Here is a 64,641-nt window from a genome sequence, read left to right as displayed (position 1 = left end):
AAACCTAACCGAAACCGAACTCAATGAAAGAAGAAAAGCCCAGTTAGACCTATGGTCTTGGTTGAAAAGAAAGGATATGTTCTGGGCCCAAAACTCTAGGGCCAAGTGGATTAGAGAGGGAGATAAAAACACGAGATATTTCCATGCCATTGCTTCAATGCATAGGCGTCAAAATTCAATAACCTCCTTGTCTACTAACGGTGTTAAAATTGTTGATCCTGCAGGTATCAAGGAAGAAGCTGTTTCTTTATTTCTTCTCTAACATCTTTAAGGAAGAGTACTCATCCAGACCGGTTTTTGGGGGATTAAACTTCCAAAAACTATCCCTGAACAATCGGATTCTCTCACTGTCAAGTTCACTCACTCAGAAATTGACGAAGCGGTTCAACCGTGCAATTCTCAAAAAGCTCCTGGACCAGACGGATATAATTTCAGATTCATCAAAGAAGCATGGGAGGTCATTAAATCTGATGTTTATTCTATTGTAGAGGATTTCTGGCACACTAGCCGCCTCCCCAAAGGTCGAATGTGGCCTTCATTGCGCTCATTGCAAAATACGAGAATCCAGAGGTCTAAAAGTTTTAGGCCTATTAGCATGGTGAGCAGTCTCTACAAGATCATTGCCAAAATTCTAGCCAGAAGACTCCAAAAAGTAATGGACTCCCTCATAGGTCCATTTCAATCACTTTCATTGCAGGAGACAAATTCTTGATGGTGCCTTAATAGCCGGAGAACTTATTGAGACTTGTTAAAAAAGAAAAATCAAGTCTTTGATCCTCAAACTTGATTTTCATAAGGCGTTTGTGTAATATCCCAAATTTTTATAACTATTTATAAAATTAATTTTGTTATAATAAGATTTTATTAATATAAAATTCTGAAAAATAAAGTAAAATCATAATAAATCAGATTTTTATGAAACTGTTTTTATTTATTAAATCAGATTTTATCTTTATAAAAAAATTCGAAATCAGATTTTTTTTCAAATTAGATTTTTTCGTCCAAAAAGAAAAATAGAGAGAAAAGAAAATTCTGAAATTTTTAAATACTTATCTTTTAGTGAAACCCTAGATTTACATACATATATATATATCCCCAAACACCCAAAAATTCTCACGTAATACACTTTCTTCATCTTTTTGGTAAGTTCTAAATTTCAGATCTAAAATCACCATTGTTGTTTCGAAAGTTTCAATCAGATAATAAAGATACTTTTAAAAATAAAACCCAACTCCGGCGAGTTGAATTGGCCAGAATACCGACACTGTTGGTCTTCTTCTTCTCTTCTTCTTTAGTTTTCTTCTTTCTTCTTCCTTCTTCTTTCTATTTCTTCCTTCCTCTTTCTTATTTCATCTGGTTTTGCGTGCGACACTATCACAGTATTGCTCCAAGATTTGATGTTTTTAAAACAAAAAAAAAGAAAAGAAAGGGTCAAACGTGTGCAGCAAAAAAAAATCACGTGAAAGGATGATTTGTTGTCACACATTACATGAAAATGGTTTTCTAAAAAGTGACATTACATTTGCAAGTATTTGTATTTTTTTCCCAATTATTTTTCTTTTCTCTTTTCTTTTCCTATTTCGGCTATTCAACTTTATATTGTAAACTTTGGCTAATTATTTTTCCGGATATTATATCAAGTGACTAACTTTAGGTAATATTATTTGTTGTAGACGAAAACTTCGTAGAAGGTGACTTTTAGTTGATATTGCTATACTTGGGAAGCGTTTGAGGTAATTCACAAGTCCATCAACAACTAGAATCCCGTTAGGAATTGTATGTGCTATGTGTAATACATGTGGTTATGTGATTCTATGTTTATGTTAGATGTATATATTATGTGACAGGAATCATATAGTACTTTCTATGACTAAAATTATTATTATTATTATTATTACTATAGTACTAATATCCCTGCGTAAAATATATATGTATCTACTTCCTTTTCGTTTTATCTTTTCGTTTTCTTCCTTTTTATTTTTATTTTTACTTTTTTGCTTTATTTCTTTCCCGCGTGTCATAATTACTATTACATGCAAAACTTCCTTCTTCAATTCATCTAAAGAAACCGTGTTCCTCTCAAACGCTTCATCTTCACCATAGCCGAAACCTCATCACACCCTTTGATACTCCATAAAAACCTCCAAACCTTCACAAATAATGGCAAAAACTTCAAAGAAACTCTCCTTTTCCAACACCAAAAACAACCACACTTCAAAAATGGAAATTTCTTCATCTCCAACTAAAACCCTTGAAACCGACATAATTCAAGAAAACCCCATAGAGGAACAGCAATTAGAATCTCCTAGAAGGAGCATGCGTAGAAGAAAAATTGATTGGGGAAGACGATGAAGAAGAAACCCCGGAACAATCTCAGGGGGAAGAAGAAGAAACTGCACCTGTTCCTTCCAAAGGAACTGTTTCTTCGTCTTCCAAGAAAAGGGTCGAACGAAGTGAATCTAGGATGTTTGGGTTTTGCGTCGATTTAGAATGGGCTAAAAAATAGAATTTCTAGAATTAACCTCCATCCTAAAGGAACAAGGCATGGAATTCTTGTTTGAATTCGCCTTTAATAATGCTCTTGTTCCTCTAGCTATGGATGAGTTCTGTGCAAATTTTGTTAATACTAATGGAACTTGCACAACTGAGGTTAGAGGAAAGAAAATAAGGTTTAATCAAGCAACTTTAAGCAAAGTATGGGAAGTTCCTTGCAAAGGAACTGATTTGTATTTTAAAAGGAAAGGAACTGTTTCCTTTCCGAATTTTCCTCAAGACAAAATCTTAGAATATTTTGGAGGAACAGCTGGCCAAAACAAACTTAACCATAACCTCCTCTCTCCCCTTCACAAAGTGCTGTTTAACTTGGTTTGGAGAGCACTCATTCCTCGAACTGAAAAGAGGAATGAAGTGGGTCTCTTGGATATGTGTTACATGTTTTGCTTAGACCACCACATACAAATCAATTTCCCTTCCCTCTTCATTCAACATTTAACCCACTGCATTGAGAACAATTGTGTAATTGGGTACGGTGCCTTGATAACTTCCTTACTTCATCATTTTGAAGTAAGACTTACTGGTTGGACCACAATAGGGGTCAAGCAAGGGAACATCTTGAATGAGAAGACCCTAAATGGACTTGGCTGTCTGTCCAAGAAGGTGTTCTCATTCAAGGAAGAATGGCTTCCAGTTCCTCAGGAAAAAGAAAATTGCCCAAACTGGACTTAGAAGAAGATAATGATGTAATCTTGGATAACCCTGTTCCTAAGCCGGAGGAACCGAAACCTAAGAGGCGCAAACATAACTAAGCCTAAAACCTCTGTTCCTCTGAGAGTGAGAAAGAGCACTCGAAGAAAAATTGCTCCAGTTCCTGTTCCTTCCAACGAGGACTCTCCTTTAGTCCTTTCGGATAATGAGGAACAGGTCCCTCACTCTCAAGGAACCTACTCCACCACCATCTCCCAAACTCTCTGTTCCTTTCACAAATTACCCTCCATTTCAACTTCGTCCTTCTCTGTTCCTTCCAGTTTTGAGCAGTTGAAGGATGAAATAAAAGGCCAAATCCTTTTGCTTCCACCTCCACAACTCTTCCACCCACACCACCATTTTTCCTCCCATTTATCACCCTTCACCTTCTGTTTCCATTCCTGGAACAGATGAGCCTTCCACTCAAACCCCTCCAGTTCCTTCACAACATCCCCCATCTGCCTCTAGTTCCAAGGGTAAGGAACAGGAGTCCGGATGAATACTAACTGGGTTAATGAAGTCTGCCTTCCTGCACAACATATGATAAAATTTTACAATCATCTTCATTGGACTTTGGATGCCAAAACTGATACTATGCTAAGTCTTATGAAGAAATTGAGTGATACCGTGGTTGCCCAGCAAAAGAAGATGGACACTATGGCTCGTACTTTGGAGGAGCTGAAGGAACAGGTTGAACTAAATCATGGGGTGGTGATGAAAAAATTGGAGGATGTGGTTGAAGAAGAAGTTGTTGAGGAACACCATTCCCCTTCCCTTTCTTAGTTTCTTTTGTTGTTGTTTTGTTGTTCCTGTTTCTTTCATCAAGGAACACAACTTTTGTTTCTTCCTTTTTCTTTTTTCTTTGTTTGTTATGGAACAAGTGCTATATAATCAATGACTTTTGCTATATTTGTCTATGTTTCTAAATGATTTGCATAATTTCTTCCTTGGAATGGCTAGTATTATGTGATTGATGTTTGAGCAAGTTTACTCTTTGATTTTCTAACTATAACCACTAATGGTGCTTGCATATTGGTCTTAAGATGTTAAATCAATTCATCAATTCATGCAGAGTCTATTTTTTTGAGGATGACAAAGGGGGAAAAGGATTTAAGGAACAAACTGTACATAAACTTGAAAAAAATTGAAAAAAAAATGGATAAGGTAAATGAAAAATCAAAAAATAAGTTAAGGTAAATGAAAAATCAAAATTCAGTTACTTACATAATTGTGTTTCATAATTGTGTTTTATTTTTCATTTTCTTCTTTATGTTTTTATTAACATTCACTTATATCATTTGTTATTTTCCTTAGTTTGTACCTTTGTTGTCATCATCAAAAAGGGGGAAATTGTTGAACCCTAGTTTTGATAATGACAAAGAAACAAAGGAACAAACTAAGTAGTGAACTAATGAATTATTTAAGTGTATGGTGTTTAAGGTATCAATGCAAGGAACTGGGAGAATACAAGTCAATGAAGAAGTCAAGAGAGGATTTCAAAGGCTAAGTAAAGAAGTTTCTATGTTGATACTGGAGCAAGCATTGGATCAAGAATAATAGAAGCTAGGCGTTTTATTTTCTAGTTCCAATGTAAAGGAACAAAGAAAGAATGGTAAGGAACTGTGGCAGAATTTGAGAATGAAGCGTTTGTTCCTAAGGAACAAACTAGTGGCACTTAGAAATATGTTAAAGGAACTGAATTAATTAAAGGAACTAGACTTAGGCGTGTATTATGTAACGGTTAAAAGATAATGGAGTAAGTCATGCCTAATTATAGGAAATTAGTTATTTCTAATTTCAAATGATAAAATCAGTTTTAAAAAGAAAATCTGTTTTGGAAAAGATTTTATTTTTCGGAAAATAAGAAAATAAATATCCGGTTGTTAGAAAGATTTTATTTCAAAGATATTATTTTCTTAAAGATTAAAAATTCAGATTTAAAGATAAAAAGAGTTTATAAAAACTGATTTTCGGATAAGCTCAAGGAACTCCTATTATTAGGAGTAATGGCTGCATTTTATCCACGTTCATTTATAGTTCATGGGATCATGGGCATGATGTAAAACGTGTTCCTTAGGGGAAGGAACATCATGGGTAAATGGATTAAACTGTACTCTAACATTAATCCCACGTTCTTCATGATTAACACTATAAATATAGAAGTCTAGATAAGTTCCAAATGTGTCTGACTAAGTAATTAAGTGAGTTTAACTTATTAAGTGTCAGTGCCTTCATTCTCTCATAATAGCCATTTGTTCTTTGCCTTCTTACTCTAATTCCACTAAGCTTATTTCGATCAATTGTATTTTGGTTTTTGGGGTAAGGGAACTTTGAGTGAAGTTCTGTAAGAGAAAGGCTTTGAGTGAAGCTTGTATGTGTGAGAAAACTTCGAGTGAAGTTGAGAGGAACTGCTGTTAAGGGAACAGTGGTTCAGGAACTTGAGTTTAGGAACTCAAGGTGTGGCTCGAGTTAGAATTAGGTTGTAACAGAGTTGTTTGGCCTAATTAGTGAAAGTGTTGAGTTTAAAATCCCTAGTGGTCGAGGTTGTTTCTTCTTGTTGGGCCCAAGAAGTTTTTCCTCGTAAAAATCCCTTGTGTTCCTTTAGCTTGTTTATTCGTTTAAGTTTTAATTTCCGCAAAAAGTTACGTTTATTTCTACACCTACAATTCACCCCCCTCTTGTAGTGTTCCTAGGGAAATAACAATTGGTATCAGAGCTAGAACTCACGTAAGATAGGAAACCCTATTGAGGAAAAGATCCAAGGAACAATGAATACCACCGAGAAACTTGAAGAAGGTTATTCCACTCAAAGGCCTCCTATGTTCAATGGGAAGTACTACAACTATTGGAAGAACCGCATGGAGATATTCATCAAGGCTGAAAACTATCAGGTATGGAGAGTCATTGAAGTTGGTGATTTCGAAGTCACAACTACAAATGACAAAAATGAGGTAACTCTTAAACCCCTCTCTGATTATGACAAATCTGATTTTGAAAAAATGGAAGTAAATGCCATGGCTATTAAATTTGCATTGTGGACTTGGACCCCATGAACATAATAGGATCATGGGATGCAAATCCGCAAAGCAAATATGGGATTTACTAGAAGTAACCCACGAAGGAACTAATGAAGTTAAAAGATCGAAAATTGATTTACTTATGAATCAATATGAACTGTTCTGCATGAAATCCAAAGAAAGCATCCGAGACATGTTTACTCGTTTTACTAACATTATAAAGAGTTGGCTTCTCTTGGAAAGTTTATTTCATCTGAGGAACAGGTTCGAAAGGTTCTTAGGAGTCTTCCTAAGGACAGATGGATGGCTAAAGTCACGCTCTTCAAGAAACAAAAGACTTCACTAAGTTCAACTTAGAACAGCTGGCAGGGTCACTTATGACTCATGAGCTTCACCTTGATACTGAATATGGTGAAAGCTCCAAATCAAAATCAATTGCTCTCAAAGCAGATGATGAAGATGATTCGGACTCTGAAGAAGAAGAAGCAGCCCTCATGGTTCGAAAATTTCGAAAGATGTACAGGAACATGAAGAATGGAAACTTCAAAGGTAAAACTAAGAAATTTTCTAACAAAGCTGCTTGTCATAAATGTGGAAGTACAGATCACTTCATCAAGAATGTCCTCTTTGGGAAAAGACAAAACCAAAGAAAGGAACAAGGAACGCTTTGCTGAAAGGAACAAAGAATCAAAAGCACCTTTCTCTAAGGCAAATGTGCGCAAAGCTATGATAGCTGCTTGGGGAGATTCAGAGACGGAAGAAGAAGAGGAACAACCAACTGAAGAAACAGCAAACCTTTGCCTCATGGCAAACATCGACGAAAAAGAAGATGAAGAAAAATTGAGGTAAGTCAACATGGACTTGAGTCAGAACTAGATGGTAAAACTAGGACTGAAATATATGATCTTCTTTATGATGCAATTCTTGAATGTAGAGATGAACGTGAAAAACGTGAACAAACGGAACAAGCCTTAAAGGTTTGCAAGGAACACATAGAATGGCTTAAGAAAATGAGAACTGATGTCGAAACTAGATTTTTTGATTTGTTTGATAAAAACTTAAAAATCAAAGAATGTTATGAGAGTTTGAAAAATGAAAATTATCTAATTAATTTAGAGATTTCACACTTGAAGGAATTTGTCCCTGTTCTGAGTTCCTTTGATATAAGATCAACCCCTTTGAAAGGATACAGATCTGAGATTGAAAAAATAAATAAAGAGAAAAATATTTTAAAGGAACAGATCTGTAATCTTAAAAAGGAACTGGTTGTCGCAAGGAACAGAGGCAAAATCATGAAAGTTCCTAAGTGGATTGAGAAACCACAGACCAAAAGGAAGGAAGGTCTTGGTTTTGAAAACTACAAGAAAAGGAACAAGACAAAGAAATATGTTGATCTACCTAGTGATAAGTTCTGTATGTATTGTGGCAAGGTAGGTCATTACATAAATCAATGTCAACTAAAATCTGAGATGATTGGGAAAAATGTGACAATAAGTAAGAAAAAATGGGTTGTCAAAACAAATCCTAGTCAAGAACAGGAACCCACGAAAGATGGGGTTCCTTCAACTAACAACTAGTTGATTTTTGCAGGTTGGAGTGAGGGGGAACAACACTTGGTATCTCGATAGTGGTTGTTCCAAGCACATGACAGGAGACAAAACGAAGTTTCTCTCACTCACAACCTATGAAGGTGGCAGTGTAACATTTGGTGATAATAAGAAAGGTAACATTGTTGCTATGGGTAAGGTCGGTAAGTCACCATTACACTCCATTGAAAATGTATTTTTAGTTGAAGGTCTAAAACATAATCTATTAAGCATTTCTCAATTCTGTGACAAAGGAAATACTGTAAAATTTGATAAAGAAAAATGCTTAATCATCAACATTAAAACTAAGAAGGTTATTTGGAAGGAACAAGGAAAGGGAACACATACATTGTGGATCTAGACCTTGTTCCTCAAATCAATTTAACTTGTCTTAGTGTTATTGAAGATGATTCACTTCTATGGCACAAGCGTCTAGGACATGCTAGCTTTTCATTACTTGAGAAACTTAGATCAAAAGACCTTGTTTTAGGATTACCATCCATAAAATTTCATATTGATCAAGTTTGTGATGCATGTGCACGAGGTAAACAAGTAAGATCCTCTTTCAAATCTAAAACGATTGTAAGTACCACTAAACCATTAGAGTTAATTCATATGGACTTATGTGGACCCATGAGAATTCAAAGCAGAAGTGGAAAGAGGTATGTACTTGTGATTGTAGATGACTACTCTAGGTACACTTGGGTTATTTTTCTCTCTAGTAAAGATGAAACTTATGATGAGTTCCTTGTCTTTGCTAAAAGAGTTCAAAACCTAAGTGGACATAAAATAATGCACATTAGATCAGATCATGGCAAGGAATTCGAAAATTATAAATTTGATGACCTAAGCAGAGATAATGGCCTAGATCATAATTTTTCTGCCCCTAGAACACCACAACAAAATGGTGTTGTAGAAAGGAAAAATAGAACTTTGGAGGAAATGTCTAGAACCATGTTAATTGCTAGTGAACTTCCAAGGAACTTTTGGGCTGAAGCTGTTAATACTGCTTGTCACATAATTAATCGTGCCATGATGAGACCTATCATTAATAAAACTCCTTATGAACTTTACTTTGGAAAGAAACCAAACATCACCTATTTTAGAACATTTGGATGCAAATGTTATGTGCATAATAATGGAAAAGATAATCTTGGAAAATTTGATGCAAGGAGTGATGAAGCAACATTTTTAGGATACTCCTCACATAGTAAAGCTTATAGAGTATATAACAAGAGAACTATGTGTGTTGAAGAAAGCATTCATGTAATCTTTGATGAATCTGACAAACATAATCCAAGCATACAGGTTGATGACTATGAGATAGGGTTAGCACAACCTAGTACAAGGAACACAGATTCACAAGAAGAAGAAGAAGTGAAAGAGGAAAGGAACGAGGAATTGAAAATAATGAATCAATGATTTCCTGTTCCTCAAGGAGGAGAAGATGCTCCTGTTCCTCTAAATGAAGGAACTGAGTCCACCGAGGCTAACAGAGGAACAACTGAGCAGAGTTCCTCATCCACTCAAGGAACTCATGAGGAACAACATGTTCCTATAAGAGAGTTTCAACCAAAACCTTGGAGATTACAAAAGTCACATCCTGTGGAACTCATAATCAGCGACATATCCAAAGGTACGCAAACTAGATCTCAGTTAAGGAACTTTTGTGCATTTCATGCGTTCCTATCAATGATGGAACCAAGAAATCATGAAGAAGCCTTAACTGACTCTGATTGGATTATTGCAATGCAAGCTGAATTAAATGAGTTTGAAAGAAACAAGGTATGGCATCTAGTTCCTTCATCTAAACAACAAAAAGTAATTGGCTTAAAATGGGTGTTTAGAAACAAACTAGATGAATATGGAACCATTGTAAGAAACAAAGCTAGACTTGTAGTAAAAGGTTATAACCAACAAGAAGGAATTGATTATGAAGAAACCTTTGCTCCTGTAGCTAGATTAGAAGCCATTAGAATTTAATTGCATTTGCTGCTTACATGGGATTCAAATTATATCAAATGGATGTTAAGTGTGCATTTTTAAATGGCTATCTAAACGAAGATGTATATGTTGAACAACCCCCTGGTTTTGAAAATAATAATCTCCCAAATCATGTCTACAAGCTTGATAAAGCTCTTTATGGGTTAAAACAAGCACCTAGATCATGGTATGAGAGATTATCAAAGTTCCTTTTAGAAACAACTTTAAAAGAGGAAAGGTTGATAAAACCTTGTTCCTAAAATCTAAAGGAACTGATATTTTGCTTGTTCAAATATATGTTGATGACATCATATTCGGAGCTACTAATGAGCAATGAATTTGAAATGAGTATGATGGGTGAGTTAAATTTCTTTCTTGGACTACAAATCAAACAAACTGAAAAAGGATAATTGTTCACCAACAAAAATACATAAAGGAACTATTAAAGAAATATGGCCTCGAAAATTCAAAGATAAATCACACTCCTATGGGAACTTCAACTAGATTAGATGAAGACTCCATAGGAACAAGTGTTGATCAAACAAATATAGAGGAATGATTGGTTCACTTTTGTATCTAACTGCTAGTCGTCCAGACATAGCTTTCAGTGTTGGTTTGTGTGCTAGATTTCAAGCAAATCCAAAGGAGTCTCACCTCACTGCTGTGAAGAGAATTCTTAGATACTTAAAGGAACAGATGATCTTGGACTCTACTATCCAAGAAGTGATACATTCGAACTAAAAGGATATGCAGATGCAGATTATGCTGGAGATCTTGTAAAGGAAAAGCACCTCAGGTATGGCACAATTCCTTGGTCATAGTTTAGTTTCTTGGAGTACCAAGAAACAAAACACAGTTGCTTTATCCACTGCTGAAGCAGAATATGTAGCTGCTGTTACATGTTGCTCTCAAATGCTTTGGATAAAACAACAACTTAGTGACTATGGAATAAACTTTGAATGTGTTCCTATTTATTGTGACAATACAAGTGCTATAGTATATCTAAAGATCCAGTGCATCATTCTAGAGTAAAGCATATACATATTAGACATCACTTTTTAAGAGAAAATGTGAAAAAGGTTTGATTAAACTTGAGTTTTGTCAAACTGATTATCAGATTGCTGATATCCTAACTAAGCCTTTGCAAAGAGATAGATATGAAAAATTAAGGCTTGAGTTAGGCTTAATAAAAATTAAGTGATTGTTCCTATGTCAATTCCCCCATGTTTGAATCAATTTGAGTGACTTTGTGTGCTAAAATAATTGTGTTTAATTGCCTAAGACCATTGCAAATTGGAATGTTGCAAAACATAAACATGAAGTCAAAGAAATAAACAACTCACAAATGTCACATAATACTCCCCTTACTGTTCCTAAGGTCAAGAAACATGCATAGTATGAAGGAAATTGATATGTAGCATTAGTTGTTCCTATAGCACAAGTTCCTTAGCATTTATTTTCTTTCAAAAATTAAAATTCATAAAAATCCGAAAAATCCGAAAAATCCCAAAAATAAGGGGAACCAGTTTAATTAAATCTTGGTTCTTTTTACTTTTCGTTTTCTTCTTTTATTTTTATTTTTATTTTTTGCTTTATTTCTTTCCCGCGTGTCATAATTACTATTACATGCAAAACTTCCTTCTTCAATTCATCTAAGGAAACCGTGTTCCTCTCAATCGCTTCATCTTCACCAATCCGAAACCTCATCACACCCTTTGAAACTCCATAAAACCTCCAAACCTTCGAAAATCATGGCAAAAACTTCAAGAAACTCACCTTTTCCAACACCAAAAACAACCGACACTTCAAAAATGGAAATTTCTTCATCTCCAACTAAAACCCTTGAAACCGACATAATTCAAGAAAACCCCATAGAGGAACAGCAATTAGAATCTCCTAGAAGGAGCATGGAGAAGAAAATTGATTGGGGAAGAGATGAAGAAGAAACCCCGGAACAATCTCAGGGGGAAGAAGAAGAAACTGCACCTGTTCCTTCCAAAGGAACTGTTTCTTCGTCTTCCAAGAAAAGGGTCGAACGAAGTGAATCTAGGTATGTCTTGGGTTTTGCGTCGATTTAGAATGGGCAATAAAATTGAATTTCTAGAATTAACCTCCATCTAAAGGAACAAGGCATGGAATTCTTGTTTGAATTCGCCTTTAATAATGCTCTTGTTCCTCTAGCTATGGATGAGTTTGTGCAAATTTTGTTAATACTAATGGAACTTGCACAACTGAAGTTAGAGGAAAGAAAATAAGGTTTAATCAAGCAACTTTAAGCAAAGTATGGGAAGTTCCTTGCAAAGGAACTGATTTGTATTTTAAAAGGAAAGGAACTGTTTCCTTTCCGAATTTTCCTCAAGACAAAATCTTAGAATATTTTGGAGGAACAGCTGGCCAAAACAAACTTAACCATAACCTACTCTCTCCCCTTCACAAAGTACGTTTAACTTGGTTTGGAGAGCACTCATTCCTCGAACTGAAAAGAGGAATGAAGTGGGTCTCTTGGATATGTGTTACATGTTTTGCTTGACCACACATACAAATCAATTTCCCTTCCCTCTTCATTCAACATTTAACCCACTGTATTGAGAACAATTGTGTATTGGTACGGTGCCTTGATAACTTCTTACTTCATCATTTTGAAGTAAGACTTACTGGTTGGACCACATAGGGTCAAACAAGGGAACATCTTGAATGAGAAGACCCTAAATGGACTTGGCTTGTCTGTCCAAGAAGGTGTTCTCATTCAAGGAAGAATGGCTTCCAGTTCCTCAGGAAAAAGAAAATTGCCCATACTGGACTTAGAAGAAGATAATGATGTAATCTTGGATAACCCTGTTCCTAACCGGAGGAACCAAACCTAAGAGGCGCAAACACATTGCCACTAAGCCTAAACCCTCTGTTCCTTGAGAGTGAGAAAGAGCACTCGTAGAAAAATTGCTCCGTTCCTGTTCCTTCCAACGAGGACTCTCCTTTAGTCCTTTCGGATAATGAGGAACAGGTACCCTCTACTCTCAAGGAACCTACTCCACCACTCTCCCAAACTCTCTGTTCCTTTCACAAAATACCCTCCATTTCACCTTCGTCCTTCTCTGTTCCTTCAGTTTTGAGCAGTTGAAGGATGAAATAAAAGGCCAAATCCTTTTGCTTCCACCTCCACAACTCTTCCACCCACACCACCATTTTTCCTCCCATTTATCACCCTTCACCTTCTGTTTCCATTCCTGGAACAGATGAGCCTTCCACTCAAACCTCCCAGTTCCTTCACAACATCCCCCATCTGCCTCTAGTTCCAAGGGTAAGGAACAGGAAATCCGGATGAACTAACTGGGTTAATGAAGTCTGCCTTCCTGCACAACATATGATAAAATTTTACAATCATCTTCATTGGACTTTGGATGCCAAAACTGATACTATGTAAGTCTTATGAAGAAATTGAGTGATACCGTGGTTGCGCAGCAAAAGAAGATGGACACTATGGCTCGTACCTTGGAGGAGCTGAAGGAACAGGTTGAACGAAGTCATGGGGTGGTGATGGAAAAATTGGAGGATGTGGTTGAAGAAGAAGTTGTAGAGGAACACCATTCCCCTTCCCTTTCTTAGTTTTTTTTGTTGTTTTGTTGTTCCTGTTTCTTTCATCAAGGAACACAACTTTTGTTTCTTCCTTTTTCTTTTCTTTCTTTGTTTTGTTATGGAACAAGTGCTATATAATCAATGACTTTTGCTATATTGTCTATGTTTCTAAATGTTTTGCATAATTTCTTCCTTGGAATGGCTAGTATTATGTGATTGATGTTTGAGCAAGTTTACTCTTTGATTTTCTAACTTAACCACTAATGGTGCTTGCATATTGGTCTTAAGGTGTTAAATCAATTCATCAATTCATGCAGAGTCTATTCTTTTTGAGGATGACAAAGGGGGAAAAGGATTTAAGGAACAAACTGTACATAAACTTGAAAAAAATTGAAAAAAATTTAATAAATTGGATAAGGTAAATGAAAAATCAAAAATAGGTTAAGGTAAATGAAAAATCAAAATTCAGTTACTTACATAATTGTGTTTTATTTTTCATTTTCTTCTTTATGTTTTTATTTTCATTCACTTATATATTTTGTTATTTTCCTTAGTTTGTACCTTTGTTGTCATCATCAAAAAGGGGGAAATTGTTGAACCCTAGTTTTGATAATGACAAAGAAACAAAGGAACAAACTAAGTAGTGAACTAATGAATTATTTAAGTGTATGGTGTTTAAGGTATCAATGCAAGGAACTGGGAGAATACGAAGTCAATGAAGAAGTCAAGAGAGGATTTCAAAGGCTAAGTAAAGAAGTTTCTATGTTGATACTGGAGCAAGCATTGGATCAAGAATAATAGAAGCTAGGCGTTATATTTTCTAGTTCAAATGTAAAGGAACAAAGAAAGAATGGTAAGGAACTGTGGCAGACTATTTGAGAATGAGCGTTTGTAAGGAACAAACTAAGTGGCACTTAGCAAATATGTTAAAGGAACTAAGTTAATAAAAGGAACTAGACTTAGGCGTGTAGTTATTGTAACGGTTAAAATGATAATGGAGTAAGTCATGCCTAAAATATAGGAAATTAGTTATATCTAATTTCAAATGATAAAATCAGTTTTAAAAAGAAAATCTGTTTTGGAAAAAGATTTTATTTTTCGGAAAATAAGAAAATAAATATCCGGTTGTTAGAAAGATTTTATTTCAAAGATATTATTTTCTTAAAGATTAGAAATTCAGATTTAAAGATAAAAAGAGTTTATAAAAACTGATTTTCGGATAAAGCTCAAGGAACTCCTATTACTTAGGAGTAATGGCTGCATTTTATCCACGTTCATTTATAGTTCATGGGATCATGGGCATGATGTAAAACGTGTTCCTTAGGGGAAGGGAACATCATGGGTTAATGGACTAAACATGTACTCTAACATTAATCCCATGTTCTTCATGATTAACACTATAAATATAGAAGTCTAGATAAGTTCCAAATCGTGTCTGACTAAGTAATTAAGTGAGTTTAACTTATTAAGTGTCAGTGCCTTCATTCTCTCATAATAGCCATTTGCTCTTTGCCTTCTTACTCTAATTCCACTAAGCTTATTTTGATCAATTGTATTTTGGTTTTTGGGGTAAGGGAACTTTGAGTGAAGTTCTGTAAGAGAAAGACTTTGAGTAAAGCGTGTATGTGTGAGAAAACTTCGAGTGAAGTTGAGAGGAACTACTGTTAAGGGAACAGTGGCTCAGGAACTTGAGTTTAGGAACTCAAGGTGTGGCTCGAGTTAGAATTAGGTTGTAACAGAGTTGTTTGGCCTAATTAATGAAAGTGTTGAGTTTAAAATCCCTAGTGGTCGAGGTTGTTTCTTCTTGTTGGGCCCAAGAAGTTTTTCCTCGTAAAAATCCCTTGTGTTCCTTTAGCTTGTTTATTCGTTTAAGTTTTAATTTCCGCAAAAAGTTACGTTTATTTCTACACCTACAATTCACCCCCCATCTTGTAGTGTTCCTAGGGAAATAACATCATCCACCCCTCCTTTCTCAGTGGAATATTTAGCGCCAGGTATGGGAGTCCTGTGTTGCATCCACACTTCAAGCCCAAAGGGCTCTTGCGTGAGGGGGAGTGATAGAGTATAAATCTATTCTTGGGGCCTCAACCATCAGCTTAAGCTTTTGGTTGAGTTGGTCCTTTGACAGTTAATGTTAACGTGGTGCTTGATGTGTCATAACTATTAAAAATATATTAATCACGTAAAGTGGAAATATTATTGAGGGACATAGCCTGTGGACTTGGATCCTCCATAGGTGATGAACATTATTTGATTTTATTCTGTTACAACTCTTTATTGTCTTCCTCCTAATACTATTGGTGCGCATTGCGGATACCCATTAGATTAGTGAGGGATGTGCACACTAGGGACGTTCTGCAAAACGATATTAGCCATTGCTCTTAAATTATTGGGTGACGACCCATGTTGAAGTAGGTGGTTACTGGGATTAGTCCCGGCCTACTGACGTTCGATTCCCCTCTAATAATTAAATTTGATGTTGTGTGAATCATATAAACTTGGAGTATATAAATTGACTAAGTGTGTTATATACTTGTTTGTATTACATTATACATGTCTGTTTTATGTTATACTTGTCTGCATTGTATTATATTTGTATGTATGTTATAAAAACTATTTTAAAAATATAACTATTATTATTTTACGGGATGGAGTTGTAATTACTTAGCTTTCGCTAATTTTTGTATTTTTGTTTTCCTTTGTTCTCTTCCTATTTATATTGTGCAGGTTGGTGAAAGGGATTACGTTGCAGGAATGAGTGAACCTATAGTTTTTAAGTTCACCTAGTTTAATAAACATTACAGTACTGTCATTTGAGATTGTTTAGTTTTGGTTTGGTTTAAATTAGACAACTTAGTTTGGTTTATTTTGATACTTTGGTTTGTAAGTTAAATTTTTATTTCTAATAATTAGCCTTGCATTTATTTTGAACAATAGATGCGGCGGTAACACCCTAAAGGTTTGGTCAGATATTTTAATGGAAAGAGAATATTTTATAAAGTTTTAGAATCAAAGTTTTGGGGTGTTACAGTTTGATAGTGTGGCATGGAGCTTTCTAGAATGGACATTGGAGCAAATGAACTTTCCGATTCAGTGGAGATCATGGATACTATCTTGTGTTAAAAGTGCTGCTGCATCAATCTTAATAAACGGATCACCCACCATTCCTTTTAAGCTTCACAGGGGCTTACGACAAGGAGACCCACTATCCCCTTTTCTTTTCAACTTAGTCGTGGAGGCGCTAAGTTTGGTCTTTCAAAAAGCCACGCATCTAGGCTTGTGGGAGGGCCTAGAAGTATCAAAAGGAGGGACAATCTTGACGCACCTACAGTATGCGGATGACACAGTGCTATTTTGTCCTCCAAATATGGAGTTTCTTGGGAACATTAAAAATACTCTCATTCTTTTTGAATTGGCCTCGGGTTTGAAAGTAAACTTCCATAAAAGTTCCCTTCATGGTATCAACATTGACAGCTCATGGTTACAAACGGCGGCCGATTATCTTATGTGCAAGGTGGGTGGATTACCTTTTTCTTATCTAGGTCTCCCTATGGGTGGTAATTCCTCAAACATCTCTCTTTGGTCTCCTATAATCTCACGAATTGAAAAAAAATTGGCAACCTGGAAAGGTAGTTTATTATCTTTAGCGGGGAGATTGACTCTCATCAAAGCCTCAATCTCAAGCCTACCTGTGTATTTCATGTCGCTTTTTCCCGTTCCTAAGGGGGTAATTGACAAAATAAACAAGTTGCAACGACAGTTTTTATGGTGTGGGGGTGAAAAATCCTCATATATGGCTCTCGCGGCATGGAATCTATTAGAACTCCCAAAGAAGATGGGGGGACTTGGTTGTGGTAATTTACACCACCGCAACCTCTCTTTGCTATTTAAGTGGATTTGGCGACTACTTCATGAACCCGAAGCTCTCTGGAGTAAGGTAATCAGTGAAAAATACAAATATTACCCTCATTTCTCTCACTATAACCTTAATGTCCCTTTGAATGGGGGGCCTTGGAAGAAAATTTGTGCGACCATTGTCAAAAATCCTGCTACTCGCACAATGCTAGCCTCCAATATTATCAGACGAGTAGGGAACGGTTTCAAGACTTTGTTTTGGTTCGATATCTGGCTTGGTAACTCCCCCCTAAAGATTGTTTTCCCTCGCCTCTTCTTATTATCATCCAACCCATATGCCACGGTACAAGATTGTGGTTTATGGATCGAATCGAGATGGGAATGGCATCTGTCCTGGGGCCGACCATTAAGGCCTAGAGATCTGGACGAATGGAATGATCTTCAGCCTCTCCTTGACTCGGTAACTCTCTCTACCATGGATGAAGATTCATATGTATGGACTCCCTCAAAAGCTGGAATTTTCACAGTCAAATCCCTTAGTTGGGAACTCGCAAAAACTTCATCCGCGCCCCTCCCTCACATAGCTGATTGGGGAAAACTATGGAAGGGACTCATTCCTCCCCGGGTAGAGATCTTTACATGGCTAGCTATTCTTGGTAAAATCAATACCAAGGTAAAGCTAGCGAGTATGGGAATTATTTCCCCAGATGAGACCTCATGTATCCTATGTCAAGAGTCGCGAGAAAATGTAGATCACCTACTTCTGCATTGTACCTTCACAAAAAAAATATGGTGGTGGTGGCTTGAATTATGGAATCTGCAGTGGGTGTTCCCATCCACTATTGGGGAGGCTTTTGATCAATGGGGCTCTTTTGGGCCTTCTCCTTTCTTCAAAAAGGTTTGGAGAGCAATGTTCTCAATCATTATTTGGTCTATCTGGAAAGAACGGAACTCCCGCATTTTTCACAACATCTCATGCTCCCTTACCCAAGTGCAGGATCTTATTCTAACTAGACTCAGTTGGTGGATCAAAGGATGGGGGACGCCATTCCCCTACTCTTGTGATGAGATAATAAGGAACCCTCATTCTCTCTCATGGGCAGAACCTCATGCCTCGACAATCATTACGGCAGCACCATGTGAAAAGAATTGGGCTCCGCCTCCTTCCAATAGCTATAAATGGAATGTAGACGCTTCGGTGAGCTCAACTCAAGCAATGTCAGCCATAGGCGGGGTTCTACGCAACAACCATGGTCATTTTTTATGCTTGTTCTCCAGCCCTATCCCACCAATAGAAATCAACTCTGCAGAGGTCTTAGCGATTTTCAGGGCTACTCAAATTTCCATGTCCTATGATCATCTTCGAAACTCCACCCTGATAATAGAGTCTGATTCTTTCAATGCGGTCGAATGGTGCAATGCTGAATTGGGAGGGCCTTGGAATTTGAATTTCCAACTCAACTTCATACGAAATGCAAGAAGGCAATGGCTAAATATCTCCATTATCCATAAAGGGCGAAGCTCCAATGTCGTGGCGGACTCTTTGGCTAAGCAAGGTTTAGTAAGGGATGCAGAATTCTTAGCATGGCTTCAACTTCTTCCAATGGATGTGAATGTTTTCTTACGTATAAGTAGTATTCTGCTCTCACAATTGTAATGGACTAGTTCCATCCCTGTTTGACTCTTATGGCTAAATCTGGCCTGGACTTGTACTCTTTTGGGTCTTCATTATGGCCTATTAATAAATATCATACCAGGTGCCAAATTATCAAAAAAAAAAAAAACCATATTGTTTGAACTTTGTAAATACGAAGTATTATGTTGTCAAGATATATCACTGACTTTTTTTAATGGAAGATTCTAATTAATTTCGTAAATTGATTATGTCAATCAAGTCAAGTTATTAATGGTGATTGCATATTCCATTTTTGACTTATTTCATATGGCAAGTTGCATTGATTCTTGTTTTTAAATTTATTAGAAAAAAAAAATGTTATTTTAATTTATTAGAGGGTATTCTAGTCATTTCAAATGGGGACACCACACCTCCTCCCTTGGCTTATATAATAGAGATATTACTGTGTTTCATTTTTAATATCCTTTTCATTCTAATTTTTGGCTTAAAAATCGCTTGTTAATAAGGTTACTGTTTTTGCAGAGAGAGAACACATGAAGGGGAAAATAAGAGGGAGTGGAAAGGAGGTGATTTTTTTTTAACATTTTGGAGTATTATGTATTTATGTCTAATATGTTTGTAGAAAAATTATTGTCGTATTTTTTTAAAAAAGAAAAGAGCCTAATTTTTATTTTTAACAAAGGGCCTCCATATTGATTGAAACGGCCTGAGAACCATCTTTTTTATCCATCTTTCTCCTTTTTAGGTTTTTTTGCAAATCCTAATGTTAGAATTGTTGTGGAACCGCTTTTCTTTCCTTTTACACCCACACAGGTTGGATGACTATTTCTTTGATTGGCCAAATAAAATACTCCCTCGTTCTAAAATATAGTTTTTGTTTCTATTTGCATAGTCTTCAAGACGTACCTTTGATCTACGTTATCTTCTATTTCGTATTAGTAAATAATATAAAAAGCTGATATTGTGAATGTACACATCGAGACAAATCTAATAAGATCTTTCATGAGTATGTTTTTTTATATATATTAGTGAGAGTATATGGCCAAAATTTTCGAAGTCCCAAAATAGAAACATGAATTATATTTTGAGACGGATGGAGTATAATGTATTTTTAGGATTGGAATCAATGTAATTAATCAAAACCAAAATAACTTAAAAGCCCAATAGTATAACATTTTTAATAGAAGAAATTTATATCTCTATTCTATATGTCAAGAGGGGTAGGACACCAAAAAATAGAAAAAGAAAAAGAAAAAAAGGAAGTAACTACTTACATTAATTAAAAAATAAAAAAAGTAAAAATAGATAAGGGAACTATCTATTAATTAAAAAAGTAAAAAAAGATAATAGAAAAACAATACAAAAAGAAAACTGTCAACAATTCAAAAATCTCTAATTTCTTATATATAATTAACAATTAATTTAATTTTCTACATCCCTAAAAAAAATAACTTTTTACATATTTTCGCACACATCGTATGCATAATTAAATTATTAAATATCCTACTTTCCCCGTTGTTTCATTTATAGCAATTACTACACAACCATTTATGTTGTTAAATATTAATAGGTTTTGTACTTTGATTTTGCAAGGCCCAATGCCTTTTGATAAGATTATTATCTCTCAACCATGGGCTTATTTTTATGGGAGTTTTTGGATGTCCAGACTTTGATGATAGGCCTTTTGAAAAATTCTCCCTTGGCGTGATAGAGTAGTGTTTTTCGGCTACAAAAATTATTACTCTGTCCGTCCTATAATATAGTGCTCACTTCTCATTTTTCGCAAGAATTAAGGAAAATGGAAGGAGTTTTAGGATTTCACAAAAACATACTCCCTCCGTCACATAATATAGTGCTCATTTCTCATTTTTCACAAGAATTAAGGAAAATGGAAAGAGTTTTAGGATTTCACAAAAATATATATTTAAGTAAATGTTTATTGTGCATTTTTGTCTTGGAACTAGTTTTTTTCTTCTTTTTCCTTTAAATAAAATGAAAGAGCAATAAATATACCTTGGAATGGTGTAAAACAATATAATAGGGGCACATATTTTAAAAGAAAGTAGGGGTATTTTGGAAAGTTTTATGTAGAAATGAAGGATACTTCAATCCAAACAAATTGATAAAAAAGAAATAGGCACTAAAATTTTGGGACACCCAAAGAGGAATGCAAGCACTATATTATGGGACAGAGCACAGAGGGAGTATATTTAAGTAAATCTTTTTATTGGGTACTTTTGTCTTGGAACTAGTTTTTTTCTTCTTTTTCCTTTAAAATAAAATGAAAGAGCAATAAATATTTCTTAGAATGGTGTAAAATAATAAATAGGGCCCCATATTTTAAAAGAAAGATAGGGGTATTTTGGAAAGTTTTATGTAGGAATGAAGGATAATTTAGTCCAAACAAATTGATAAAAAGAAAAATAGGCACAACATTTTGGGACACCCAAAAAGGAATGCAAGCACTATATTATGGGACGGAGGAAGTAAAAGAGATGGTCTAATTTCAATATAAAAGTAGACCTAGTAACTAAATGGATTGAACTAGTCACCAAAATAAATTAACCTAGTCACTATTCGGCTAATTCTCTTTTTAATATTGGACTTACCATTGTCTAATTTTAATTTAAAAATAGGCGGTCTCTTATAAGACAAACTCATTGAACTATGTCTCGGTTCACAAAGGATAGGATATAGTCTTCATGTTGAGTTATATACTTATATGAGTTAGTCTTTTCCTACTCATGTTACCTAAGGGTAGTGATGGCCACTGGTGCGGGCTGGGTGGGCCGCACCGTGATCCGTAGCGGGCTGGGCTGAGATTTCATGGCCCACGACCGGACCGTGAAATTCATGGGTTGGGTGGGCTGGTTCGTGGGCTTAAAAATCTTGGCCAACACCGGTCTGTTAGCGGTTTCCACTGTTCGAGAAGCGGTTCTGGCGGTTCGTGCATCTAGTTGGTTGGACCGGGCTGGCGGGCCGACATGAGATTATGTTTTCAAAATTATTTAATTATTAAAATTATTCATTATTGTTATATAAAATCTTTAAAATGAACAAAAATATATACAATTATTAAAATAGATGAATAATTTCATTATTTTAAAATTTGATTGAATTATAATATATACAATTTGATTAAAATATACACAATTTGGTTCAATAATAAGTTGGACTGGACTGGTCCGGTTCGTGGGTTGGGCTAGACCGGTTTCGTGGTCCGGGCTGGGCGATTTTAGTAGCGGGCTTTAGTGGGCTGGGCTCAAGAAATCTGGCCCACGACCCACCCACCAATTTCACGGTTCGAGGTGGGCTGGACCGGGCTTTTTGCGAGCCCAACCCACACGGCCCACGAGGTGGGCTGGGTTGGATGGGTTGGATTGGCCCGCACTGTTGGCCATCTCTACCTAAGGGGTTGTTGGGTGATAACTTTAGGGATCGTTTGGTTCAACCTAAAAAATAGAAACGGAATGGAATGGATATTAGGGGTGGAATGGTAATGGAATATGTTACCTTTGACATTTGTTTGTTTTAACTCCAAAATGGAATCATTCTTATAGAAATTCCTTTACTCATTGTTTGGTTCACCTTATGAATGGATTCACATTTTTTATCTTTACTTTTATTATAAAATCAAAAAAAAGAATATGAAAAAATTGTAATCTTAAATAATTTCATTAAAAAAAACTCAAACATTATATTAAATTCAGAGAAATTGTAAAAAAAAAAAAAATTTCAACGAAAATTTTCAGTAAAATTCTTAAAACGTTGTTTTAAATTCTGAAAAATTGTAAGAAATTCAATCAAGATCAACAAACCAAAAGGTGCTATAAAGTGCAGATTTGAAAAGTTACGCAACAAATTTGAAGAATTTCGCAACAAATTGAAGAATTTAGGAACAATTTGAAGGATTTCACAGCAAATTGAAGAGTTTCGCAGCAAATTAAAAAGCTGCTGGGTCAATCATAGCACAACTTAAATCTTGTTGTATTTGTGTTGAGTTTGCATGAGAATTTCGCAGCAGATTTGGAAAGTTTCGCAATAATTTTGAAGAATTTCAACAGAAACTTTGAAAAATTCCTGCAATTTGAAGAAAATAGAGGAGAAAGAGAGGCAAAGAGAGGAGAGAGAGGGGAGTGAAGGATTTGAGGAAGGTAGCTAATTTGTTTTCTCTAGTGAAAGGAGGGTTTAAAATAGAGAATCAGATTTGGGCAAGTAAGGGAGTGAAAAAGATGACAACCCAACCAAACATATAAGAATGGAATGGGCTTATTCAATCCGTTTCCAAGCCCAAAATAATACTAACCAAACGGGCCCTTAGTGTTTTTACTCGGTCAGAATATTAAGTAAGTGTTTGGCATGGTAGAAGTTGGGTAGAGCTGAGCAAATACACCCGGTCTGATTCGACTCGATTTTTTCCGAGCTTGGGCAGAATTTTTTGGTCCGATTTTGAATTTATCCCGATTTTTTTGGTTTTGGATAAGTCGATAATGACTTTTTAGTTTGAATTTCAACCCTACCCGATTTTGACTTGAAAAGTCCGCTATTTTTGGCCCGAATAGCGAGCTTTGGACACAAAAAATTGTCCAGAATTTTGGCCCGACCCGACCAATGAACAATTTTTTTTCTTAATGATGACTCGACTCGAACTAGTCCGGGAAATGATTACCTCTAAAGTTGGGTAGTTGTTAGAGAGCCAAGTAGTGTTTAGTTGGTTAGTGCGTTAGCATAACAAATAAGAGCTCCTGTATTTGAGTCTTGAAACACACATTTTTATGGTTTAATAAAGAGCTGATCATGCTTAAAAAAATCGCCCATTGGTCGGGCCGGGCCGGGACAAAATTTTGTGCCCAAAACCCGCTATTTTCGGGCCAAAATGAGCAGGCTTTTCGGGCCAAAATCGGGCCGCACAAAAAAAAACTAAAAATACATTTTTGGCTTGCCCAAAGCAAAAAAAATTCGGGGCGAGTCCGACCGCGAGTCAAAGAATTCTGCCCAAAACTCGCCCAAAAAAGTGAGTCGGGCCAAAATGATCAGCTCTAGTTTAATGTCTCAGATCATTTGATTGTGTGGAGGAGAGAGAGTACATGTGGCAGCATGCCATATATATACTAGTTGCATATGCACGCGATGCGTGCGTCGACAATCTTATGCAGTTATATATAAATGGACATGTTTTTTTTTATCTAAAATTATTTTGATAGTGATGTAAATTATTGAGGTTCTTTTATTGATGTTATTATCTTTTTAAATTAAAGGTGAATGATGTTTAACTGTTCAATACCATCACTTTAAAATTTGGTAGATGATTTAATAATTTTCTTTTCAACGACTTTATTATAGTTCTTTAACAATTATAGATGTTAATAAACCATATTGTTTGAACTTTAATTTGTAAATATGAAATATTATGTTGTCACGATATGTTGCTAACTTTTTTTGGTTGAAGATTCTAATTGATTTCGTGAATTAATTGTGTCAATCTTGTTTGCCAAGTTATTAATGGTATTGCATTTTCCATTTTTGACCGACTCATATGGCAAGTTTCATTGATTATCATTTTTCAATTTTTTATAAAAAGAAAAACTTGAATGATTAGAGGGTATTTTAGTTACTTCAAAAGAGGACACCACACCTCCTCCCTTGGCTTATATATATATATATATATATATAAACTTGCGAAAGGTTATTAGTAACATAGAAATAACTAGCAAGAACTCAGCCAATATTCCATTTTTTATTTATTTATTATTTATTATTATTATATAAGCATTGTATAGGATTTGATCTCATGACTTCAAGTTTATATACTAAAGTCTTAATCACTAAAACAAATAATATTTGTGATATCATTTTAAAATAAATTAAATATTAATAATGAAAATCACAAGTACTCGGAGCATAGCTCGAGCGATCGAGCCTACAAACTAGTTTGTTTTAAAAACGTGAGCTTGAGGAAATTATTTTGGGATTGATATATATAGATCACTTTGCTTGTTGGTATGTTAAGATAATTATGGATAGTTTGGATAACTTCCAAAGACAGTTGTATATATGTTGGGTTTCCTATTCCTTGTAGGTTTTGAAATAGATCTTGTACTATATATATTGTGTTAGCCCTACTTATATTTTTACATAATATCATCCGTTCCTTACATCTCGAAGTTCCAAATCCTATAATGAAGAACAAACTATATAGTACCTCTTCTCAGGCCAATGATGAATATGACTTTGATAGAACACCATCGAAGAAACGCAAGAAGAGAAGTGCAGATCATGAGCTCACATCACATGCTAGGCAAAATATGGGAAATCGCATCATTACGCAGCAAGATCAATGCGTATACTGTTTTGAGAACACTAATAGACCTAAACATCTTGTTATAGCTATAGCAAATTTGACATACTTGATGCTACCTCGATTCGAGCCCGTTGTCCCTAGCCATTGTTGCATCCTTACATTGCAGCATGAATCAGCAACAAGAATGGTAGATGATTATGTTTGGGAAGAAATCCGGAACTTCAAGAAGTGTCTTATTATGATGTTTGCAAAGCAAGAAAAAGAAGTAATCTTTTTAGAAACAGTGCTTTGTTTGGCACAGCAACGTCGTCATTGCACAATCGAGTGCATTCCTTTACCCAAATACCTTGCTAAAGAAGCACCACTTTATTTTAAGAAGGCAATTGATGAGGCAGAAGATGAGTGGAGTCAGCACAATGCAAAGAAATTGATTGTTACTACTACTACTAGTAGTCACAAGGGATTGCGCTCTTCAATTCCCAAGAATTTTCCCTACTTTCATGTAGAATTTGGGGTTGATAGGGGATTTGTACATGTAATTGATGATGAAACACAGTTTAAGAGTAGCTTTGGTGTCAATGTTATTAGGGGAATGTTACAATCTCAAGACGAAAATATGTACCGTCGCCCAAGGTATGAGTCCATTGAGACCCAGAAAGAAGCTGTTTCTGAATTTGCAAAGGAATGGGCATCCTTTGATTGGACTAAACAACTTGAATAGAATTCGTTTATGGGAAATTCTACATGGTGGCCTCCTACTTTGGGTTTTTCTACTTGGTGGCAGGCAAAAAATTTTTTTATACCAAGTAACCTCCTACTTTGGTTTATTATACTTAGTGGCCTTAATTCACTTAAAACCTAGTTAATCCATCACTTAAAGTAAATTTACTAACCTAACCCCTTAGTTAATTACCCTAATTAATTCAAAACTCCCATTCCTCTTCTCTTAAAAAAATGAATCAAATCAAATCATCACTAACAAAGAGAACTTGGACCGATTATCTTAGTGTTGCAAAACAAAATGAATCACCATCCTCGCAAAGTTATGAATGAATTCCAATCAAATTGAAATATTCCAGATCATGTCTATATAATGTTGTGTACATATGCATGTAGGAATCACTCTCAAACTCTTAAAGCGATTTGCGTTCTAGCTCTCGAACCCATTTACGCTTATGTACGTAATTTCTATGATAACTATCTTATGGCACTGCACAGTGTTGTTCTTCCATGTCGGATCTCTAAGCTTTCTTTGTCTTGGAAGCACCAGTTGGAGGCCATATGAGACAATTCTCCTCTTTGTATTCTCCTGTTATTAATGTTTGGTGTGGCGTTCTTTGGCGTTCTTAATTATGTGTTTGAGTAGATCCGTGGAAGTTGGGTTACTTTTTCTTCTAAGGAGAATTTACTACTGAAACTTTTTGATGTGAATCAAAATTTATCTGCATTATTTTGGTATATATGGAGTAGAGGTACATGTCATTGATTAGTGTAATGTTTGGCGATTTTTGCAAAATCTAACATATATAATTACAATATTATTGAGCTTGAGCTATTAAAGTTGCCAAAATTTTCATTGATAGAAACTGTTGCAGAACTTTTCTTCATCTGTTATCCAAAATAGAGGTTTAAATGACTTTGAATGCCCGAATATGTGCTGAACTCAATCTGTAGGAAACTTTACATTTCACTTTTAGAGATGTGTTTTTTACTAAGATTGTTCAATTGAACTGCCAAAATTCTCAACTGTCTGGATTGTGGTCAATGCCGATATGTTCGTCGGAGAGCCGAAAACTTGATTACAGTGCTTGTGTCAAGATGCTACTCTCTTCTTGGGGGTTGTTCCTGCGTTTTACTTGTGTTAACATGGAACCCTAGGAGTGAGAGGGAGAAGAGGAGAAGAACAGAGAAGGAAAAGGGAAGCAGGTTTTTAATCGAGAATGGGAGGGTATTTATTAAAATTATAATTAACTAGAGGGATAGATTAGTAAATTCACTTAAATGATGGTTTAGTTAGGTTTAAGTGAATTAAAGCCATGAAGTATAATTAGCCAAAATAGGAGGTCATTTGATATAAAATATTTTTTGGCCTGTCACCAAGTAGAAAAACCGAAAGTACGAGGCCACCATGTAGAATTTCCCTTCGTTTATTTGTTAAGTTGGAATGATAGTAGTAGGCTAGTAGCCTGTTTTTTTTTATCCATGAGAGCCACAAAGGCGGTACAAAGTACAAAGAAGGGAAGGGGGGATTCGAACCTGTGACCTATCGTACACAACACCTCAATCTTAACCATTAGGCCAAGACATCCTTGGTAGTAGGCTAGTAGCCTGTTTCTGAGAAAAAAGTGTAAAATTTGCCATTTTTTTTTTTTTTTTTGATGGTTTCATATAAAAATGGAATATAAATTTGCCTACTTCAAGAAATTGTTAGAGCACACTTATCAATGATCAAGAAATAAGATCAAACATGTAATTTTAAAAAAGATCTCTTTAACAATGAATGAAGATAAGATCATGGGCTGATGGTGATGAAAATTTTGCATGGGGTGAATAAAATAAATGATAAGATTGTGGGATGAGTGATGTCAAGTGTTACTTTCTGATTTGGTTTTAGAATATAGTAATTGTTGTAAAATTTCCAACGGTTTTATTTTAAAAAATACAAAGTGAAAAAAAATATCAATAGCTCTATTTTTTCGAGCTCTATAAATAAAGACCCACTTTGTTATATTTAATTTGGACAATTTTATTTATCTATAAATAATACTACCTGTCATGGTTATGTATAATTTGAGCTCCATATACACAATTGAATGTGTGTCAATGTTAACGAAAAGTCCCACATTGCCACATTGGTATCACTCAAACTACCTGTCAGGCTGTCATGGTTATGTGATGAAGCGCCAAAACCAAAGAGCATGTTATGTGGCTTTGGTTTATAATAGTATCATCACTTTTGCTTAGAAAAGTGTAATCTACCCGGCATGTTTACACATTTATTTCTCCTTCGATATCTGATGGAGAAGATTTGGGTGCTATTGTTTTGCTGGAGAGCTTTCTAGTGAGGATAATCGGATTTTTATAATGAGACACAATTTTAAGCATACACATAAGATTCAATGTAAATGTTCTGAGTGTACATAGAGTCACAAGGGTTTGATTTTCCTTTATCATGTATACATATGCATGCATGCATGCTTAATTTAGACAATTTTGGTAAAAACCTTAACTAACTCAAAATCGCGCCGCTCTCTCTCTCTAGACTCACCCAAAACCCTAACCCTAAAAACTCCAAAACTACACCGCCCGCACAGGCTCGCCGGTGGCCGGTCGGAACACCGCGCCGCACTCTTAGCCGCCGGCGAGCCTGCTGCCATCCTTTCCGAAGGTTAGCTTGTCGTTTTCTTCAGTTTCTAGGTTAGTTTGGTTTTTCCTTTCGTTGTTTTACTCCCCCCGCCCCGTCTTCCTCCGTAGCTTCAGTCCGTCCGTCTTCCGGCGTGTACCCCTCCGTCGTCGGTCCCCTTCCCGTCAGTTTTTAGCCTCCTACAACCCCTGTTTCCAGTCGTCCTTCCCTCCCTCTCCCCGAGTTGTCCTCATCGCCTCCCTCTCTCTCCCCGAGTTATCCTCATCGCCTCCCTCCCCCGTCCCTGTCGTCGAGTCTGTGTCGGATTGCCCATCACAGTGTCATCTAGTTTCCTTGTGTGCCGTGAGTCCCCTGCGTTGTCCTAGTTTTAGGGTTAGTTCCCCCTCCCCATACCCCTGTTTTTTAGTGCGTGAAGTTAGGTTTAGTTTTTCCCTTCCCCGACCCCCTGTTCGTTGTCACAGTGTTAGTTTTAGGTTCCCCTCCCCATACCCCTGCTCTGTTTTGAGCTTTAGTATTAGTGTCCCCTTCCCGTTCCCCTCTAGTGTTCAGGTGTCGGTTTGTTGGCTCGCTCAGGACTCCGTCGTCGGCCGTGAAGATTCTGCAGTTTGTATGGTGCTGGTTTTGGTGTGGTATCCTTCTATCATGTACTGGTTGTGGTTTTGTTTTGCGTTGCTTGCTTCTGTTCTTTTTCTAAGTTTTAATTTAGGATTATTCAGATCTAGTTATGATTATCTAGGGGTTGTAGTATTGGGTAAGATGAGAGGTGGTGATCTTTTGATTCCTGTTGTGGTTAGATCTTCTAGGTTGTGATTGCAAAGACGGCTTTTCGAATCCGTCGATTGGGTGATTTTCTTCTTTATAAGTCGCCTACTTTTACCGTGATGACCTTTGCCGTCATCACACCTCAAAAATGCATCTTGTGGGAGGCCCTCCAATTTAATTTGGAGCAAGTTATGTCCTCCACACATTTCGAGTTTCAGTCTTGCGAGACTAAACTCTGGTTACCCTTGTTTAAGGGTCAGAATTCACCATAGGAGGTGATTTCTTGGTTACTTTCATCAGTGGAATCTCAGGAAGGTGTTTCTGTTCAAGGACCTTGGGATTTTGTGGTTAGTGCACTTTCGAAGTTACTAGCTGCGTTGCGGCAATCTCCTTTTGAAGATCGGTTTTGTGCTGCCTTTCAACAGGTTCTCTCTCATTTTAGGTCTGTTTCATCAAGACCTTTGTCCCCCATCCACATCGCTTTGCTCGAGATTAGGCTAAGTTGTTATGTAATAGTTTGTTTTTCTTTCGTAGGGTATGTACGAGCAAATGAAGCTCTTCTAGCTTCATTTGCTTTGTCATCTATGTTGATGTACTAGAATTAGGTTGTACTTTCAATTTTAATTAATGCAAATTAACTTGATGTCAAAAAAAAAATAATTTAGACAATTTTTACCCATCTCTTATCTCAAATATATATCATTTGTTCGAAAAATAATAGGTCAACTTTCTAACTTGGTTTGTCTAGTGAGATGATTATATTCTTATCCCAAAGAAATTAATTGACAAATGACTAATTGATCCAAAATTTAAGGTTTAAGCGAATGTCATACAACCCCTTGAAAGACACATTTTAAAGCCCGTCAAAAAAAAAAGACACATTTTAAAGCACTACATGATCATCTACATAACGTCATAACCGTAATACTATACTGATATATTAAAAGACGTTCCTAAATAAAAGAACGATGTCACGTATAGACGTGACGCTTTTCCTTAGAGTGTTTAACTCCATGTAATTAATATGCAATAAAAAAATAGAAAATGCATTGTATAATATTCAATCATGTGATCACAAGTATATATACTAAAGTTTTAATTACTATATCAAAATGATACTTAATGTTATTATTTTAAAGTAAAATATTAATAAATAAACGATATAATTACTACAACAAAGCTTGAGTATAAAAACTAATTTAAAAAACAAATGGTGACAAGTGACAACATGTAACCATCATATACAAGGTGATGTGACACAATTATTTCAGGGAAAAAGGAGCAACTATAAATCAAAAAGATAAGTGATAAAAAGCATGGTAGGCAGCTGGGGGTGTCAAGTGTCATAATCAAATCGGCATAAAAGAATTGAAATGATCACTTTCCTAGTTTCCTATCAAGCACAAGCAACAAGCAACCCTTCCAATTTTAATAATGACATCAAATGCTCCTTAATCTCATGCACCAACACCTATTCCCATACAAATATTTTGAAAAATATAAGTCAACAAAAACAACCACGTAAGATTAGATCCTAAATATCTGTGTGGCGCTCTCCTTAAGGAGTTTTAGCTCATGTAATCCATGTACAATAAAAAAAAATTAAGAAATTACATAGTATAGGGTTTGATCCCAAAGACCTCAAGTACATATACTAAAGTTCTAACCAGGCTAAGTTGTATTTAATGTTATTATTATAAAGTATTATATTAATAAATAAATTTTTTGGGACATAGCCCAAACCTAATAACTAGTTCTCAGATGAATATACGTACTGATGTTTTAGGATTGTAGGTCAAATAAAGACAATGTATTAAAGAGTAAAATGACCTTTATAATAAGTTTCATTTGAGCATTGTACACGATTTGGTTGTCTTTGGTGGAAAATTCAATCTGGTTTGTAGTGGTGATATTGTTATAGGGTATTTGTTGTGTTTGAAGCGTTTTGATTGGCATTTTCATGTATTTGTCTTTCAAGATATTGTAATCTTGACACTTCATTGTATGCCTTTAACTCTATTTTGAGTTTTAATGAAATGAACTAAATTATCAAAAAAAAAAAAAAAATGGTTATGATCAAGACCCGAAAACAAACATTAGCACATAAATCTCCTCATACAATGCATTGTTTTAGAATTCTTCCAGTTGACCAACTCAAAGTTATGGTCCAAAAGAATCCCACTTTGCTGAAAAAAGATAAACTCTTAAGCAACAAGACAATATATTCCACACGAATGAAAAGATAGGAAAACTCAATAATGCAAGCAATTATAGAATATGCTCTTTATGGTAGCCAAATTATGATTAACATGAGGTGCAACTACATGATGAAAGGCAAAAAGATGTAAGACCAAAAAACATCAACTTTTCATTTTATAATAGCAGATCAAAGAAACACCCATCATTGATGGGGAAGTTGCTCTTCTCAAGCACTTGAGATTATCATTGCAAGAAACTAATACAAAAAAACAACTACAAATCTAGTATTTACCATGAAATATGTACAAGCACATTAAACCAAAGTTTCTTACAAAAGGCAAACAAAACCCAGAAATTTTCAATCTCTGAATTTCCATTCAGCGCGACAGAAGAAAAAAGGAGGCTAATCAATGAAATAAATTTCTAGATCTAAAACCCATTCACATCTAGGGATTTCATATCTAACTAGGAGAGCATATTACGAAGGTCGACGTACATATTGTGATTGCAGCGGAAGATGGGATGCTGCAGCTCACATCCTGGGTACTATTCTTTCTTCCTCAGCATCTATTCAAAGCACAAAATTGAAGGGTTTATTTAATTAGCTTGTATGACTTTCAGAAGGCAATCGAACTACTTCACATCTTTTCTTGGGGTGTGGGGTATAAAAATGTACTATGAACCAAAGATATAATCCAGAATAAAGAGCATGAAAAAGAAGTACCAACAAGTTATGCACCTAATGGTCATAGAAGCGGGAGCGTCTTCTTCGGGAACTGCAGAGAATCCAGCAGTTTAGATTTTGGAGGAATTCAACAAAAGATGCAAATAAAATATGCACATCCATTGTTTACTTGTGTTGCACCAATGAACAAGTCAAACCTCTCAAAACATGCATGCGTCAATAAAGAACATATCAGGACTTAATGTAGATCAACTAAAATCACCTCAACCAGGAAGAAACATAAAAATATGGAAAATTTGACGCTTTAACTGACCAAGTTTGTGAGGCCAATATATGGAGTTGACAAAATCTTAAACAACCTCGACGTAATATGTAGAACCCTAACAAGAAACTTACATCTATGTAACTTTATGACTCTATCAAGGCTCAAGAGTAGCTCAACGTCCATCTCTTATAATGCTGATATATTTAATAGCTATCTCTGTATTTTCTTTTAAACTCTTCTACAAACCATTGTTAAGCAATGTGTATGGTCTCTACTTACACATACAAATTTGTGTATGAGGTAGCATTCACATGCATGAGAACTACTTAAGAGATGCAGAAGCAAACATTGAGAAATTGATTTATCATGCATATCACCCTCTCTTGAATGTTACATATGTCCAATTCGATATAGCCAAACATAGAAGAAAGTCAAGCAACTAGCAAGTAGAAACCCTTGAAAATGCATGCAAGTCCTAAAATTTTGGGGATGAGAACAAACTAAGCGAAAGCCACATAAAAAAATTAGAAGTTCCAGCAAGAAGTAATAGGCACTAGATGTACGAACCTCCGGTGACTAAGGTTACTTCTCGCAGGGCCTCTGGAGTTCACAAATTCATCATCAGTCTCATCTCCTCTATAGTCTGGAAATTCTATGGATGTCACAGAGCCATCATCTGAATTCGATGTATCATTGCTGGAGCGACGACTTCCTCTTCTTGTCTCAGTGGTTCTTGACCTCCTCCTATTTCTACTATTGCGGAGATTATCAAATACCTGATACAATATACAGGATGTCCACCAATTTCCTTCATCACCGGGGAAGTCTTCAAACTCATCAGCTGTATCATCGTCACCATATTCAATCACATAATCGCCTAGAACAACTCCACGCGGAACTTCTGAATGAATGGTACTAAGAACATCCACCATTTCTGATGACTGCTGGAAATTCTCCCAGTCAAGCTGACGTGCGGGATCAATCTTTGATGGGCGAGAATTAGGATGTTCTTCTTGCGCATGTTTTTGAAGCTCCAAATATGTACCAACAAATGAACATCGCTCCTCTTCACAATAACGTCTTTTTGAATCCAGATATTCTCGGGCCTTCTCGATTACAACCCAACCATTCACTTCTCCCCTGCATAATGGACAAGTTGGCTTACAGTTGCTTTCAGGAACCACTGACCCTGAGTTCTCACTTGCCACTGCATATGATGTTGAAAGTGAATTTGGCTCTGAAGGTACCCCAAATGCAGTTTTAAAACGTTCTAAGCAGTTTGAATGCAAGTGGTTGGTGTCACAAACGAAAGAACGACACCCTTTTTCATAAGATGAACATTGAAGCAACACACTGTTATGAGGATGATCCAAACATATCGGACAAGTTATGTTATCCCAATTTGTAATCAACTGAACTTCCACTATTTCAGAAGACTTCAACTGTGGTTTAACATCTTCACCTCCACCAGTGCTCCGTTGAGGCCCTCTTTTATAAAAACATTGAAAGGCCATGAACATGCTACGCTGAAAACTTAAACAATATCGCATAAATCTTTCAATTACATGCCACGAATTCAACCAAATCCTTCACAGAATGCTAGTCAACGATTAATTCACGTAACAGTTTGATCTGTGGTGCCTCATCTGCATAAAGCCACACTATCTATCACAAGCTATAAAGAAATTCTGCCACAGGAAAGATAGACAAAAAAAGAAAGAAAAGGTGAACACCATTTAGGCTCCAAAAAGCCAAGTGAACAGCAATGCTAGAAAATACTTGCTTTATTGCACTCTCAACTATGATACGAGACATTACACAAAGAATAACAGCAATGCTAGAAAATGGTCACATTCATCTCTATAGTATTTATTTGAAGCACAATACAGTACCAAGTACATCAAAGTCCACTTAATACTTGCTCGATTGCACTCGTCAACTAAGGCCTTATATTCACTTCAACTACAGGATATTAGAAAGAGGACGTAATGGATTCTGGATGCTGATGCAAATGGCTACTTACCAAATTTAATACGATGGTGAAACTTGTCTGCTAAATAGTTACAACTACAAAAACTTAATATGATTTGGCCATTTCGGATTTCACAATGACACCCCTTACATCATAGAACCTTTGCAAAGTTGATATGTTGCACTAAAACTAACCATTGGTGTGTACTTCGCTCAAACAATCACAAAGAGAAGCAATAATCGTGCAAATAACTACTTTTCCAAACGTAACCTGAGGATAAAACCCGTTTGCTACTACACAACAACTATAACAACCCATTATAGCTCCCACCAACAGCAGAAGTCGGGAGAAAGGTTCAGATGTATGCAGCCTTACGCACTTACCCCCTAACTACGTAAACCATCAGTACCCTTTGTTTGCTAAGGGTGCAGTCAAATTTCAACAGGCAGATTTTCATTTCACTTCCACATATCACTGTTCACAATCAATTGTTGCAAAAGACACCAATTTCCCTTGGCCCTTCCAACGTCTACAAAGAAGTGGGTCCATGAATAATAAATAGTTATCATTATAGAATCCTGAAGTAGTGTGATATCAACTAAACAAAAACCTTAAAGAAAACATAACTGGACAAAGATGATAGACATTCACACATACTCAATAAGTTTGCAATCTTGCAGGACAAAAACATAGTATAATCACCCCCCCCCCAAAAAAAAAAAGAAAATTCAATATATATGAAACACAGCGATCTAAATTCCATACTTCTTTCAATTCCCAAAAAATATTCCCATTAATCAATCAGCAAAAATGCAAAATTCTTCAGTTCTATTAATTTTAATTCTATTGAGCATAATCCAAATTCCAAACACAAAACAGACAAATACTGACACAAATGACTAAAGTAGATCATCAAATTGAACACAAAAAAAAAAACCCACAAATCAATTCTATCATAAAAAAGTCCAATAACTATCACATACCAATAAAACTAATAACAAGAAAATAAAATTTCAAACCCAGAAAAGTAAAGCAATTAAAATTGAGTAAAAATGCATAACTGAAGAATTTAACAACCAGAATCAAATGGGCAGATTGTAAAAAAAAAAGGTAAAAAGAAAAAGAAATGAAAATTGAAAAGATGAAACCTTTATTGAAGCATGAAGAAGACATCAGGGTTTTTGGCAGTTGTGTAGATTGAAGAAGTCAGCTCTGCTGTTTTAAGAGTAGTAGGTAAACTCTCTTTTCTCTCTCATCTGCTTTTTATCTCTCTTAAATTCTTTTACTCTCTTTTAAGGAATGGTGAGGAGAAATGAAAGGATGTAGCCAAACAGGCCTTAGGAAAAAAAAGGAAATAAAAAGGGTTGGTAATGGTTTATTACTAAAATGACCTTCTACTACACTATTAGTTTGACACGTGTGGATTTTAACATTACTATTGGTTATTTTGGGTGATGGATGGGTGAATTTTTCTTTGGAATCTTTTTTGGGATTTTCAACTTTGTTCGATCTCCTTAGAATTTGAAAATTTCAGCATTGGGTTGTTATCCAAAAAAAATCAGCATTGGGTTAGTATCCCAAAAAAAAAAAATTGAGTTAGCTAATTAATCCATTGGGATACAAAAATTATTAAAAGAGACGGGTCTAATCTATACTAATATATTAAAAGACGTTCATAAAAAGTTTGTGTGCTACGTGGCACTCTCCTCTAGGCTCTAATTCAATACTTCAAGTCAAACCCTCACTTTAAAAAATAATAATGTGTAATTACAAGGAATCGATCACGCGAACTTTGAAATGAAAAGTGAAAGCTTAACTATTAATCCAACATAACACTGTTGTTTAGTATTTCAAAATAAAATATCATAAGGTCTTATTAATATATCTCATTAAAAGATCACAAGTAGTTAGATAGCTAACATTTTTATGATAACAACAAGACTATTATAGACATAAACTCTTAACTTCAATTCCATGTAGAAAGTTAAGTTATTGCTTTCATCCCCAAATTTTAAAGGGATTATTTTTCAAAAATCATACAATTACTTATCATGTCAATACGTCAATTTGTCCTAACTTGAAAAAAAAAGTTACGAAAAGTAACAACTCGGAGCATCTCCCCGGACACTCACTAGTTTTAATGTAAAAGTAGACTTTAGTCACTAAATGAATTAAACTATCGACCAAAAGAAATTAACGTAGTCACTATCGGGCTAATTTTCTTTTTAATATTGGGCTTACCATTGCCTAATCTATACAAATATATTAAAAGGCGTGCGAAAACAAGAAACTGTGCCACGTGGGGCTCTCCCTAGGGAGTTTTTAGTTCATGTAATCAATAAAAAAAAGATTAAGAAATTGCATAGTATAGGTTTTGATCCTAAGACCTCAAGTACGTATACTAAAGTTTTAACCACTAGGCTAAGTTGTATTTAGTGTTATTATCATAAAGTATTATATTAATAAATGAAAGTTTTTTATTACTGGGGGCATAGTCCGGGCCTAATAACTAGTTTTAATTTAAAAGTAGGCGATCTCTTACAAGCGTTCATAATCAAGGAACGGTGTCACGTGATGCTCTCCCTAATGATAGTATAGTCGTTGATCCCGTGACATCATGTTCAAATACTAAAGTCTTAATCACTAGATCAGCTGGTATTTAGTGTTATCGTTTTAATGTCTCAATGTTAATAAATGCAATTTTCCTTATCTGGGGCATAGCCCGAACCTAATAACTATTAATCTATATCTATACAAATATATTAAAAGACGTGCATAAACAAGAAACTGTGCCACATGGCGCTCTCCTTAGGGAGATTTAGTTCATGTAATCCATGTCAATAAAAAAATTTAGAATTGCATAGTATAAGGTTTGATCCCAATACCTTAAGTACATATACTATAGTCTTAACCACTAGGCTAAGTTGTATTTAGTGTTATTATCATAAAGTATTATATTAATAAATGAAATTTTTTCTTACTCGGGGCGTAGCCCGGGCCTAATAACTAGTTAATATATTAAAAGGCGTGCGCAAACGAGGAACGGTGCCACGTGGCGCTCTCCCTAGGGAGTTTTAGTTCATGTAATCCATGTACAATAAAAAAAAATTAGAAATTGCATAGTATAGGTTTTGATCCCATGACCTCAAGTTCATGTACTAAAGTTTTAACCACTAGACCAAGTTGTATTTAGTGTTATCATATCAAAATACAATATTAATAAATGAAAATTTTTCTTACCCGGAGCATAGCTCGGGCCTAATAACTAGTTAATATATTAAAAGACGTTCCTAAACAAGGAACGGTACCACCGGCGCTCTCCCTTAGGGTGTTTTCCTCCGTGTAATTTACATACGATAAAAAAAAATTGGAAAATGCATTGTAGAAGATTTGATCCCATGACTTCAAATTTATGTACTAACGTCAGCACCACTAAACCAAGTCATATTTGGTGTTATTATTTCAAAGTAAATATCAATAAATAAAAAATATAATTACTTAGAGCGTAGCCCTATCCTAGAAGCTACTTAAAAATGAAAACAAGCTACAATACAAATAAATATTATTTGTATAATCTTGTAAAGATAGATATCATCATATAGTTTCCCTACTAAGATTAGGGTTGTATTCGTGTGATATATATATGAATATTAAAAAAAAAATTGAATTTCTTTTTTAATATTTAAATTTTCTTTAATATTAATAGAATTATTCGAATAGAATATTCTAATATTATAAAGAGAAATACATATATACAATATCGATTTTGACATTCAAGTAAGAAAAGTTAAATATATAAGAAATTTTTGTGTTGGATTGGCACTACATAAAAAATCTACAGGAATAGAAAAGGAAAAAAAAGTTCTATCAAACTAGAACCGCATTCTCTTTGTTTTTTATTTCATTAATTGAACTTCGTTTGATTAAGTCGAAATTCTTTAAAAACCTCTGCCCTCTTTAAAATATCATAGACAGTTTCTGTAGGTTGAGCACCTTTTTCAATAAAATCTAAAATGGCAGGAACATTTAAATAAGTTTGATTTTTTATCGGATCATAAAAACCCACTTTCTGCAAATCTCTTCCCTCTCTTCGGGACCGAACATCAATTGCAACGATTCGATAGACGGCTCATTGGGATAGATTCGATCAACAATACCCCCCCTGGAAACGTATAGGAGGTTTTATCCTCGTACGGATCATGAAAAATGATTCAAAGTTAGGTATATCTAAATTATACTGACCAATCAAATAAGTCCATAAAATCTAAAAATGAGGTAGACTAAGAATTAAGTTCTTTTCATTTCTTTATTTCCTAAAAAAAAATCATTTGTATACTCATAACTCAAGTTGAATAACTCTCAAATAGCTCAAAAGAAAATCCTTTGGCATTTCATTTATTGAGCGGTCTCAAATACCCTTTTGTCTCATTTAGAATCGATTTTCTGATTTGATCCAAATCCAATTGTTGCGACAATTAACAATTAAAAGGGTATTTCCTTGTTCCGGAAATCTTTATCTTTTTTTTTTGAATCATTGGGTTTAGACATTACTTCGTTGATTTTTAATCCTTTCAAAAATGGCAGCAACATGCCTTTTTTGTTATTTCTTTTTATCAAAGAATAGAATCATACGAACGTCGGATTCCCGACGATATATAGAATTTTCATTTTATCGAAAAGGTTTTATCAATTCCAACAAATGATTTTCCTTTGGGATTTGAAACTTGTTTTATTTTGATCCTTTCGATTTCTCTATCAAAGATATACTTACGAAGTTGTTCCAACTTATTAATTGACACTAACCCTAGACCCTTCTCCCTTGAGAAATAGCTCAATACTTTTTGCTCGAGCTCCATCCCGTACTATTTCCATTACACCTCTCCAAACCAAACGAAATGCGGGTTCGAGTGGATTTCTTTATATATATATATATATATATATATATATATATATATATATGAATGTAGAATTAGACAATTCTACATGGTATCACAACCTCCTTATTTTTTCCTCGGACATATCTTGCACGCCTCATCCCTCACCACGTCTGATGCTGCTGATCCTTCAATCTACGATGAGCCCCAACCTCCTCCTTCCGTCTACGATGAGCCCCACCCTACTCCACCACCTTCCTTTTACCCAACATTTGCTGTAAGTAATATAAAAAACGTTATTCCCCTAATTCTTGATCAAGAGGACAACCATTATGCAACATGGGTTGAATTCTTTCGGATACATGTATGTGCCTACAATGTCCGGGATCATAGTAATGCTCCTGCCCCTCGCCATTCTACCATTGATGAACCTACATGGCTTCGGCTTGATGCTATTGTCGACCAATGGATCTATGGTACCATCTCCAAAGATCTCTCTCAAATCATCATGAAATCCGACGCTACCGCTCATGAACTTTGGCCAGGTCTAGAAGAAATTTTCTATGACAATAAACATACTCTTGCGGTGTATCTGGAGGAGCAATTTAATAACACTAGGTTGGATCAGTTTAGTAATATCTCAGAATACTGCCAGCAATTGAAATTACTTGCGAATCAACTAGCCAATGTGGATAACTCGATCTCGAAAAATAAGATGGTTCTTCAATTAGTTGATGGCTTACCTAAGGGTGAATATGACAGCCTAGCCACCATGATACAACAGGCAAATCCCCTCCCTACCTTCAACCATGCCCGATCTCAACTTCTCCTTGAAGAAACTCGGCGCACGAAACAAGAGGAACACATAGATACAACCCTTGTTACCGCCTCTTCCACCACCACTGCTCCACCAGGACAACCACCGGCAACCCATCCTCGCGGTGGCGGCAATCACTAAGGTGGCAGGTAAGGTAGTAGGGGTCGTGGGAATTGACGTGAGGGAAAATGTGGAGGACGTGGTGGGCTTCACTCCAATCATGCATCCTCCTTTACTCCTACAAACCAGCGGTAACAACTCACTAGACCTGCCCAAGCCCAGTGGTTTCTAACCCAGTAGTAGCCTCAATGGGCCCATGTTCAGCAACAGTGGACTGTACAACCGACTGGGCTACTGCACCATGCCAGTATCCTGCCCAATTCACTCCAGGGCCTCGACGTCCTTCCTCTGGTCTTCTTGGTCCAAGCCCGCATGGGCCTTTCCCCCAACAAGCTTTTTCGTCCCAAACATCTGAGTATGGACAACTCATGCAATTGACTGACCTTGGATAGGCTTTCGACATTATGACTTTGTAGCAGCCCGATGACTAGTGGTATATGGATATCGGTGCATCCTCTCATCTCACCAAAAATTCAGGTACACTTCCCAACTTGTTTGATAGGAGTAATTCTCAATTTATATTGGTTGGTTATGTACTTATGTTTCACGTATTCCAGTTAAAGGCATTGGCACTACCAATATACCACCTCCCCATCCACCCTTCACCCTTGAAAATGTTCTTTATACTCCTAATATTATCACTAACTTCTTCTCTGTCCAAAAATTTGCTAGTGATAATCATGTCTCCATTAAGTTTGACCCTTTTGGTTTTTTTTTGTGAAGGACCATCATATGGGGAATATTCTTACGAGATGGAATGGCGTTGGGGACCTCTATCCTTTCTCCTCCTCTCCACCTTCCGTTGTTCATCCTGATGTTACTTTCTCCGTTGTCTCTCCATCCACATGGCACAATCGCTTTGGTCATCCCGTTGATCCGGTTTTTAGCTTACTTAGGTCTCAAAGTTATATTTCTTGTAATAAACAGTTGGATTATGCTTCATGTCTGTCTTGTCCTTTAGGAAAGCAAGTCAGACCTCCTTTTAATAAATTATTAAATAATATTATTGATGCTTTTGATATTGTTCATGCTGAATTATGAACTTTTCCTGTTAAGAGCAATTATGAACATCGCTATTATGTGTGCTTGCTTAATGACTATACACACTTGGGTTTTTCCTCTTCAACATAAATCACAAGTCTTCTCCTTATCGAAATTTCGAAATTATGTCCACACCCAATTTGAAAAAGAAATTAAGGCTTTCCAATGTGATAACGGGCGGGAATTTGATATTGTCCCATTCCATGGAATGAGTTTCCGCTTTTCTTGTCCATACACTTCTTCTCAAAATGGTAAAGCTGAACACCCAATTCACACCCTAAAAAACATGTTTCACACTCTTCTTATTCATGCAAACCTTCCCGTCTCCTTTTTGGTTCATGCTTTAGATATGGCCACTTACTTACTCCATATCTTGCCTACTCAAACTCTCCACATCATACTCCTACCGAAGCTCTTTTCCACTAAATCCCTTCCTATGACCATCTTCGAGTCTCTATTGCTGATGCTATTCCAATCTAACCTCCTTTGCTCCTCACAAACTCTCCCCTCTCGCTCTATTCCTTGCGTTTTCTTGGGTTTTTCGGCTAGTCACCGAGGGTATAGATGTTATGACCTCTCTTCCAACACAATCATTATCTCTCGTCATGTCTACACCCTTATCCTTGTTCCATAGACCCCCACCCTAACTGTATTTTATACACCAAATCTTGAGATGTTTGGTGTCCATTGAAAAAGACTATAATACCTTATACTTACATAGTAATTAAATCACATGAATTTTAAAAAAAGATGTACAAATTATTTGATCAATAAATCCACTACATATGCACGTGATTATGTAATGTTTCTAAATAGAAGAGATGTCAAGTTTTTCTTTATTGGAATTATATGAACAATTTTTCTTACTTTTTATTTGAGTTTGTTAGATAAAATAATACAATCTTGCTTTAAATCTACATTCGCACACATCACGTGTATATAAGACTCGTCTCCCCTAAACAAATGTAATTTTTTTCTATGCTTAAATGATGCATCCATGAGTACATTATATGATACTTCCTACTAGTAGGTTGTTGATAAATCTTTTTTTTCAACCGGTTATAAAGACTAGCCTTAAAAGTAAAATTATTATACACAAATTTATAGAATATATTTTTTCATATATATTCTATATAACTATGATCAATTTTTTTTATAAAATAAAGCATCTGAAGTATTAAGTTCAGGATAATGTGACTAAAACACATAAAGAACTTCATAATATATTGGTTATCTAAGATGAGAGGCCATATGTTACACGCCAATTTGCACATTCTCTTACGACCCCGCTCAAAAGTGTGATTGAGTTTCACTAATTTGTAATATAGTCTATTTTAATTTGACTTAGCTTAGGAATTTTGTGTAAAAACACAAATAGTCTTTAACTATCATATATACATAGGATCATAAATTAAATATGACAAACACATCACTCGCTTTAAGCACAGAATAGAGTAATAAGGAAATTAGCTACAAGTTTCATATTGTTAGAAGCAATCATTTTAATAATGTTTAGGATTTCATTGATGAATTCATAAACTTGTAACTTAGATATTCTAGAATCAATTGATGGTTATAATTCATAGTAGATTCATTTGTGAAACTGATAAGATACAACTTCACTTTTCAACTTCATATATATATATGATAGAGTATAAATCTATTCCTGGGGCCCCAACCATCAGCTTAAGCTTTTGGTTGAGTTGGTCCTTTGACATGGTATCAAGAGCCAGTGTGACATAAAGGTCACGGGTTCGAATCTCATCACCCCCTCCATTGCTAAGTGGAATATTTAACGCCGGGTTTGAGGGAGACCTGTGCTGCATCCACACTTCAAGCCCAAAGGGCTCTTGCGTGAGGGGGCGTGATAGAGTATAAATCTATTCCTGGGGCCCCAACCATCAACTTAAGCTTTTGGTTGAGTTGGTCCTTTGACAATATATACATACAGCAATAGTAGTTTATCGAAAATATATATTTGATTTTACAAATGATTATTTGATAATTAAATCTGATCTCTTCATAGTAACCCTACACTATTTCTTTATGTTTTTTTTATTAAGAAAGACAATTAGTTCGAAAACTAACCTCTGTTAGGCTACTAGCCTGCAGGGCAGGCCACCTCAAATGTTGGGTACAATGCTAAACAACCTAGACGTAAATGCTACAACATATTGTTGGGATGAGGATTTGACCATGGACAAAGCCCTGAAATTCGGGGTAGTACTTCACTGAGCTACCACCTCTCCCTCCCCACATTGTTTCTTTAGTTTTCCTGTTTTTGACTATGCGCGTTTGCCAATTCATTGAAAAGAACCAACAAAACCCCACATGATTATGTTTGACCTTATATATTACGAAAAATTTAGAAGTTTTTTTTCCAAATGTGAATAGTGTCAAGATTCCAAGTGAGGAAATTAAAAAAACATAGACGGAGTATTAATTTCCGATCAATTATTATTCTCCCTCCATTCCTTATTGATGTTCCTAGTTGGAATCTTTTACTATTTTGAATAGTATATAATCTTCTAAAATTTTCTCAATATATAAGAAAAAAAACATAGTCATATGAAACTCTTCTTTGATTCGTATCAAGTAGTACTTTGATAATATTAAGTTTTTTTAAAATTTTACAAAAATGTGATCACAGATATTTATAGTTAAACATGCTTCTTACAATATTTTTATCTTAATTATTAAAATTTAGAAACTTTATATCAAATAAATATATTAATTTTATAGTAAAGTGTTTATTTATGAATGTCATGAGTCGCTAATTTAGTTTCCTTTTATTTCTAGATAAATTGATCATCTCCTCGATAAAAAACAAAACCATTTAATAAGATTGACTGCTGAAATGTCTTTTATAGAAACTTTTCGATCCCGCTTACAACCCCTGCTGGATAATTTGCCATTATAAATGTGCAATAAAATAATAGGAGATAGTGAGATTTAGAAAGAGTGAAAGTGAAGATGATGATTCAACCGCCAAAATATATTTATGGCCTTTGAGTTTGTTTGGAGCAATTGAAGACTTACTCAACAAACGATATCCTTTAATAAGAAAATTCAATAAAAAGAAAAAAAAACAAAGAAGGCATACAACTAACATGCAAAAAGAATATGTTCCATTGAACTTTTTGGTCAAACCATATCCAAATTGTAATAGAAAACAATATGGTTGATGTCTCTCCCTCTCTGGGTAGGTTTTCACTATTTATTTTCAATTTTCAGTTTGCAGATTTTAAAAGTTATATAACGGCTAATGCTATGTTATAATAAATTTGAAATTAATCATATATACTAATTTTGCTAATTTTAGAACTAACAATGAAAAAATTAAAATCTATTCTTGTGGTTTTCGTACTATCTTTTTAGGCTTAAAAAAAGTTAGGCGTAAAAGAAAAAACAAATAAGTCCTCAAATATTGAATTAACTTTCAAGTATAAACAGTGAAACAAAACTGAGATATTAGAATTACAACATAGAATAACATCAACCAGGTGATGATTACAGAAGAAAAATTGGGATGTTATCCTATAGAAATTACACTGTATGTCATTTCAGTAGTAGTATGGTGTCTTACACCTCGTATAAACTGACTTCCAAAAATAACCCTCAAAGGCCAAAGCCCCAAGGGGAATACTCTCATTTTCTATGCGCACTTAACTCGCCTAAAACCTACAAACTACTATTTGGACAAAGTGATATACTAATAATGTACAGCCAAGAAAATTGTTTGTATTATATTTAGTCTTCCATCACTTGAGTCACAACACCTACAGCTATTGTTCTTCCTGATGAACGCAGGAAGATCCGTCCAAGAGCTTTACAACTGGAAAAATCCTCAACGCAAACCGCTTGTTGTAGAGCTACCTGAAATGTCAAAAATAGAAGAGAAAAAAAATAAAGAAACGAAAGGCCCGAAGAATGAAGAGATTGCAGATTCGATAGAGAAGAGACAGTACTCATGAAGTAACTCAAAACAAAAACAAATTTGTATCAGCTAAATCTCACCTCTATAACAGCACTCTGCTTTGCTACAAGACAGCGGGGTGCCTTCTTTGTCTCCTTCCCTGTTTTGGTGTCGAGCAACGACACTATTTTTAAAACTCGAGCTACTTCTTTCGCGTGGTGGATGTGGAATTCCAACTGCATTTAATAGAATATTGTAAGTCACCATCACATTTTCGGCATGCGATAATTACACAATCTACAGTGGATTCTCACCTGAGAACCTATCAAAATCGGGACTTTTACATCCAAGACAAGAATCTTCAACTCCAAGTGAGATGCAACCCTAACAGGAAAATCTGGATGGCACAGTACACCCCCTGCTATCACGTGACTAACGTCGATGCCCTGTAGAACAACAGCAACATTTTCTCCCGCTCTTGCGATGGCACAAGGTTGCGAGTTGCACTCAATGGAACGTACTGTCGCCATATCTCCCAAGGGCATAACTAGAACCTGCATTCCAAAATCAAGAATTATGAACAAGTAGAAATAAATAATAATGATCACAAGGTGTAAAGGGGAAATCTAACTTCCAAATGACCCACACATTCTAGCATCATGTTAAGCATGCATTGATGACAGGAAGGGATAATAATAAAGTACAGCATAATTAGACTAGATGGGAGAGAAAACAACTGTTAGCTCAGATTAGTGAGAGTAATTTTGTATTATAGAGTAATCCATTAGTGTTAGTTGTATCTGGGAGAGAACAAAGCCTCTCAAAAGCGTGAATATCATCTATGTTTTCAGTGGTTCTCATAGTACCAATCAAATTCATCTTCATCTTCCTTTTTTAAAAATCTTCCTCTTTTATCTGCCCAAAATTCTTGTTCATTACCCCTTAGTTTTTTAATTTTAGATAAGCACTGTGGTAGCATTCCAACCAGAATACACTCCTAATCAAAATGCATGTCTTATTAAATATAAATCTAAAGATAAAGAGGAGAGATGGATTTCTCCCAGAGCTTAGCCTGAAGCTCAAAGATGTAAAAAAAGCTAAAGCAAACAAGGTCAAACATGAATTTTAACAACAGAGAATATAAGCTATTATGTGTTCCATGAGAAACCACAAACATGTTGAAGTATCAATGTCAAACAAATTATCTTGGAAGCAAGTGTCTAGAAACCTGTGGCACTTAACAACAAGTTCGACATCAATCAGATAGGTTAACAAGAGGACTGAAAAGAGTGAGATTTGTGACACACTTCTCTCGTGTAACATAGCACCATCCTTGCCTACTCTTCAGCCATTTTAGCACGAGCAATTAACTGATATATGATACAGCTGGTGAAGGTGTTCAAAATGAAAACAGAATGTTCTCAGATCACATAGTGATACATACCTTACATCCACTTCGAAGGGCTCCAGCCTCCAACTTACCACACGCTGAAACCTGCGCCATTGTATGCGTCTTCACGACATCACAAATGGGCATGAGCAGAGGCTTCTCATAGTCTCTCCTAGGAGGACGGAGCAAATCTACTGAATCCAAAAGATGAGGTCCCTTGTACCTGTACCAAAAATTAGAAATCATAAACAATCAGGAGAAGCAAAGAAGTTGCAGACAAATTTAATCCCATGAAAATCTCTAGTTTATGGATTTTATAATACTTTTAAGGGCTTCAGGCAATGCTGGTACTCAATTTCAAAGGTAGCCTAAGACATGTCTTATTTAGTGACCTTAAATGGGAAGTAGGTATAGTCCTAATTATTTGTTTTAAGTTTCTTTGAATCAATATTTTAGGGGAATGTAGATGTTGAACAAGATGTGATTCACATGATTATGTCTGAGGGGCTCAATGAGAGAGCAGCATTTGAAAATTGTGCGACCATAGAGTACCTCTAAGGTTACATGGAAAATTCTAAAGCACAATTGTTAGACTAACGTCATTATATGGGTCAACATGTTTGGTATTTAGTAATGATCATATTAAGAAGTGTAGCACAGAAGCTTATGTAAGATGGACGTGTGGAAACTTCTCAAGGTATATAATTCAAAATGAAGATTTTATATGAAGGCGGTGATAAGGGAGAACCAACCTTGCGGTTGGAGCAGCAATTGGAAATTGTGCATCCATATAAGACCTCTAAGGTTAACATATAATCTTAAAGGATAGGTTCATAAAATAATGTCATTATATGGGTCGAAAAGTTCTGCATTCAATAAAGATCACATTAAGAATTGTAGCACAGATGCTTATGTGAGATGGAAGTATGGGAACACCTCAAGGGATATAATTCAAAATAAAGATCTTCAAATGAAGGTTGCATGATGAGAATGAGGGAAACCAGCTTTGTGGGTTTGGGCACATGCAACGTCGGCCAGAAGATTCTCTATTAAGGGAAGTAAAGAGTTGAAATTATGGGGATTCCGAAAGAAAAGGGACCAAAGATGAATTCGATGGAGGGAGTTAAAGGTGATATGATGACAGGAACATATCACACTAAACAGAAATAAGTGGAGGTCAAGGATATATTTGGACGACCACACGAGATAATTTCTTGGTTCTGGAGTTGAACCCATCTTTTGGGATTAAACCCTGTTGTTGCTATGCCGATAGACATAGTGATAAATGCATTAAACATCTTAAAGGAGTAAGATATAAAAATCAATACATCAACTAAATAAAACTCCCTCTTCAAATATTCAAACAAGCAATAGATGGACAACGAACAAACCAGTGCATGTTGAAGGAAAATTATCCTCTCAATATCTAGCATTCAACCCCAATTTTCCGTTCCACAACTCAGGATTAGATGCAACACATTATCAATAAAGTTCTTTTCCGGAAGAACAAGCCAGGTACATTAATAATGTTTCAGATGGTCTGGCATCAGTCCATCCAGAATGTACGTAGATTTATGGAGAAAATGGGAGTGACACTTATGTAGCTGATAGCATAGACCGAGGCTTAAAAACCAGCCTTTTTTTAAGTTAAAAAAACAGCCTATTCCAAGCGACCAAGCTTATGAAGCTGGCTTACTAACTCATTTTCTACAAGTTCCTATCAATATTCTCCTTTTCCTATCCTATTATTTCCGACACAGGCCCAATACTAGTTTCCATCAACCAGTATTTCTCCCAATTCTAACCCATGACAATATATATTGCCTTCACGGCCCGTTTGGTTAGTGCTTATAAATAGTGGTAATGGTAATGAAATTTAGTGTAAATTTGTAAAGATTTTCACATGTCCATAACCATTGGAATGAAACTTTATCACAAAACATGGGTTTTCCTTTATAAATTTTCATTACCACCTTCCCAAGTGGTAATGGATAGTAATGATATTTTAGGAAGAAAATGGATATCTTGTGATTAAGTAGCATTACCATTGGTAATGACATTAGATTTCTAGTACAAATTTACACTATAATGCATTACCATTCCCACCATTTATAACCTCTTACCAAACGGGCCGTCAAGGTAATGGATTTTAAGGCTCTAGGTTAAGGAAGGGAATAGAGGATGCAAACCTTTAGCTAGTTACAGAGTAGTGGAAATGGGAAGCCAAAGAGTTGCTTTCGGGTTGTGAGTAATGGGAGGTGGGATGATCTCCTTTCCCCTTTTGTTTTTACTTTGATAGCTGACTTTAACAGTGTTTTTGCTGAAGGAGGCCTCAGGTTCTGTTAAGGATCTTCAGGTAAGGGAAGTGTTGTGGAATTGTGTCGAGATTCGGTTGGAAGTATAAGGCAGAAATCTTTGATCCTAATCGTTTTCATCTTTGATAACATGGCCAAAACTTTGAAAGTGCTCATTGCAGGTTCTTAAGGTTGTCTAAATATTGAAAATCAACTTGTGTAAATGGGGTGTCTCAAAGGTCAATCTCCAGTCATTTTCCCTAGACAAGTTTGCCTCTCTTGCTATGTGACAGTCCGAAGTCTCTCTTACTTAAGTTGGCATTCCTTTCAGGGGTAACCTTCAGACCATTCCTTTCTGAGACCCAGTGGTTGCCCAAGCAGCTTCCAAAGAAGCTTGACAAGTAGAAACCATATTTTTACCGAGGGGGTAGTATCATCCTTATTTACTTGTTAATCTAGCACCATGCATATTTTCTCTCACATTTTAAAGTTCCCCAATTTATTGTCAAAGAGATTATGAAAGGACTTTTATAGATTAAGAATGGTAGACAAAAGGGGGGAACATCTCGCTAGTTGGACACATCTATAGCCCTAAAGAGAACAGCAGATTGTTCCCTAAGTTGGTTAAATCCATGAAAATGCACTTAGCAAGGAATTTACACAAGTTTCCACTGTCACCAAAGGAATTTACATTAATATTTTTGCCCAAAGGAAAATGAAAGGCTTTGCAGGACCAGAGGGGCGTATTAAATTATTGAACTCACCAGGAATTCAGACGTACATCAGAAGCAGCAGCCACCAAGTTTTGATTCTCCATAGCACTCAAAGGAACCCATGAGATGAAAGAATCCTTGAAACCACACTGACGAAGAAAGGAACCAACTTGATTCTTGATCAATTCAAAACGTTCCTTGGAGTATCCCACAACATCCATTTTGTTAATTGCAACTATAATTTGATCCACACCAAAACTCCTGATAAGTTGTGCGTGCTCTCGTGATTGTCCACCAATACTATCCATGCCCGTTTCATACGCACCGAGTGAAGCATCTATAACGAGAACCGCAGCGTCTGCTTGGGTTGCGCCGGATATCATATTAGGGACAAAATCTTTATGTCCAGGTGAGTCTAGCACAACCACATGGTACCTTTTGGTGTCAAAATATGCAACAGCAACTGTCATGGTTATTCCCCGTTCTCTTTCTTCAGCACTCTCATCCAGAGCCCAAGCATAGGCAAATGATCCCTTCCCCTAATTTTACACAATGAATTATGAAAGGGAAGCAAGAAAAAAGAAATTGAACATATGATTTTAGATAGATCCATATCAATGATTTACCTGTTGTTTGGCTTCTTTCTCATACTTATGCATTTGCTTTTGAGATACTTGGCCCAAGAGGTGCAACAATCTTCCTGACAGTGTTGACTTTCCAGAATCAACATGGCCAACCTGCAAAACCAACAATGACATTACATATTGTTTTCCTAAACAACATCACCACAGGAGCTGATATTTAACATCAGATGACTTACAATAGCAAGATTAAGTTGAGCCATTACACCATCTTCTTTGTCAGGTAGCATCCATTTGTCAGGTTTGTACTGAGAAAGAGTTTTTTTAGGAATAACAAATTTGGAGGTTCCATGTTTCTTATTCAAAGATATATTATCCAAGCCACTAGCAAGACTTTCGGATTCTGTTCCATTTGCTAGAGTGCTACTCCCTCCTAAGCTACTATGTTTAAGTTTTGGGTCCCTCGCGGGGGGATTTTCAGATCTTGTAGAGCTTAGTGATCCCCCAGCCATAGCAGTGTTCCTTGAGAAATTTGAAGTTGAGGCATGACTCTGATCTTCTGGGGTAGTTCTTTCTTTAAATGCAATGGAATTGTTATCCTGTCTTGCACTAGACTGTGTCGTTATGGCTGCATTCTGCACATGAAACCCTGGGGGCGCACTTGTAGATCCTGGAATTATATATTTGCACACTAAGACAGCAATGAAAAAGTATGGGAATAACGGAAAGCATATACAAAACATTAAATTTAACAATCTTGCATTAGCTTGATATCCAACTTTTACAATGATATAACTCGATATGCATAGTCGCATACACTCGACCTCGTTCAAAGAAGCGCAAGACCAACAAGCCTTTTACCCATGAAAAGAATTTTACTGGTTACATTGGTTTTCCCCTACTAAATGGTAAGTTGGTAACTACAGATCTCCATGAGGAAATATATATAAAAAAACTTCAATCTGGCACTTGCCTAACTTATCAACTCAGATAGGAAGAAGTTATGTAGCTGAGAAGCACATCTTCGCATGTAGCAAATCTAATGCAGACAAGCGATGAAGGTGGGACGAGGCTAGCACCATCCTTTATTTCTATGTTACTCAAACTCCAGGATATGGATCTAACATGAGAGAAAATTGGAGCGTCCGATTCTTTGAGAGGAAATAATTGAGGATATGGGAACTAATTTTGAAGAATAAGGGAACTTGGACCAAACAAATTTCAACATCTATGTTCCTCAAACTGTTTATATATCTCTAAGTACCCATGTCATATCCTCGACACTCTGAATGGATATGGACACTTCGATATGTTAATTTGGCCAAAATCATGGAAAGTATTTATAAAATAGCAGAGTCGGACTCTTGGACACGTTCCCATGTTTGAAACAAGTACTTGGGTTCAAGTAAAATAGCCCAACATACTAAGAACACAGCATAATCTACCTAAACATGCACAGATGTAGCGTGTCTGATGTTGCAATGGAAAACAAATCAAAATGGGGGAGGGGGGGGGGATTGTAGTTAATCAATTCGGTATGTAATACAAACTTCACCAATTTTCGTCTCCACAAGATAATAGTCAGTCCATGTGCAGCCACTGTACTATGAACTTGATATGTGCAAACCTTTATTTTACAGTTTACATAGAAGAGGATCTGGGAATTCGAGAAGGTCAAGTATATAAAAGAAATATGCGTAAAAAAAGTCCATTTTTTTCAACAAGGGAAACCACGCAATCAAACAAGAAACGGGAAACCCTAGATCTAAAAGTTCCTTTCAGACTAACAACCAACAACGTATTATGATGAGAAAGGGGGTCAGCAGGTCAGATAACCGCTCCTTAGTCCAACTATTAGCACTTGCAAGGTTGAATACCATGTCATATGGATCAGATGCATACATGATACGGTCTCGGAGTATCAAAGGCACCACCCAGAAACAAACAAGTCCAATCATTTGCACTTTCCAAGGTCGTATACCATGTCTAGTAGATAAGATTGACACGTAAGTACATAACACATTCTCCAAGTATTCGAAGCACCACAAGCAACTATAATAAGTTATTACTAATGACAGGGATGTTACCCTGTTCTCATCAGTAACATGAGTCCTCCAGCATCATTTTACAAGGTCAAAGATTATATTTTCTCGTTGATCACAAACCCACTAGACAACTTATAGTCCAATTAACAGCAACTAAATTCTCTTGATCGACTCATAGTAAAGTAAACTATATCCTGGTTCAATCTTCAACAACTGCAAGAGTGGAAAGGCAAATGTTTCGCAATTTCGCTTATAAGTATACAAGACTATTGACAGGGGAGTTAGAACTCAGATACACCTTATTGGTTATGCTCTGAGGTGAAAGAATAAATAAATCAAGATAATCAGTAAACTATCAGAACTAAAATGAGTCAATAACATAGAGATGTTCTAAGTGCTAACCAACAGCTATTTCACCAACTATCTGAAAATATAATTCCAACTAATATTTACAAGAATCGAAATTGAATTCAAAACTTTTGTCAGTCAGCTAGTATTACGATCCACTATAAACAAAACTTAACCCAGTTTCTGATTGGGGGCAAAAAAGGAGATACAGAATGAACAGCGAAAATGGAAAAGGATGCCAAAATGAGGGTAAAGAGAAAGGGACATCAGACAATCACTTGTAAATGAGAAACACTTATATGACAACTCATGTTACTCATCCCTACATGGATTTGCTAGAAAGATGACAGCAGTTACTTAGCAGCATTCAGAAAAGATCCTTAAAATCAATATAACATACCTTTGTTGGTCGAATTTAAGCGAGAGGAGACGACGTCATCTGGAGATGGAGCATCAAACTTGAACTGGACTGATATGAGAATCATGAAAAACAAGAAAATATTCAGCGATAAGCTCTGCAAAATCCACCATTTTGGATGATACTATGATTATGATCAATATAATGCGTGCAAAACAAGGATCTGAAAAATAATCCTAAAAGGACATTCTGGATTTTGAATTTCTAGCAGACCAATTGTTCTGAGGCGAGAGCTACGAGATGCACTCTGTTGCAGGGTTTCTATATCATGGAATCTATTGCCTTCTCCGGTCACATTACAAAAATTCTGTGGTTGAGAGGCTATAGCCATTGTGGGTGTCCGACACGGCACTGATGCAAAGAGTGACTTGGCCAACTGGGATACTGCAGAGTCTTTGCACGTGCCACCAACTGCAGTAAACAGATCTATTCTATAAAAACCACTCCAGCAAAAGAGACCTAAATGTAACTAGAAGGCCACTGGATGCTGACACTGAAAAATACTGCAACCAAGGCTGAAAAGCATGTAGACACTTGAAATTTGAATAGTTAAATCACAATTGATAAGCTAGTCCCCAATCTCTTCTTTAGACAGGTAATTATACAAAGTATAGTCCAAACTCTCAACCGATCTGAGATTACTCCTTTGTAGTTAGCCAAGCTCAGAAGGTCAAGAATATTGACATTGGCTAGGAAGACAACCATCACATAAACAAAAAGGAAGACGACAAGGCCAAGAATCATATCAATTAACACTAAGATTCATGTTTGAAGATCTTGTCTGAAGATATAGATTACATAAACCTAGTCACCCCCCCCCCCCCCAACGAAAAAGAAAAAGAAAAATATAACTTTTCCATCCACTCATCAAGGTTGACCAGGATAAAGTTAATATGTGCAAAGCCATTGTGAATTTGAAACAGATGTTCTAATTTCTTCAGCAAGGACACAATTAATCATCCCCCTGGCGAAGATAAAATCTGAACTCTGAAGAGGCATCCTTGCTTGTAGAACTAAAAGGATAAAATAGAAATGAAGATGCGTTGGCACAAAGTGAAGTTTAAAAACAGCATTACCTGATGTCTTATCAATACTGTTGCCACTTTTGGTTGGAGGATATCGAAGAACACCACATATTTCACAATAGGTCATAGTCTCGTCGTTATCATAGGTGCATATAGAGCACCGCCAAATCCCAGGAACTCCTTTTTGATTCACTACTGCTTCCTCACCTGCAAAATAAAGTTCTTGGTCACACACATGTTGGCAAGACATTGACAAGAGAGGCTTTGCTTCTAATGCACATGAATAAAGCAAAATTGTTAATCAAAATCCTTTTGCACATTGAAAGGACTTAATTGACGAAGGAAAAGATAAGAGAAGAAGGGGAGCTATCAATTATCCCAATATGTCACTTCTCTTATAGTTAGAACCAGTGCAATAAGCCTAAAACACAATGTAGTACTTGTTCTCCACTAAAAAGTCAGCCAAAGAACTACACATCTCTATTTATCCAAAAACTAGGTTCCAACATGCCGCGTCTGATAAGAATTACATGAACAATGTAATGGTATTAATATATATTCTTTTACTCGCCAAAAGAGCTAACTAAAAAAGCATGAGAACAAAACTTACCATGTTGTTCCTGGACAACAGCACCATCCTCCTCATCATCATACTCATAATCTTCATAGTCATCATCGTCATAATCATCGTAATCATATCCATAGTTAGCTTTGCGAGACATGATCCTAATCCAATACAAACCAAAGTAATTCAATTTCACTGTATCTCGACAAAATCGGGCAGCAGAAATTCAACAAAACATGAAAAACCTTAATTGAATAAAGTGAATATCTTACCTAGATAGTTACTTTCTAGTAGTTTGGCATTGTAATTCAAAATTCATTAATGAAAATGTCTAAAATTAATTGACATTGATAAGGTAATTTGAACAAAAACTGACAAATAAATTCCGAAAAATAAGATTGGAAAACCTTCCGAAGCTAAACTATTAAGTTTTTGTACAGATAGATGAAGCAAATTGCAGAACTTGAAGTCGACTGATTGCAGGAAAGAAAAAAAAAAATAAGATTGAAAAACAACAAACATTACCTCCTGCCGGTATGCTTCGTTAGTGAGCGCGGCGTCGGGCGACGACTGATTGAGGGGATCGTTGGCGTCGCGCGACGGGGGATGGGTATGCTGATCAGGTAACGGGTTACATGTGTGTGTGGGTGTTGCTCCTTTTCTTCTTGTCTACTACAAGTATTTTTTTTTCTTTTTATGTATTAAAGTACCCATTTTATAACTATAGGGAATTACCGTGGTTTAATCCGAGAGGTAGAGGTGGACAGGTGGTAGCTCGGTGGAGTACCATTCCAAATTTTAAGGCATTGTTTAGGATTTGAATTCTTGGTATTCGGACCAATTATCTTTCCTAATAAAAAAAATAATGGTTTAATCTGAATTTTTCTTTTTTGACATTGAGTGAAAACAAGACATAGATAATTACAAGGTTAAAGTTCTTCCTATTTTATACATATACAAGAAATCATCCCCCTCCCTTTCCGTATTCTAAAGCTACGTTATGGGCATCTCTTACATGGTTTTTTTTTCTACTTTTATTATCTTTACATATGGGTTTAATCCGAATTGGAAAAACAAATTCTATTTGCAATGGTTTTTTCACCAAATATCCCGGAAAAATCACGAAATTCACCATATACCATCAATGTTTCATATCTTTATCATAACCCCTGAGTTTTCGAAATTGTGCACCATCTACCCTTTCTCTAATGGACATTAAGTTGCCGTTAACTTTATTTACGATATTGCCATTATAAACCCCTAACTCTAAAATCTAATCTAAAAAATAACCCTAAAATCAAAGCTCTAACCCACCCCCTCCCCCTTCCCTCCACCAACCCCGCCCCCTCCCCCTCCCCTTGTAAGCCACAACGGCGACGACTAAAGAATCGGGGGGGGGGGGTGGGGGGGGGGATTTGGTGGATGGGGAAATCGAGGGGGAGGGGGTGGGCTGCTGGGTTAGACGTAGGGGACTACGAGGGGTGGGTTGCGGCCTACGGGAGTGGGGTACGGGTGGGGGAGGCATGTGGTGTGGCTAGCAGGGGGAAGGTGGTGGGTTAGAGTTAGGATTAGGGTAAGGGTTACGGGGTTAGGGATAAGGGATAAGGGGTAAGGGGTTAATAATGGCAAACTTGTAAATAAAGGCAACGATGAGTTAACGGATGTTAGGAAAAGAGCAGATGGTGCACAATTTTGAAAACACAGGGGTATATGTTGAATATCTGAAACATTGAGGGTATATGGTGAATTTCGTGATTTGTTGGGGGTATTTGGTGAAAAAACCGTATTTTCAATTATACTCCCGTAATCGACATATAATTTTAATGGTAAGGACATGAAATAATCCACCCAATAGTATATGAGAATCTAAATAATGTTAAAAGTACGTAAAATTATGTATAAATTGTCGTTATTTGGATCACAATATCATGAGAATTATTCGAAATAAAGTTTTACAATTGTTTTCATCGAGTTCTCTTATTTTGGAATTGATCTACAAGATCATTGATGCTTACTTTCAAAACCAAATATTTCTCTAAATAAGAAACCAAACCATCATTGAGTAATTAATTAATCTCCCATAAACTGGTAATGTTACTTTGATTTGTTCTCTTCTTTTTGAAATTTAACAAATATTTAGATGCACCCAGGTTTGTGTGTTAGTAACCTAAAAATAAAGGGCTGATAAGAGTATACGTAGACCAATCAGAGGCCTCCACGTGTCCTTAAACATGGAGGAAAAAATGACTTTTTTGAAATGGATTATTCCTCATGATATTTTTAGCCCTTATTTGGAATGAAGGGATAATCAAGTCAAATCCTAAAAATCACATGCATGTGAAAGGTGACATCAACTAACAGCTTTCATATTCTAAACATTATAAATAGTCTCATCAAAATCAGGTAAAAGGTAAATCATTCTTAATCGTCTATCTATTAGTAAACTTGATTTCTTACCTAAACTAACTTAAGTTTCAGAGAGAAAACCACCATCCAAACCTTCAGGGTTGGTTTCCTTAGCTTCAGGTTCGGAGCGAGGAGTCAAGGCATCGTTAACACAATTCTCTCCAAGAACATATTGGAGGAAGAAGAAGAAGCTTGAATCTTAAGAGCTCGTAACACATGTAGCTCTTCGTATGTTATTAAACTACGTCTTTTTGGTTTTTGTAGGTTTTGAAATCGTATACTACTTTTTTCAATAAAATAAAAACAATGTACGCGTACAAATCCCCTACAAATCTCACTAGTTGCAAATCTTGCAATTATATACAAGTTTCTTTTTTAAGTCTTGTTTTCTTTTTTCACCTATATATAAAGCAAAGATGTTCTTTTAATGAATGCTCTTTTTCTCTGTTTTTTTTATTATCAGCTTATTTTCTTTTTACTTACAAGTAGAATCTATTGATGGACAACAAAAAATTAGGTTTTTTGCTTCATATGTTCAGATATTTTAGAGAGACAAAATACCATATGTGACATACAAATAATTGAGGTTAAAGTAGGTGGTAAAGTTAACTTATAATATCTTATTTCGGAAAAAGAAAAAAACTTATTTCCATTTTAGTGGGAAGAAGTTAGCTCTTAGCTGTAAGCCTCTTAAATTCCAGTGTGTACATTGGATATTTAAGTCATGTTTCAATATTTTTTTTGAATTAATAGTTTCCTTTGTTTTGGTCTTGCCTCATGTCGTTTTGATCCAGGTGCACAGTGTTGCACCCGCATGAAAGCTCCTTGTGCACATGGGTGCATTGTCCACTTATTGCTGAAATTTATGCTTAAGTTTTTTATTATATCATAGTTTTATAAACCATTTCTTGTAATCTAATAACAAGAAGATGATATATAAAGTTAAAATCATACAATTTATATTATTTTATTAATTTACAAAATTGTACCGTTGATTTTATATAATTACATTACTTTACAATTTGAAAGTAACATCCAACATAACAAGCAACTTGTGAAATGTGAGATTAGCTAGGAGCTTGGGGGATCATTCTCATTCATGCCAAAGTATATATATTACAAAAGATTCATTAATATAATATTGTTATGGTAAATGCTATCATTTAGGAAACAATCTTAAATTCCTATCGAATAATAAACTTTTCACATGTTTCAACACAATTCATAATTTTTCTTTTAAAATAATAGCGTAAGTCATTTTGGAGAAAAGAAGGAAAGATTATTCAAAATTAAAGAAGATTATTTTACTATTACTCAATGTTAGTGTGTCATAATAATATATGCTCACAAAGCGGTCAACAGGCCTCATTGCCTAACTTCACCGGACATACCAACACACTTAACAGATGTGTAGAATAGCAATAGGTATTTAATTGTCAATTATCAATTGTCAATCGTCAAAGAAGATAATGCCACACTAAAAAATAGGCATAACAACTTTCTCTCTCTTGAGTTTGTAAATTGTCAACTTTTTCACTTTTTATTTTTTAGGTTTTATGTATTGGGTTAAAATCGCATATCGATGGACAACAGCAGTGCAATACATCACACAATATAAATGTCACGCTTCTACATCATTTTTTCCCTTATATTCCATAAACTCAATTTTTTTCAACTTGATAGGTTTTTTTTTCCTTTTGCAACAAGACAAAGGCTAGCTTGGAATTCGATATGGGTTGATCAACGTTGACAATAATAAGTCACCTCGGTAAAATTGCTCATAGGAATAGTGTTGACATGTTTTTAAGATAAACCACCCTGGTATGTTTGTTGTCATGAAAAATATCTGGGACTCAATCCCAAATTTCTTAAGCATTAGTTTTTCTCGAAATAATTGTCTGAATAAGTTGATATGTTGAAATAGTGTCATAGATCCATTGTTTGACAATTGCCACAAAGAATCTGAGATGTCGGGAGGACAAAGTATTTTGGGATCGATGTAATCAAACACATTGTAAGCACATATATGATTTTGAAACACTTCCACCCAATTCGAATATTGAACTTTCTCCATATTAAGAACTAAGGGGATCAACTTCCTAATATTATTGACTGTGAGGGTTGGTTGAAAATACTAAGAGGAGGTGGTGGAATGAGAATAACATGATGAAAGCAATCAGGCTTAGCCTTGAGCCTAGGCAAAAGGGTGCAAACGCCTAGTGCCGAAGGCTGGAAAGTGAAAAAAAACCACACAGAAAATTATTATTCACTGCCCAATGTGTGAGTCTGTTTAGTTCTTTAATAGTTCAATGCAACATTTTGATAGCTAAACTTCCATAATTGTTTTGCGTTAATTCCTCCAATTCCAAAGTTCCAATATAAATTTAATGACAACGGGAAAGCAATTAAATCACAAATTTCTTCAATTGTCTTATGTAAAGGCAACATAATAAAAGATAATTCAATCATTTCTCATCTTCTTCGAACTCTAAAAGAAATGAATTTTAACAAATTATATGGAGCCAATTCTTAATTAACATTTAATATCAAATCCCCATTAAAAATTGTAGACATTAAATTACATACTATGTCACAAGAAATTGGAATTGGGCGTTTGACAAAGAGTTAAGTTCTCTTTAAATCGTGGCTAGATATGGGAGTATAAACATGTTGTCGTCGATCATAGTCGCCACTTGTTAGCTTTACCCCTGCCACCGACGGGGCGTCGCGGTAATGTTTTAACTTTGGCACGCCTAACAAAATAACTGTTATTGTGGTTGCATTTGAATTATCTAATCTCTAATCTAATTCTAACTAAGAGGCAATTGTTGTTCTCTACTACAGTAGCCTACCTAAAATAACTAGAGGAAATGAGCAATCCTTTATTCGAATTAGGCTAAGTTCGAAAATATGGAACTTGGCATTTGACAATCATTCTCTGTTTTTGTATTTTTGGATGAATTTTATTCCACTCAACTCTATTTATTACTTCACATCTTTAATCTTTATGCTAGTAACGCTAGTGAAAAAAAAGCTTATATGACACAGTGAAACTAGTCCAATGGGATCCCAAACTGGATCAGTTTCGTCAATGTTAAAAACAATGCGTATATTAATTGATCCAGTTGGATTGTAAACCAGATCAATTGACAAAAAAGAACTGGCCCTTTTGTCAATTGTCCCAGTTTAAGAGCCTAGATCAGTTAATTCATGGTATAACACTAATCCCGTAAACTTGAATCAAACCAAAATTGAAAGATGACCCAACATTACAAAGCCCCCATTCCTTCCTCCTTATTTAAACCCTATTCAAACCCCCTTTACCCTCTCTTCTCTCAAACACTAAGAGTATGTAAACCGTGGTTGATCTCCAACTAGCTCCCCAAGTAGAGAGAAATTGTAATTAGTTACCTATTACCACCACTGGGGCTCTTGAGTGTGTCTTGGGTGTATCTTCATGGAGATACTTTGCAAAGTGTCTCTTAGAGGAGATACCATTTGGGTTAAATGAGAGATGGCTCTCCAATGTGTGGGGCCCACAAAATCATAACATTATGATAACTAAAGTTTTCTTTTATTCTTGCAATCATTAAATGATCTTTATATAAAAATTAAAAAAGAGTTTTTTTGTCAGAAACAACCTTTGTAGTCATTTGTTTGCGAAAAACAACCTTTTAAATTTTTTTTGCAACTTATAACCTTAAACAAAAAAAAAAATTGCGAGATGAAACCTTTTCCATTTTTCCATTAACCACCCTTTTTGTTGAAATCCGCTCAACCACCGTCTTCGTCACGTTCATTGAAGTTCACTTAACCATCATTTTCATCGCGTTCCTCGAAGAACTCCACTCGTCGTTCATCAACGCTGCTTCATCCAAATAAGTGGGCTAGTTCAATTCAATCCATCTTTGTCGCGTTCCGCGAAGTTATTGTAATTTTTCGTATTTATTTCTTTTCATTTCATATTTGTAATTAGATATAGGTTTCTTTTGTTTTGTAATTTATATTGTAATTTTTGTAATTTGTTCATTTCAAATTCGTAATTAGATCCAGAGTTCTTCTTTTATCTTGAGATCCTGAAGATTGTGATGTAATTTTGCCTGTGAATTCATTCTTCTCGAATTTCGTTTATTATTTGGCTTATAATTTTTTGTTTTTTTCCATTCTGAATCTTGTGTATTATTTCGTTTGGAATTTTCTGTTGGAATTTGGTTCTGAATTTAGGCCATTATCTGAATTTCTTGTTTTTTTCTCCATCGACCAGTTCATTAACTGAATTTGGTGTGAACTTGATGAAGCTCGCTCTATTTTTTTCTTTACCATATCTGATTAACTGGTCCGGTCACGGTACAAAATTGATTTTGTGCCATGACTGGATCAGTTAATTCCTAAATGACCCGGTTAAGAACCAGACCAATTTACACCTCCTAACTGCTGCTTCGACCCATCACATCTGATAAAAAACCGGATCATATGAGGTTTTTTTCCCTAATGTAATTTTAAATAACTTTTTTCCAGGTATAATACAATAATTATGTTTTATAACTTAAAATATTGAATATACATATAATTAATTTCATTTTACTCCTAAGTAATGATTATAAGGAACACTAGTATATCATAACTATTTAATTGTACATGTTTAAAAACTTCAAATTATAGAAATTGAATATACATATAATTTCATTTTACTCCCTCGTAATGATTATAAGAAACACTAGTATATCATAACTATTTAATTCTACAAGTTTAAAAACTTTAAATTATAGAATTATATTTCCTCCTTTTGAGGTGCTCATTTTAATTATGATGTTACTTGAGTTTTTATTTCTTTGAATTATACTTTTTTTTTTCAAATCAAAATAACAAGTTTCATTAATCAATGGATAACGTATCTACCAAAACATAGGGGGCCACTTCCTTTGGATAGTGATTCTCCCAACATTGTTCACTCCCAAAAGGAATAAATCTCACAAGATTATGAGCTACTAAGTTCCCATCTCGTTTTACATGAGAAAACATATATATAATAAAATTAACGGCTATTTCACCAATTACTCCCGACAAATCACGAAATTCACAATATACCCTCAATGTTTTAGATATTCACCATATACCTCTGAGTTTTCTAATACGATCACCAGATGCCCTTTTTCAAACGGACGTTAAGCTGACATTTACTTTATTTACAATCTTGTCATTATTAACTCCTAACCCTAACTCTTAATCCCCTGATGCCTAACGCTAACCCTAATTCTAACCCTAACCCACCCTCCCCTACCAATCCCCCCACCCCACCCCACCCCCTCCACCGTCCCAACATCCTTCCCCTTCCCTCACCAGCCCAACCCCTCCTCCCCCCTCTATCACAGCCCCTCCCCTTCCCCTGCCATCCCACCACCTACCCCACCCACCCCTCCAACGTCCCAACCTCCTTCCCCTTCCCCCGCCAGCCCAACCCCTTCCTCCCCCCCTCTGTCGCAGCCCCCCTTCCCTCTCCCCCTGCCAGCCCAGCCCCCATCCTCCCCTTCGATTTCTCTTTCCCCGACACCTTCTCCTCTCTCACACTTGCACTGTCGCCTTGGCGTTCACACCACCAAAACAACAACAGCGGGGAAACAAACAACAACCTCTCACACCTGCGCTGCCCCTTGTGGCATTTTTCTCTCTATCTCCCTTTAGCGTTCGCACTACCAAACAACAACAACAAAATGACGGGGAGGAAAACGTCAATGTGTGTGAGAGAGAGAAACGCCGACAAGGCGCCACTGCAGGTTGAGAGAGGAGAGGGTGTCGGGAAGAGAAAAAACATAGAGGAAGGGCTGGGGTTGGTTGGTAGGGGGAGGGGGTGGGGGCTGCCGTAGAGGGGAGGGGGTTGGGAGTTGAGGTGATGGAGGGGGGCTAGGCTAGGGTGGAGGGGAGGGATGAGGGTTGGATTGGGGTGGAGTAGATTGGGAGGAGAATGGGAGGGTGGGTTAGGGTTAGGATTAGGGTTTAGGGGATTAGGAGTTAGGGTTAGGAGTTAATAATGGAAAAACTGTAAATAAAACAAACATCAACTTAACGTTCGTTAGAAAAAGGTCATCTGGTGAATGTTTTCAGAAACTCGGTGGTATAGGTTGAATATTGGAAACATTGAGGATGTATAGTGAATTTCGTGATTTGTCATGGGTATGTGGTGAAAGAAGAGTTAAGCAACATAATATCTTATAAAATGTTATCCAAGTCCGAAAAATAGCAAATCGTTTTTGCAGGTCGGGAGATCACCACTTGACAATTTGACTTTACTATAACATGACCGAAGACATATCATTTCCCCAAACTAGTTGCCATTGCAATAGCTTTACCTTCAACGATTTTGGGCGACCAATAAGCTCAGATTCTTCTCATTGCAGCAAACATCACACGACCTGTTTTGTCCCTCGCCACCACACCTAGCCTAACCCACCCGTCATTCCCAACAGATGCATCTGCATTTATTTTTATCACACTCTCAAGGGGTGCACACCAAACCCAAGAGCTGGCAGATTCAAAAAACCTACAACATCGTATATCTTCCTAACATAGTTCCCAAAATCATTCACATTTTGGTGCATTCCTTGAACCAACAAGGCCACATGGATCTTCTTCCCCTCAAACACAAGGAACTACGATCACCATGCTAAAAGCACCCGGTTTGAAGCATCTTTAAGTCGAGTTTACTCCACTTCTCAACGACATCACACATCGAAGACTCTGTGAGTTGTTGCACCATAACACTTCATCTTTTCTCATCCCACAAACCATGAACATGGGGCATAACAACAAAGCGTGGGCTACTAAATCCTCACCACTTCACAACGGCAGAATCTGTTATCATCAAATATACGCCTATACTTCAGAAAACTTCTCACAGGAAGTGTATTAGTACAAATCCTACACAGGAAGTACCTTGTTTTTGGTGATACTTCAAATCCCCAAATTGCCACCCAAGCTTGGTGAAAACCATCCAATTAAGTTGCATTTCTTTCTAATCATATTTGTTGTTTTTACAAAATAAGTTATGTCCTTCGCAAATCAAATTATCCTTGGGGCTGCGAGAGCTTAATGGAACTGCATGTATGCATCTTTGATCTCTCTCAATAAAATTATTATAGATAACATCAACGTCACACTCCATCTTCTCATAATCAACTAAGTGACTCACCTTTGAGAGCTCCTCCACTTGTGCACTAGTTACTTGCCTTCCTTCCTCATCTCCCAAGTCCCAACCACATATCATCCCAAATATCCACGCTTTCCCCGTTCCTAATACGCCAATACAGGCCTTCCTTAAGTAATGGTTTTGAGCTCCAGACGCTTCTCCATGAATAATTATTGGAGTATCCTAAACGAGCTTCAATTCCATCGCATCACAATTGGAAAAGTATTTTTGCTTGAGAACTTACATAACGTTGTCCTACCCTGCACTAGCTAGTCTCCAAAACTAGTGACCTAGAATTGCATAATTGAAGACCGATAGGTCTTTGAATCTTATTCCCGCACACAAGGATGCATCTTATTTTTCGAACCTTTCTGCCCCTACAAAACCGCGTCATGCATGAATGGATTTGTTGAATCACAAAGCTCGAGATTTTGTACAGGCCCATAAAATAGGTAGGGAAGGCT

At 36.0% G+C, this 64,641-nt stretch overlaps 4 protein-coding genes across 8 annotated transcripts; 2 read left to right on the top strand and 2 right to left on the bottom strand.

The window, feature by feature from the left end:
* The first annotated feature begins 25,072 nt into the window (after positions 1–25,072).
* On the top strand, positions 25,073–25,915 carry LOC104886735 (uncharacterized). Its single transcript, XM_010671222.1, has one exon. The coding sequence runs from the start codon at positions 25,073–25,075 to the stop codon at positions 25,913–25,915; it is 843 nt and encodes a 280-aa protein (XP_010669524.1).
* Positions 25,916–31,665: 5,750 nt separating this feature from the next.
* LOC104886668 (hypothetical protein) lies at positions 31,666–35,751 on the bottom strand. Of its 4 annotated transcripts, none has more exons than XM_010671135.4 (4): positions 35,590–35,751; positions 33,037–34,115; positions 32,244–32,295; positions 31,666–32,086 (listed from the first exon to the last, which is right to left on the bottom strand). In XM_010671135.4, exons 2-3 carry the CDS (start codon positions 34,017–34,019, stop codon positions 32,259–32,261), a joined length of 1,020 nt encoding a protein of 339 aa, XP_010669437.1. In that variant the 5' UTR covers positions 34,020–34,115; positions 35,590–35,751; the 3' UTR covers positions 31,666–32,086; positions 32,244–32,258. The 4 variants fall into 4 exon arrangements, with proteins under 4 accessions (XP_010669437.1, XP_010669439.1, XP_010669440.1 ...); XM_010671137.4 differs by having other exon boundaries at positions 32,259–32,295; XM_010671138.3 differs by having other exon boundaries at positions 33,037–33,995; positions 35,590–35,750.
* Positions 35,752–39,424: 3,673 nt separating this feature from the next.
* On the top strand, positions 39,425–40,273 carry LOC104886736 (uncharacterized). Its single transcript, XM_010671223.1, has one exon. The coding sequence runs from the start codon at positions 39,425–39,427 to the stop codon at positions 40,271–40,273; it is 849 nt and encodes a 282-aa protein (XP_010669525.1).
* Positions 40,274–44,695: 4,422 nt separating this feature from the next.
* Positions 44,696–55,339, bottom strand: LOC104886669 (uncharacterized). Of its 2 annotated transcripts, XM_010671139.4 has the most exons (12): positions 55,114–55,339; positions 54,634–54,749; positions 54,075–54,230; positions 53,212–53,409; positions 52,981–53,049; positions 50,427–50,857; positions 50,233–50,343; positions 49,658–50,145; positions 46,654–46,822; positions 45,524–45,763; positions 45,311–45,445; positions 44,696–45,169 (listed from the first exon to the last, which is right to left on the bottom strand). In XM_010671139.4, exons 2-12 carry the CDS (start codon positions 54,743–54,745, stop codon positions 45,044–45,046), a joined length of 2,235 nt encoding a protein of 744 aa, XP_010669441.1. In that variant the 5' UTR covers positions 54,746–54,749; positions 55,114–55,339; the 3' UTR covers positions 44,696–45,043. The 2 variants fall into 2 exon arrangements, with proteins under 2 accessions (XP_010669441.1, XP_010669442.1); XM_010671140.4 differs by lacking the exon at positions 53,212–53,409 and having other exon boundaries at positions 55,114–55,335.
* Positions 55,340–64,641: the final 9,302 nt, after the last annotated feature.

This window comes from Beta vulgaris, chromosome 2 (genome assembly GCF_026745355.1).
Source record: "Beta vulgaris subsp. vulgaris cultivar EL10 chromosome 2, EL10.2, whole genome shotgun sequence".
In the NCBI taxonomy this organism is placed as follows: domain Eukaryota; kingdom Viridiplantae; phylum Streptophyta; class Magnoliopsida; order Caryophyllales; family Amaranthaceae; genus Beta; species Beta vulgaris.
This window is presented reverse-complemented; position numbering and strand designations above follow the sequence as displayed.

Coding starts and splice junctions, on each gene's coding strand:
- LOC104886735 (XM_010671222.1), top strand. CDS start 25,073: ATGAAGAACAAACTATATAGTACCTCTTCTCAGGCCAATGATGAATAT.
- LOC104886668 (XM_010671135.4), bottom strand. CDS start 34,019: ATGCGATATTGTTTAAGTTTTCAGCGTAGCATGTTCATGGCCTTTCAA. Junction 32,296..33,036: donor AGTAACCTTAGTCACCGGAG/GTTCGTACATCT, acceptor GATTCTCTGCAG/TTCCCGAAGAAGACGCTCCC.
- LOC104886736 (XM_010671223.1), top strand. CDS start 39,425: ATGGTATCACAACCTCCTTATTTTTTCCTCGGACATATCTTGCACGCC.
- LOC104886669 (XM_010671139.4), bottom strand. CDS start 54,745: ATGTCTCGCAAAGCTAACTATGGATATGATTACGATGATTATGACGAT. Junction 54,231..54,633: donor TGTTGTCCAGGAACAACATG/GTAAGTTTTGTT, acceptor TTTATTTTGCAG/GTGAGGAAGCAGTAGTGAAT. Junction 50,858..52,980: donor CTTAAATTCGACCAACAAAG/GTATGTTATATT, acceptor ATATAATTCCAG/GATCTACAAGTGCGCCCCCA.